The 72,089-nt window shown below is 47.6% G+C and overlaps 2 protein-coding genes and 1 non-coding gene across 3 annotated transcripts; 1 reads left to right on the top strand and 2 right to left on the bottom strand.

Annotated features, from left to right (window-relative positions):
• The first annotated feature begins 5,286 nt into the window (after window positions 1–5,286).
• Window positions 5,287–5,951, top strand: LOC141042973 (uncharacterized). Its single transcript, XM_073511887.1, has 2 exons — window positions 5,287–5,430; window positions 5,472–5,951. Exons 1-2 carry the CDS (start codon window positions 5,287–5,289, stop codon window positions 5,949–5,951), a joined length of 624 nt encoding a protein of 207 aa, XP_073367988.1.
• A 26,101-nt stretch (window positions 5,952–32,052) lies between these two features.
• LOC109775224 (uncharacterized) lies at window positions 32,053–35,396 on the bottom strand. Its single transcript, XR_012205150.1, has 3 exons — window positions 35,162–35,396; window positions 32,957–33,312; window positions 32,053–32,801 (listed from the first exon to the last, which is right to left on the bottom strand). It is a non-coding gene; the product is annotated as an uncharacterized protein (transcript).
• Window positions 35,397–37,576: 2,180 nt separating this feature from the next.
• On the bottom strand, window positions 37,577–46,288 carry LOC109775223 (lysM domain receptor-like kinase 3). Its single transcript, XM_020333972.4, has 11 exons — window positions 45,513–46,288; window positions 40,942–41,016; window positions 40,347–40,646; window positions 39,662–39,807; window positions 39,486–39,575; window positions 39,280–39,385; window positions 38,805–38,956; window positions 38,625–38,722; window positions 38,380–38,530; window positions 38,127–38,234; window positions 37,577–38,005 (listed from the first exon to the last, which is right to left on the bottom strand). Exons 1-11 carry the CDS (start codon window positions 46,138–46,140, stop codon window positions 37,841–37,843), a joined length of 2,019 nt encoding a protein of 672 aa, XP_020189561.1. The 5' UTR covers window positions 46,141–46,288; the 3' UTR covers window positions 37,577–37,840.
• Window positions 46,289–72,089: the final 25,801 nt, after the last annotated feature.

Raw genomic sequence — 72,089 nt, 5'->3', positions numbered from 1 at the left:
AATGTGAACTTCCACGTTTTCTTCTCCAGGCCGTGGAAAGTTTAAAACACACACAATAACACAAAATGAGCGTGGGGATAATTAACACAACAACACATAGGACACTTATATCAAAGACTGCTGACAACATACACAGAACAACTGCAGTCCACATATGCAAAACAACTACAACCCACGTGTGTCAAAACAACTACAACTTCAACCCACATATACATAAAAAAGAACTGCAATTCACTTTGTCAAACGATGCAGTTCAGTTATGTTAAATACTGAAGCTTACGTATGTAAAACATTATGGACCACGCATGCGAAATGGAATGCAGTTCACTTATGTCAAAGACTGAAGCTCACACATGTAAAACTATTGCAGCTAACATATGTAAATGAAAATGCATATGGTGAACATAACAGCGTACATCAAGTTTACAACAACAACAAAAAATTAGATTACAACACACTAACAGAACAAGTAATACAACTATACCTTATCAGCTACAACATCCAGAGGGGACGATGCATCAGCCAAGACCTCATCCTTCCCAAAGCCATCATAGGTCTGTTTGTGCAAATCACAAGCACCAACACTAGTCTACAGGCATAGAACAAACCAAAAACGAAAATAAGATGGTAACGACCAAAAAAGAAAAAACTTCAACTATGCACACTTTACAACCGTGAAGTACACAAAAAAATACAATAAAAATGGAAAGCAACAAATGCAAGTTTAAGAAGAGGGACGCATGGCAGAACAGACATGGCAGAAGTACTTGTACCTGACCAATTCCATCGTCCCTAGTTCCATGGACACCAGAAGATTCCACTCCAGCCTATCACAAAAAACAAAAATAGTGTCAAGCAGTCCACATAATACACAAAATAGGTTCAAAGCCACAAAAAACCTAGAACATACATTATCAGCGCCAACGCCAGCGTCCTAACGGTTCATTTCATCCAAAATATGCCCAGCATCCTTCTCATACCGACCGCATTTTTCCTCTTGTGAATGTCTCAATTGAGCATACGAAGACCGAACATTTGTCACTACAATCTTCAAGCTTTCAATCATGCCACAATCAAAATTGTGAGCAGCAACAATATCTTCATCTCGTGGGCCATGGCCAACAGGGAAACACCAGCAACTATCCTCAACCTGTCACCAAAGGTTGGCAAATCTTCAGTCAACTTCAAAACCTTCAGAAGAAGCTCACCAATCTCCTCGTCTTTTTTGCCGCCAACAAATGACTGTTTAGAAGAGCTTCTATTATCAAACATCTGTCAAGCCATGAAACCACGAGTACGCGGCACCTCATCATCACAGGCAGGAAGCTGGCTACCTATAGGCTCATAAAACCTAGCATGAGTGCTAGGTCCCGCATCAGAGCTGCCGCATACAACTGCAATAGGACGGTTGTACACAGTATCACCTGACTCCTTCCACTGCAAAAAAAAGACAAGAGGCAAAGAGAAGTACACATGTGAGTACTAGAAAAGTTCAGATTTATAAAGGCTGCACCTTTTTTTAAAAACCGATATTAAAAACTCAGATGCACTAACCGGCAGCTTCCCAAAGTTGTAAGTTTCCAAGTAAATCTTTCCCTTCACAAGCACATCCTCATTGTATAACTTCATCAGGTCCTTGGTCGTCAGGTATGACGCACGTGGCGTCAACGTGTGCATGACTGAAAATTTGCGAAGCTTCAAGCAGTCAAGATACATAATCAGGGGGACAATGGCACAACCCTCTACACAATTCTGCTTGCTGCCTTCTGTTTGCCACCTCACCACAGCTGCCTGCAACTCACCAACAACAAGCTGGCAAAATTCCATTTGAGCCATAGCCGTATAATCCATGTTCTCTACCATTGCAGCAACTCTACCCAAACGAACCGCAGGCCCGGGGCACAGCAAATTCTGGTAGAGTATCAGGAAGAACACCTTCACAGCAAGGTCAACAGTTACATGATCATCTTCCTCCACCAGCACCTTCAACTTCTCAAGCAAGTCCTTGACACCTATACTTTTTGAACGGTCAAAGCCAAGCTCATCCTTGAGGGCACTCAACGAGTCATCATGGCCGCTGGCAGCAGGCATGGGTGCAGTGTGACGTCCCATGGGTAAATCAAAAATGTGATGAACTGCATCATGATTGATTCGAAGAACCCTGCCATTCCCAAAGTCCATTATCATGGTGGCAGGATCAATCACTCCCATCAAATAGCACATAAGAATGCGCGACACATTTTTCTTTACTGTCAGTTCAAAGACAACACCAAATCCAGCATCCCGAACATGACTATAGTGTGCCTCTTTCAACATGGCAGTAGCCTTGCAAACAGTGGGAAGCGACAAACGTACGGTCTTGTTAAATCGAGAATCATCTCCCTCAGCATCATCTTCAGCTGCATTGCTCTTACTAGACTTCTTCCTCTATGTAAAGGGAAATGCAATCCACATTAGAAGACTAGCCATAAAAAAAGAGACATAGAAAACACAGATAGATTAACAATGAAGGAAACAAATGCAGTCCACTTCAACAAACCTTTGGAACAACATCCACCTCCTCGCTAGAGTCACCACAAACATCTTCATCGCCATCATCACGGGAACACCTGGGTAGACTCTTAGATGAACCACGGTCTTTGCGTCTACCACTATGAACATCCCTCACAAAATCAGCAAGCACAAAGTCGTCGTCATCAGAGTTGGGACCTTCGGTGACATGTAGTCGCTTGCACTGAGGATCATCCTTTCCACCAGCTTCAGCAGTTCTCTTGCCAAGAGTCTTGTTCATGCTAGCAACACGTGGACTCCGCCGAGATGTACCACCTTCCTCAGCAACAGTACTCAGCCTCTTCTTCTGCAAAGAAGGCTTCTTCACCTTGGCAAATTTGGCACCCTTGGCACCATCTGCAGCTCTCCTCTACTTCTCCTTCTGCGCAAACTCTTTTGAGTCACTTTCAAACCTCAACTTCTTCTTGCTTTGCTTCAACTCATATTCACGAAGCTGTTCCGAGACCATCCAATCCTGTGTAACTTCCTCCGTACCATCAACAGACTGCGATTGTGTCTCAGACAAAACGGGACGTCTCTGGTCAAAGCTCACACCAACATTACCCTCTGCAAAATAATGGTCAATCAATTGAGTAACCTCCTCAAACCCAGGCGCCCCAGCATGGAAAATAGACATTGAAGTTTGACTATGGTCGTTAAAAAGTGCACAAAAAGAACAAATGCAGTACACTTAGACATATAAAATGCAGTGCTCCAACCATAAGCTAAAAATAAAAATAATGCATTGCACAAAAAACTTGAATAAAACAACAATGCAGTTCACACATACATATAGTGGAGTTCACATATACAAAATAAATACAGTGCTGCATACACTAACTTCATGTTTGTTCCCAACAAAATGCCGGACTAGATACAGCAAGGCAAACACCAAATGGTACAACATCAAAAGTAAACCAGCATACACAAAAATAAACAAATCAATCACATACCAGAAGGAGGGGCCACACTTATGGGAGAAGTTTCAATCGGCGAATTCAATTGATGTCCTCCCTCGACACCATGATCCTTACCGCCAGGACAACGAGAGCCAATTGGTGTATCATTATGAGAACCGCATTCACCTACTTGATTCAAAAAGAACCAGAAACAGAAATTACAAAACATCACGTGACAAAATAATGCAAATGAACACTGACAACTAACAGAGCATAAACCAATATGCAGGATGATTTAGGAAACTAGATAAACATCAAACAAAATAAACAAAAGCCTAAAATAAGCACTCCACATACCCTGAACTCCTCCTCCCATTCTGCTCGGCGAAGACATGGCGTTTGTCTGCAACACAACGACGAGTGACAGATATAAGCAACAAAATCAGCGAAAATCTCACGAAACCCTAGATCCACCTTGCTACACACGAGTATCGACTCCAAATCGAGATAAAATCGACTGCCTACGGAAAAATTACACAAGCAAAAACAGCAACAGCAACTACGAGAATAACAAAACAAGACGAGGGGACGATTAACACTGAGAACAAGCGGAACGTACCACAAAAAAGGTGCGGCGGCGGCGGCGGCGACGGCGGGGAGGGGGGAGGGTGCGGTGACAGGAACAGATAGGAAAGGGCTGCGGGAGCGCAGCGGCAAGGGCTCGCGGAGCGGACAACGACGCGGAATGCAGGAATAAGAACCTCTTGAGGGCGGCGGTTCCTCGGGCGACGGCGGTTTTGCTCGAGGGAGGAACTGCAAGAGAGGAGAGGCGATTGTTCTCGGTCTCTCTCCCTGTCAGCGGAGCGGTGGGATCGCTTGGAACGGACACGTAGGAGGCCCCCTTGTGGCAAAGGGCAACATAAAACGGGCCGGCCCAAAAACGGCCCGGCTAAAATAAAAAAGACCACATCAAAACGCACATGATGCAGTTCTCTGTGAAGAACAATGAAGTTCGATCGATAAAACAAAATAAAATAAACCCAGTTCGTAAAAAAAGTTAAAATCAAAAATAGCACGCATGTTAAGAAAACGCATCCGAAAAGAAAAGGTCTACCTTAAAATAAGTGCCACACAAAAAAATGGGCCCCCCAACCCCCCCCCCCCCTACCCCTCCCGTACCAGGGACTGCAGTAAGTACAGGCAAAAAAACAGATGCAGTACGCAGCACTAGAAAAATGCAGTGCATTTGGTTACACGAAGCAGTACGGTTTAGCAATCCAGTTCCGGATTACCTACATGAATAAATACACGGTATAGAACACAGCGAAAAACTCGTAAAATTGCGGAATACATTGTACTTTATTCAGGGGCTGCAGCAAGGACACGCAAAATACTGTGAAGTATGCACCTGTCCACAGAATGCAGTTCTCTACTGTAGACGATGCAGTGCGGAACTCTAACCAATGCAGTTTCATTATCACGCAGGATACATATAAACGTGACAAATGCCCGTTCGCACAGAAAGTGGTGGTTAAAAAAAATACTGATCAAAAATAAAAAAAAACCACGTTCGCATACAACCACCCAATCGGAGCGGTTCCATCGCCACAAGCCCACGATCACAGACGCAACACCAACCCATGATCTGCACAAATCGCATCGCAAGCGAGATCGTGCAGTTCATCCGATGCGGCCATCCCACCCCGCGCCCTCCCCTTAAATTCAGACCCCTGCCATAGACCTTCTCATCCACAACAACACAAGTATCCATTGTGCTGCCACCAAATCGCTCCATCACATCCATCTCCACGCAAAACACCAAGCCCTACTACCGGCCATGGCGTTCGCCGACGAGTACCAGGGCGTGGAGGCCCACGGCAACACCAAGTTGCACGTCATCCACACCAACGACATGAAGCAGATGGCGATCACCCTCGCGCAGTACGAGCACCACCTCAGCCTCCAGCGCCACAAGATGTCGGCATTGATCTCGGGTACAACAACGAGCCTGAAGCGACGCAGAAACCCGCCATCTGCCAACTCTCCATCGGCAAGAAACACCCGGTGTTGCTCTTCCAACTGAGCGCCGCTGAAAGGTGCATCGTCTTCGACAACTTCCTCGCCGACCCCAAGTACACCTTTGCAGGCTTCTCCATCGACGGCGACAAAAAAAGGCTAGAGCGCGTCAGTCTGGAGGTCGCCAACTTCGTCGACATCCAGAAGGAGTTGGACTCCCTTGGAGACGTCTCCGGCATGCTCATCGACGACTACTACAACAACATGAAGAAGAAGATCACAGACGACAAGCACAAGCACTGGGCCACCCTGCCTCTGTCCATGAGGCACATCGAGTACGCGGCAAAGGACGCCTACGCAGCATACGAGATATGGAACCGCATCACCCTCACCCAGGACGGGCTTCGCCGTGCAAAGATGGAGAAGGAGGAGCCCCCCAAGAAGCGCGCCGGGAGCAGCTGGGGATGGGGAGACGCTAACTGGTGAAGAAGAAGATGGTGCCGGCCAAAGAGCCAACAATGCTAGTGTCGTTTTAGAATTATCATCAAATTTGCTTTATGTTGTTTGCTTACGTATCGTTAGTTTGCTTGTGATCATTTGCTTTTGCTGAACTTAGTTTGCTTGCCATGCCGAATCGCTTGTAATGATGAACTTTGATTATGTTAGATTGCTTTCTGTTGAAATTAGTTTGCTGATGATGAACTTGTCGTACAGAATGCCTGTGATAATTTGTTTTCTGTTTTTTGCTTATGTATCATTAGATTCGAGCAGTGCACAAAACGAAATAAGATGCAGTGTGCAAAATAGGACGCATGCAGTGCAAGTTGTGTACCAATGCAGTACATACTTTGTCGAATGAAGTTTACACATATCCAACAAAGCAGTGCACGCCCCTAAATTTGAAAAAACAAATACATAAGAGAAAAAACACAAAAATAAAAATGCAATCTGTATATGTAGTGCGGAAATATATGAACGTGCAGTACAGAAACGTAATCAATGCAGTACACATATGATTTACTAAGCAGTGCACTCCCCCACATTGGAAAAGAGATTACATAAGAGCAAAAACACGAAAACAAAAATGAGAACTGTGCATGTATTACGGACTGCGTGCACATGTAGTACAGAACCCTGATCAATGCAGTGCATGGATGATTTACTAAGCAGTGCACGCCCCTAAATTGAAAAAATACATGACAGAAAATACAAAGAAAAAAATTGACCACCCAGGTGCAGCCGGCCCCAGCCAGTATCGTAGTAGATCTATGCCCACAGCAGGCGAGTCATTCTGAGCCACGATGCATGGGGTCGGGCACACATGGGCCCATAGGTCATAGAGCATAGAGCAGCGAGCGCCGTGTATAAGCGCCCAAATAAGTAACCAAAGGAGTTCAACACGGTTGCCTCGCCAACGCTTATAAATAGGTCGGGCGCGCCTTCCATGGGCGAGGTGGGACTAAACATTAGAACGCACACACAGCGCACCGGGAACCAGCCGTGTTCACAGGCCGACTTGGGCCCAATGCGTCTTCACTCCCCGAACACAACCCAACACACAAAAGAGAGGCCACTAAAAATAAAAAAAATCCCACATACCATACACAAACGCAGGCCCAACCACGCGTTCCGCAGCGTCTTGATATGACAATGCAGTTCGCTATGTTCAACTAAGCAGTCCTTTTGCTACTCAAATGCATTCGCGGACACTGAAATCAGAACCAATCCACCACCTAACACCAACCACAAGCATTTATTACTTCTGTTGCTCAATTGGTTGCATAAAAACATATCCATTCGTGCTCCAGACTAACACAACTCCTCCCCCGTTCCTCTTTTTCTTCAAATCGTAGATCTAGGGTTCATCCCATCCCCAGCTCTTCTCTGGAATTCCACTGAACCCGCCATGGACTGTAAGTGCGGGTGTTTGGCAAGGATGGCGCCGGTAGCGGATACATGCGTTTGCGCAGAGGGGCTAGAGCTCACCAACACAGAGTGGCGCAGCATGCTTGGCTGCCTGATGATACCCAGCAGGGGGTTTCGGGCACCATTTCTTCATCGCCTCACACCCGCAGATCTACAGGAAAGTTGGGTATGTTGTTCCCCTCACAATTTTTGACATAATCTAGGCCGCAAATTCACATCTGAATGTATAGTTCCATCAATTTGTTCAGTAGTGTCAACAAATACAAACAGAATTTGTATTGTTGTTCAGATTTCTTACCTATTAAGAATAGATGGTTCCACCTATTTTTCTTCACTACCACAACACACGAACAAAAAAGAGGGTCAGTAGATCAGTATTGTAGTTCTCTTAACATGCTAGCGAAGTACACTGTAAATGACCTTGCACAAACATGTTACAGTATAATATATATCCTATTAAAACTAGAGGTCAATTCCGTATATAAGTTTCTTCATACATTGCAACTACTTTATAAAAATAGTAGTCATATATATGTACATATTTAACTCAACATAAAACAGATCATCCTAAGTATAAAGAATGGGTATATATATGTTCATACATTGTTATTTACTTATAAACATTCTTTTCCATCCTTTCCAAAATGCAGAAACTACCATCCACAGTAAAATTTCCTGCTCCGAGTTCAGGGAAGGTTACTTTGGAGACAGAACACAAGAATGGGTATGGAGACATGCAAGCTGACTACCACATCGACTCTGAAGAATGCATCAACATAACTACTGGTTGGAAAGAATTTATCTCCCAGAATGGCTTTGAGGTCAGAGAAGTGGCCATGCTATTTTTCTACAAAGAAGAAGACTCCCTGAAGTTTACAATATTTGCACTATAGGCAGTCTAAATATGAAGCAAGCCATCGGTGGCATATTTCTAATGCTTTGCTAATGTTGTATGCTTTTAAAATAATGTCCACCAGACACTTTGAACGGTGCCTATTTAAAGTATGCAACATCATCTGCATCCATTTTTAGACAAGTTGCTGCTGGCAGTAATGCAGTTCTCTCAAACACATAGTTGGTCCTAAATATAAAAAAAAAAGCAATCATTTGAACAGTAACAATTCAATACGAATGGTCAAAACTTTGCAGTTAACATATGATGTTCAAAAGAATTTTCATAGTATGCAGTTCAAAAAAATTGTCATAATAACTATTCAGCTAACAAAAGCATATAATGGACCATCTATTCTAATAGCACAATAGAAGATTAACCATACTGCTAATGCAGTATGAGAGTGCATATTATGCAGTCCTCTAAAACAAAGAATGCAGTTTAAGAAAAGAGAAATCTCATAAGCTGCCATGACCACCGTAATGCGGCTAAAACGAAGTACACTGCTAACGAAAATGCAGTGCACTACAGCGTATGCCAGAACAACAACAATAAAATTAAAGCAGTAGAAATACAGACATGTCGTAGACTAACAGAGGTGCCAATTCAATCGCACTTACATAACTCACCTAAAAATTGTCCAACAACTAAACTATCGAAAAATACCCCGCAAAAAACTACATCGAACACACGGCAACTGGACGAACAGCATCAGCTTTTATTTAAAAATTGCAAATCAAAGAATGAGAATTATACCCGCAATACAATGAATTAAAACCAATAGCGACAGTAATTAGAAGATTCAAAAAACACATCGAGGCGCAAAATCCACAAAATCAATAAGAACACAGGAGCGGACGAAGCTCACCCGCCCACACAACCAAATTCGCGGGAACTGAAAACTAACACCTAAAAATTATGCAATTTCTAGAGTAAAAGGTGCGATTAAATGAACGATATCAAACAATTCCGACTAACAAACAACATTCGAGCGCCAAAAAGTCGCATCCGACACGAACACGAACGAACAGAGCAAAACTCGCCCGCCAAATCCCTCGATTTACCAAGATTTTAGTCGCTTTTCCTGTAAATTACAAAGAATAAAGGTCAAATGACATCCATAAACAAATTAAATCATCTCGCAACACCCGATTCCACACAGAATACGCGGGCGGACCACCAGAAAATGAAGCAGTTCTCCCGTGTAGCATTGCAGTGCGCAGCGTAAAGAACATGCAGTTCGCTTCTGTTGAGCGTGCAATGCGGAAGGGTTATCAGAATAGTTATTCTGCTAATATTAGCAGAATAGACCGGCTGTATATATATATATATATATATATATATATATATATCCACTAAGGGTTTTAGTCCTTTAACTTTTAAAGGGTCGGCTAGAGATGGCCTTATGCCTTGTTTATTTCAGTTCTTCACAATGTGATGCTCTATATGTGCAACTATTTGCCGTGAAGTTCAATTTCATCAATAATAGTTTCAACAATACCACTATGAATTACGATATTTGGTTGATGTTAAGGATATGGTAGTTAACATGCCCTTTTTGTTTTTTTAACAATAACTAGTGTACTTTAGACCTGCACAATACCAGTTTGAATGACTATTTGCTTGTTTTTAAATATTATGCCTGATGCAGTTAACACACCTTTCCACTTCTTGTTTTGCTTGTAGATTATGTTGTCTACCATGGATATATTTGGTTGATGTTTAGCCTGTTGTGCTTAACATGCCTTTATATGTACTCATACAGGACAATATTGAGAACAGTGTTGTTTTCCATCGAGGTTAGTTTCATCGCATTGCTTATATGTACTCACTGTTCAGGATCTCGGTAGCTGGTACCATATAGCCTGGGGGCTGATAAGGGATTAATCGTCGAATCCGACATTTCACTGAATATATCTGTAACCCATTTATCAGTAGGTTAACTAGGGTCATATTTAATATATTTGAGTCTACATAGCAACATGCATTGTACTGAATGACTATGCAATCCCAGGCTACATAGCAACAAGGAAGAGTGTTACCTTAATGTTTTGATGATGTCTAGATATACATGTAATAAAATCTTATATAATGGGATGGAAGGAGTGTTGTACTACATCATTTTGCAATTGTTGTTTAGCTTATAATATTAACTTGGTGCTTTTAGGTACATATGTCATTGCTAAAGATCCACACATCGACCCTTTCTGCGTATGGGGCAATGAGATATTCATGAACCAGCATCAAGTGAGGAAACTGATAAAGATTGTTATTAAAATGGGTCAAAAGATGTCAATCAAACTATTTGTTTACACTTTATGCAAGACAACAGTGAACTTCAGGATGGTAAGTAAGAACCCTGTAGCCTTCTTACTGCCCGTAATGAGTTGTGTTATATGACAATGTCTGTATCTTTTTCCCTTTGCAGTGGATCCTGAAGCAGTTTACTCAAGATTACCTCTCAAACTACATGATTGGCGGCCGGCCATCACAGGGGGTTGGACTAGAGTCGTGTGTGCCTTCTGCATCCAGGAGAGCACAATAGGGTCATTCCGCTTCACCTTGTTCAGCAACCAGAATGTCTGTCGCCTCTTTCTTTACCATCTGTAATAGTACAAGTATAGAGCCCTGGTTCATCATTCTTTATTTGGTTCTTATGTAATTATTTAACATACGTACCTATGAATCGAATAATGCATTAGTTGTTTGAACCTGATGGATATGAATAAAGCTATAACATACTTTCAAGTTTAAATTAGGTACAATTTCAAATAGCAGCAATTAAATTAGGGCGAAATTACGGTGTGCAGGTCGTGATAGTGCAGACGGTTAATAAAGCACAGCCTGTGCGATATACATCATAATCCGACACGGTTCACAGAGAGGAAACGTATGTAACAATGCACACAGTTGCCATTTGCAAAGCGTGTGTGATGTTAGACACTATCACATACGGTGCGGGAAAACTAAATGTGTGTGATTGTCTACCTATCGTACACGGTTTATAATCATGAACTGTTTGTGATGTGCCAGGCATCGTAAACATAGAGCCAGTTTGGTACGTGCCTGGAAAGCTCCCGTGCCTGGAATTTGCCTGGTTTTAGGTAAAACCACAAAACTCCGACTGCGATGGCAATGCCAGCACAAATGAGTAGCAAGGATGAAGTGTTTGGTATATTCGAGATATCAAAAACGGTTATATAGGGACAACTGTATGCACCAAGGCTCCCTATCCCCGACGGTTTCTGGGTCGTGTGGGAAGGCCCCCCCTATCGCCCACACTCACTTGGCGACGGTTCCAAATGCCGCCACGAAAAGGGGTTAAAAACCGTTTGTATAGCACCAGCGCGCACCAGTGGATCATCATCATTCATTATTAGAGCATGTCCCAGTGAGGATTGGATGATGGAGACTATGATTCCCCCACAAGTCAGAACGATGCTCCGGACAAATATAAAAAAAGGAAAAAAAGAGAAAAGTGAGGCCAAAAAGAGCCCAAGAAAAAGAAAAAAGAAAAAGGAAAAAGGAAAAATGAGAGAAAAGAGAGAAGGGGCATGCAAATACCACACTTGTGCTTCAAAATAGCACCATGTTTTTCATATAGAGAGTCTCCTATATTGTCATTTTCATATACTAGTGAGGATTTTTCATTATAGAGTTAGATGCACACCCACTTAGTTTTCATATTGAGCTTTCATACACTTATAGCTCTTAGTGCATTCGTTGCACGGCAATCCCTACTCCTCGCCTTGATATCAATTGATCGGCATCTCCATAGCCCGTTGGTCAACCGCGTCGATGTGAGATTTTCTTAATTTTTTGTGCTCTTTATATTTACCCCTATCATCATACTCTATTCCACCCATAGTGCTATATCCATGGGTTCCGCTCATGTATTGCGTGAGGGTTGAAAAAGCTGAAGCGCGTTAAAAAGTATGAACCAATTACTCGGCTTGTCATCGGGGTTGTGCATGATAAATACTTTGTGTTAAGAAGACAAAGCATGACAAGACTATATGATTTTGTAGGGATAGCTTTCTTTAGCGTTGATATTTTGAAAGACATGATTGTTTGTTGGGATGCCTAAGTATTAATGTCATTATGTCAAATTATATTGCTTTGAATCACCCGTGTCTTAATATTCATGTCATGATTAGATATATGATCAAGTTTATGCTAGGTAGCATTCCACATCAAAAATTATCTTTTTTTATCATTTACCTACTCAAGGACGAGCCGGAATTAAGGTTGGGGATGCTGATACGTCTCCGTCGTATCTATAATTTTTAATTGTTCCATGCCAATATTATACAACTTTAACATACTTTTGGCAACAATTTATATGATCTATTGGACTAACCTATTGATCCAGTACCCAGTGCAAATTCCTGTTTGTTGCATCTTTTTTGTTTCGCAGAATATTCATATCAAACGAAGTCCAAACACGACGAAAATTTATGGAGAATTATTTTGGAATATTTGTGATTTTTGGGAGGTGGAATCATCGCAAACGGGGGCCCATAGCCACCACAAGACACCTGGGCGCGCCAGGCAGCCCAGGCGCGTGGTGGTGGGTTGTGCCCTCCTCGTAAGTCGGTTGGATCTCTACTTCGAGCGCAAGGAAGCTTATATCTAGAAAAAAACGTGTTAAAATCTCAGCGCAATCGGAGTTATGGATCTCCGGGAATATAAGAAACGGTTTTCATCCAGATCTGGGGAACGCAGAACAGAAGAGAATAGAGGGATAGATCCAATCTAGGAGGGGCTCCTGCCCCTCCACCGCCATGGCAACCATGGACCAGAGGGGGAAGTCTCCTCCCATTTAGGGGGGAGGCCAAGGAAGAAGAAGAAGGAGGGGGCTCTCTCTCCCGGTGGTGCCGGAACACCGCCGGGGCAATCATCGTGTGACGGCGATCTACTCCAACAACTCTGTCATCTTCACCAACATCTTCATCACCTTCCCCCATCTATATTCAGAAGTCCACTCTCCCGCAACCCGCTGTACCCTCTACTTGAACATGGTGCTTTATGCTTCATGCTATTATCCAATGATATGTTGCCATCCTATAATGTCTGAGTAGATTTTTGTTGTCCTACCGGTAATTGGTGAATTGCTATGGTTGGTTTAATTTGCTTGTGGTTATGTTGCTGTCCTTTGGTGTCCATCATATGAGCGTCGTGTGGATCACACCATATGGTTAGTTGTATGTTGATAGGACTATGCATTGGAGGGCAAGGGTGACAAAAGCTTCTTCCTAAACATAGAAATTGATACATACGGGATTGAAGGGGGACCAATATATATCTTAATGCTATGGTTGGGTTTTACCTTAATGAACGTTAGTAGTTGTGGATGCTTGGTAATAGTTCCAATCATAAGTGCATAGAATTCCAAGTAAGGGACGACATGCTAGCAGTGGCCTCTCCCACATAAAAACTTGTTATCGATCTAGTAACGTAGTCAATTGCCAAGGGACAATTCTGCAAATCCTACCACCACTAATCCACACCCGTTTTACTGAACTTAATTGTTTCTTTATTTAAACATCACCTAACTTTTATTTTCATGTTTTTTATTATCTTGCAAACCCATCCACACCTACAAAGTACTTCTAGTTTTATTCTTGTTCTAGGTAAAGCAAAAGTTAAGCGTGGATAGAGTTGTATTGGTGGTCGATAGAACTTGAGGGAATATTTGTTCTACCTTTAGCTCGTCGTTGGGTTCAACACTCTTATTTATCAAAAAAGGCTACAAATGATCCCCTATACTTGTGGGTTATCAGCAGTAATGGCGGCCATCTCCTTCTTCTGGTCCAGCGTCAACCCGTCCTAGAGAGCTTTGGCGGTGGAAGAATTCATGGTGGGAGTGGTGCCAAGAGGGATCAGAGATGGATGAGGTTGTGGCTATGGTCGGGGCAGCGGTTTATATAGCAATGGTGGGCGGCAAAGGGGTCGGGTGACGCCGGAGGAGACGCCTCAGCAACCGCATGCCATTAATGTGGGCGGCAGACGGATGGATGAGGGCCGTCATGTCCTTTGAATGCGCAGCATTCGCCTGCACCAAGAAGTGGCGCGGGCAACACTCTCCCGGCTGGCGCGCCGCTTCAATGCCGGCGTCAGTGAGCGGTCTTGTTCACTCTGGCCGGGCATGAATTCGAACACTGACGCTCTGGAGCGGCGCTGACCGTTTTAGGTGGGAAGCGCGCCCGGGACGGAGGAGTAGTTTTGGTGAGCCAGGACGGTCAGAAGTGGGTGTGGGAGCGGTCCGGACTCAGACAAAGCCCCCCTCATTCTTCTACGGTTTGGGGGAGAAAGTACGTCCGAACCGCACCACAGACCGATACAGGACCGCATTAAATGGTTTCCACGGTCCGATAGCGCGGTCTGAACGGATGCGGGAGGTTTAAGGGTCAACATTGGAGATACCCTAAATAAGGAAGATTACTTCGAGCGTCATAGGTGGAAAGTCTTTCAAGAGAATTGCATAAACTATTAATTAGAATCGATCACTGATCCCTCATTTGTTTGGGGTGGCTACACATAATGGAATATGACATGACTACAATTAAGTCTTAACACTTCCCCTCAATCCAAACTTGTGAAGTTGACATTGCGTCTAAAATCTTCTAGTAACTTGGCAGGTAATGTTTGGTCAAACCATGGTCACTTGATCTTTAGAAGGAATGAACTGTTTCTAAGCATCTTCTGAGCGGCCCTTTTTCTAGTAAAATGAAAATCTATCTGAACGATTTTGATTCTCACGTGAAAATACCAGATTTGTTGATAAATATGTTGGTCCCACATTATCACATCATAGGCAAGGTACACATTGCCGAAAACCCCCTAATTCCCTGGGTAGTGATTGTACCCAAATAATTTCGACGATAACATTAGCTAGAGATTTATATTTAGCACATGTGTTAGATCTAATACAATTGACTGTTTCCTCTCACTCTATGAGATTAAGTTTGATCCTAGAAAGACTGGAGACCCCTTGTTAGATCGAGGAGCTCCCAATCGACGATGTCCGACTCTGACTCCTCCCATGACATGGCTATGGTGGATCAAACCATGGCTTGGGACGTATCGAGCAATGCTTGGGGGAAAAGCAAAGAGTATAGAGTGGAGAGAGAGTGAGAACCACACGTGGGGTTTGTGATGTTTGGGATGAGCCTAGAGTGTCGGGCCGACGTGACGAATATGTCTAGACGTGTCTCATGAACCCCCTTTCTCTCCCACGTATGGGCTAGGTTTGGAGGTGTCCAGACATTTTGGCTCGGGTTTGAACAAGTTCGGATAGTCCGAACATTTGGATCAGGTTTGGAGGAGCCCGTTGGGCGCAGGACTGGTTGGGCGGGCGTTTTTTGTGTTTGGACATGTTCAGACTATCCACCTGAAAATGGGCCTCGCCCTTGGAGATACTCTTAGTGAAAATGGTGAGAGAGCCACATGGCCAATAGATAGAATAAGGGTTAAAGAGAAATGACGAACCATTGTTCTCTTGTGAGATGGAGGTAGAAAAGAAGAGGTGCATCATGAAAGAAGAAAATCATAAAGGTGTATGGTGGTCATGAGGAGAGAAAAAACATGTAAGCTATAAGAGGCATGTGAGAAAGAGCAGTGCTATATTTGCGGACGAGTTGTTACAAAAAGCTTTTATCGATTGATGTGTATGACCACGATTGAATTCACGGCCCGGCTTTTCAGGAGAAGTTCCTTTTAGGATCGCCAAAAATAGGGCGCGTACATTCGTATGTCCGCTGCGTAAGTGTAACACCCCAAGTGTCATGCTACAGTAACCCTCTGTGATTAAGCTAATCATTTTACTAAACAGTGCTTGATCACCTTTGATTCAGTTATCCTTTGAAAATTCCACTTACAAATCAAATTCAATTTACAAGTGGAATTTGGAGTTGCACAAAAGTTGCTGCAAAATAGTTCATCTTTTACCCAAAATTTCATAAAATTTAATTTTTAAGGAAAACAACATCACCTCCAAGCCAAGATGGACTATAGCAATTTAAAACAGTGCCAAGTCAGCAAATTAATTGCTTTTCCATTTATGCAAAATTCTAATAGGTTCAATTAGATTCCAAACTTTTTGTGGCAGTGCACAATATTTCTTTGACTTTGTTTTGGCCAGTGGCATATTTTTGCAAAGTGATTTGTGGCTAAAAGAAAATGCAAAAACTACTGGAAAAGAAAAAACAGAAAATAAAAGACAAAAGGCCAGAAGCTATTGTGCACTTTAGCCCAGCTAGCTACAGAAGCCGGCCCAACCCATCTAGGCCCCCTTTCGCCTTCTTCTTGTTTACGGGGGGTCGTGGCAGAGATCCCCCGGCCATGGCCGCCGCACCATGCCGCCGTGGCGGCCATCCGCCGCCTCCCCACGCGTATAAGGTTCCCCTCTCGTCCCCTGGCAAACCCTAGAACACTCCCCCTCTCTCCCTTCCTCCCTCGCCCGCCTCTCTCTCGATCTGGATCGGAGCCGAGCGCCGCGGTCGCCGTGGCTCTGAAATTGTCGCGACCACCCTCCTCCCTAGCTGTGCCAAGGCATCTAGGAGGACCGGCGCCCTCGTCCTCGTCTGTCTCGAGCACCAGGACGAGCCGGACCGCCCCGTAGCTCGCCGTCACCGTTGTCCTTCTCCGCGCACGGCCGCGGCACCAAGCCGCTGATTGCATCGCCGTCGAGCCATCACCGGCCTCCTCGAGCGCGTCACCAAGCTCCATGGTGGGCTGCGCTTCCTCCCTCCCAGTTTCCCTTTGGTTCGGTCATCGTTTTCCGTCTCCCGTAGCTCGCCATGGCCGTCGGAGCCCGAGCTCCTACGCGCCCGCTGTCTTGGTCGTGCATGCCCGCCTCGCCTGCGCGCACCCTCCCCAGCTGCGCCCTGTACCACCCGCGACCTGCTCCCTTCGCTGCGCGCGGCCTCCCTTCCACCTTCCGCCGCTCGCAGCAGCTGCTGCTGCTTCTGCCAAGCTGTTGCTCTGCTTGTGTCGCTGCTCGTCGCTGCTTCCTTGCTGCGTAGCGCTGCGGTCCTGCTCACCCGCCCGGCCGCGCCGGGGCTGCACCCCGCCTGGCCGCGCCGACCGCGATCGCGCCCTGCTGCCGCCAGTGGCCGCGCACTGCTCCCCGCCCCGCCGCTCGCTGTTGGCCGCATCCGTTCGCGCGCCCTCGCCGGCAGCCATGCCCCGAGCCCGCCCTTGCCTCGCACCCCCTCCGCCCCGCGACGTGCTTCCCCGGCCAGCACCAGGGCCGCCGGCGCCGTACTCTGCGGGTACGTGCGTCCGGGCATAAGCCTAGACAGAGGCCGATATGGGCCACTTCCACATGGGTCCCCCTCCTGTTAATTAGGGAGGCCCTAATTAGTTTAGCCCAACCCCCCCCCCCCTTTAAGCTTTTTAAATTTAATTAAGAATCTGTTAAATAATATGGGTCTGTAACAATCGGGACCCACATACACTATTTACTTTTGACTAGTCAAATTATTGACTGGGTCAACCCAGTCAATGGCCCCACCTGTCATCCTCTATAGCCACTGATGGGTACACTTCTATGTGTGCACTTAGCAGTTTCAGTTTATTTTTCGAATTAAAAATATTCCTAGAAATTTCAGAATATTGTTTAAACTTCGGAAATTCATAAAAAATAATCCGTAACTCGGATGAAAATGTTTTCTACATAAAAGTTGCTCAGAAAAATGAGACGAATCTGAATCCGGTGTCCGTTTACCTGTCAGATGCCTCTAACTATCTGAACATGGAGCATTCCCCCTCCAGTCATCTGTTTGACACAGGTCCGGAATCGGGAATACATTCCCGGTTGAATTCCCCCTTCACCTATTTCGTGCAGCACTACGTTAGGTCGACCCTAGTTCTGCATATCGTCTTGTCATGCTTAGTGTTGCATCTGTTTGCTTATATTTACTGTTTCTTCCCCCTCTTCTCTCGGTAGACCCCGAGACCGATGTTGCCCCTGTGGTCGACTACTTCTCCGACGACCCTTCTTCCTTTGCAGCAAAGCTTCCAAGCAAGCACCCCCCCTTTTGAGCATACTGATATCGCCTACATTATCTCTCTTATGCTTGCATTAGAATCTGCTGCTACTACTATTATCCTATTTCTGCTTCATAGCCTTTTTATTGTAACCTGCTGTTGTTAGCTACCTGCTTATCCTAAACTGTTTAGTGTAGGCTGGGTAGACACCCATCAGAGACCCCCACTTTGTCCTGACTTCCCCATTGGATTATCAGAAGACCCGATCAACGGGATCGAAGACCAGGCCCCGGCACCGCACATCACTTCCCCCTTAGTTGCTCGACACTACTGGGTTACTATCGAGTGCCGAGGGTGATACCTCATTAACCACTTCCCATACGACTCTGATGTTAACCTTGTAGGTTAGTTCATCGGTTATGGTCATCGAGGGTGATTCCTCCTTAACCACTTCCCATACGACTCTGTCGTGCAACCCCTCAAGTGTGAACCTCGAGGGTGGTTCCTTCTACGTTCACCATGATGATTACATCGAGTGGAATCCACGGAGGGTGATTCCTCGGGGTTTCCCCCTGGTGTTTGGACACACGGATACTTGGACTTTACAACTGTTACTTGGAAAGGCAGGTCAGACCCGAGGGGTACCCGCGAGTGATGTGGAGACGGGTTGACCTGGAGGGTACCCGAGAGTTGAATACGAGGCATGGTCGGGCATTCTTAGCCCTTGCCGCAAGTCCTCGAGACAGGGCGACGGGGTCACATCTTTCGTGAGTCACTGCTCGTGATCGCGCTACCAGCACACTAACGGTTTGGATATTTGATCCAAGAAGGCCTTTGGCCTGATAGCACTAACCATCACGTGGGCATAGTATGGGCGTTCTGCATCGTATGCATCAGCCGAAGCTTAATAGACATCATGCGACTGAGCGGTGCGTGTCGGGTTGGAATGCGTAAGCACCTGCCTTTTTAAGGAGGTAGCTAGGTCTGCTCACCGGCCACCCACACAACATGCAGGAGTTCCCGGGGTGATGTCCCAAGACCCCCGGGGGCATAGGTTTAGTCCGGCGTGCTGACCTCTCTATTAAGCCTAGGTCGGGTTGTGGCGTATCATTTGGCCGAGGCCGAGCATGACCCAGTAAAGTGTGTTCGGCCGGAGTTATGCGAGCGTGGTGGGTAAGTTGGTGCATCCCTGCAGGGAAGAGCGATAGCCTGTCCTACGGTAACGGACACTTAGAGTTGTATCCCGATCGATACAACTAGAACTGGATACTTGAGATGAGAAATGGATAGTATGGCTCTGGGATTGCTTCCTCGCAGGGAGTCGAGGAAGGATCTCTGGGCGAGGTTGATGACACTACTACTACTTTACTTTATGCTAGCCTGCACTCTTCTAATGCTGCAAGACCGCTGAAGATGTTGAAGATGCTAGTCTTCGATAGTACTAGGCTCTCCCCTCTATTCTGGCATTTCTGCAGCCCAGTCCACATATACAGCCTTCCTTTGATAATGTTGCATATGTAGTGTAGATCCTTGCTTGCTGAGTACTTTGGATGAGTACTCACGTTTGCTTTGCTTTCTTTTTCCCCCATATCCGTTTGATGCAACTAGATGACGGATCCCCTGAGACCGCTGCCCCCGCTGACGACTACTACTACTACCCCGAGGGTGCCTACTGCTATGTGACGGACGCCGGCGACCAGGAGTAGTTAGGAGGCTCCCAGGCAGGAGGCCTTGCCTTTTCGATCGTAGATGCTTTTGTGCTGGCCTTCTTAAGGAAAACTTGTTTAACTTATGTCTGTACTCAGATATTGCTGCTTCCGCTGACTCGTTTGTATTCGAGCTTATGTATTCAAGCCCTCGAGGCCGCTGGCTTGTAGTATAAAGCTTGTATTATTTTAATTTGCGTCTAGAGTTGTGTTGTGATATGTTCCCGTGAGTCCCTGGTCTTGATCGTACACATTTGCGTGTATGATTAGTGTACGATTGAATCGGGGGCGTCACAGTAAGGAATCCCCCTGTAAGTGTAGGATTATTGTCTAAGAAATAATGTTAGAGGAGCCCCCCTAAGTCGATCACCACCGGAGCACAAACAATTAAAATAGTTGAATGTGGTATATGTATTCCTATTACTTGAACCTACATTTCCTAGTAAAAGAAAGATAAATTATAATTGTGAGGACAAACCTTACACTTATCTATGTAATTATATTGCATGTAAATTTAATCATGGATAACTAGTAACAAAATCAGTTCCATCCCACCAGTTAGTTTATGGTTCATGGCAAACAAGCCGATCCATGTCTTTTGTGGAAAACTGGTGTCATGTTACCAAAAAGAAGATATCATTGAAATTTTGTGGTTGAACCACCCTCTAAAGAACTCCAATCACACATACATTTTTTCCTTTCATTTTCTTCACTTTCTGCAGTTCTTTAGCTGTTCTGTACAAGAGCATAGTCCATCATCATTTTAGCATCAAACCAAAATATGTTTGCTATTTGTTCCTCACAATTCATTTGCAATGCTTATTGGGATGATGATTTTTCCGCAATTTTGTCTTGAAAATACTTGAGCAGGCTACCTGCTTGGCCGTATGTCATCTCTTGTTGTCTCTTCGTCCGCAAAAAGTTCTTGCGATCATGAAGGGTGCACTAATATTCAAAGGTCCGTCAACTTGGCAACTAGCCAACTCATGTAACTTTTTGTTCAATTCCCGCATCAGTCATTTTTTCAATTTCAAAAACTTGTAGCTCTGAAATTTTCCTTTGTGACACCATTAAGTGTAAGGTCTCCACTGGTGTAGTGTGTGATTGTGTTCCAAAACCAACCCACACACTTTCAGGATTTCCTTCTTTTTGTTCATTTTTAGATTTATGTAGGCATGACATTCAGTTCTAGTTTTAGCGTGAGGGCACTTTGTTAAGTGATCCATTTTGTCTTGCGATCAATATCCCCCATTTGCACAAACAAATCTACATGTTGTAATCTTGCGATCTGATGACCTTTTGTTTGTGTACTTTTTCCTGGCCTCAAAGCCTTTTTGTCCACCATAGCTAAGCCAAAATGCCCAAGCCTCATCCAAATTACTAAATTCCATGCCGACATGAGGTACAAACCAGACGGTACAGTTCTACAATAGGAAAAATAACATGAGTAGTGGACATGAACAATGTAGAGAAAATATTGGAACCAATAATACAAAAAAAGATGACACACAGAAAGTAAAAATAATACTGAAAATTTTAGAACCAATAATATTGGAAGTACTAATAAAATATATCAAGTAACAAAGTGATGTTGTAATACTTATGTATTAGAATCAAGGCACATTGTGTTAGCGTTTTCTCTATTATCCTCTTCTTCGATCTCTGTTATATAAAACAGAATTTCAACCGGCACTTTCTTTCCTCGCAGAAGGGACAATCTGATCAAGTTCAAAGCAATTTGATGATGGAAAATCGATTAACTTCAATGACTCTTTCATGATAAATACAACTCCCTCCGTCCCAAAATAAGTGACTCGAGTTTGTACTACTTTAGTACAAACTCGAGTCACTTATTTTGGGACGGAGGGAGTACAAAAGGATAAAATATTGAGAAGTACGAACAACAGGCACCTTGTCACCTCCAAGATCTATTCCCTCATGAAGGCAGCCTTTTCTGTTGGTCTTGCGGTGTTTCTACATAAAATTTCAACCATCAGTTTCTTTCATGACAAAGGGGAAAGCTTGATCAAGTTATTTAAAATGTGATGATGAAAGATTGCTCTTATTGAGTGAGCCCTTCATGAGGAAGACAACAAGAGGAAGATAGAAGATAGAGACATACGCTCACAATCAAAGAAAAGTCCAATGATTTTGAAAAAAGTTCATCAATTTTAAAAATAGCTATGATAGTTTTTTTAAAGAAATCATGTATGAGCTGCTATAATAGTTTTGAAAGTGTTAGCGTTGCATTCTGTCACTTGCAACGACACATCCTAGTGGTTAGCCGAACACTTGCAGGTAGTATAGAGCGTGAGTTTGAGCCCTTGCAGGAGTGTATTTTTTGGATTCTTTTTGCGCTATTTATTACCATTTTGTATAGTGCCCCTTCGTGGGCCGGCCCACTTAGTGCTGTAGCGAGCGCCACTTCTGCTAATCGGTGCTGAACGCGCCCTTCTTCCGTTCTCCTGTCTTTTCCCTCTCCCTGGATTGGGCTGCATCGTCGTTTGTGGGTTGATTGGATTATTTTTGCGCTATTTATTACCATTTTGTACAGTGCCCCTTCATGGGCCGGCCCACTTAGCGCTGTTGTCGGTGTCAAAACCGGCGGATCTCGGGTAGGGGGTCCCGAACTGTGCGTCTAAGGTCGATGGTTGCAGGAGACGGGGGACACGCTGTTTACCCAGGTTCGGGCCCCCCTACCCGAGATCCGCCGGTTTTGACACCGACATTGGTGCTTTCATTGAGAGTTCCACTGTGTCGTTGACGAAAGGTTCGATGGCCCCTTCGATCGTCCATAGTGACGTTGTCCAGGGAGAGACCTTCCTCCCCGGACAGATCTTCGTGTTCGGCGGCTTCGTACTGCGGGCCAACTCGCTTGGCCATCTGGAGCAGATCGATAGTTACGCCCCTGGCCACCAGGTCACATTCGGAAGCTTCAACTATGTCGCGGACGTCCGCGGAGACCTGATCTTCGACGGATTTGAGACCGCGACGATCGCTCCCCCTCGCTCCGATGAACATGACTTAAATCTGTCATCGGATCACATCCAGGAGATGGCTCCTGTTGCTGCAACGGCCTTAGAACCGGAGCAGATCGTGCCATACGAGGCCATAGAGTCCGCAGCATTGGAGCCGCACACAGACTCGACACCCTGCAATACTTGCGTCAACGGAACTCCGGACTCGTCTCCGGCTATAAGTTCCGGACCATGTACGCCTGCGGACACCGAGCTGGATTGGTTATCGATTTTCGAATTCAGCGCCGCAGACGTCTTCCAGCACTCACCTTTGGGCGATGTGCTAAACTCCTTAAAGAATTTGTCCTTGGAGAAGGACCCACAGCCGAACTATGTTCGGTTCGAGCTAGAGGCTGATGATGGGGAATTTTGCTTCCCACCCGCCACCCACTTCATAGCCACTGTCGATGACTTAACCGACGTGCTTGATTATGGCTCCGAAGACATCGACGGTATGGACGACGATGCCGACAAGGAGCAAGGCCAAGACCCGCCATTCACTGGGCGTTGGACGGCCACCTCTTCGTATGATGTGTACATGGTTGACACACCTAAAAAGCTAGCGACGATGACAAAGAAGACCCAGTCGCGAATAAACCTTCTGAGACACAGTCCAAGTGCCGGCGCCCTAAACGCCGTTCTAAGCCTCGTCGCTCAAAAGATGGCAACACTGGCACCGGAGAAAATAGTACTCCGGGCGACGCCGAAAACAATAAAGACCCTATTGGAGCTGCATCCGAACAGGAGGAACAAGACAACGGGCAAGATAACCCTGATAAACAGGCCATGCCTAATGACCCGAATGACGATAGTTATCGTCCAGTCTCCGAGGATGAGGAGAGCCTCGGCAGCGAGGATTTCATCGTGCCGGAGGCACCCCTTGAGCAGGAGCGCTTCAAGCGCCAGCTAATAGCTACTGCAAGAAGCCTGAAGAAAAAGCAGCGGCTCAAAGACGATCAAGACCTACTCATTGACAGATGGACCGATGTCCTGGCAGCCGAAGAACACGGCCCCAAGCGCCCAGCCAGGAGTTACCCAAAGCGCAGACTGCTATCTCAGTTCGACGAGGAGGCACCAGATCCCATACCTTCCTCGTGTAATGCGGAACGACCACCACGTGGTCGGGATAGTGCGGCGGACCGACCACCTCGCGGTCGGGATAAAACGGCAACTCAGGCCGAACAACAGCCCGCCCCACCGCCTCGCAAAACAGGGACAGAACAGCTCGGGATCATACATACGACCTTCGGCATGACCTGGACAGTAGAGCAGGACACACCAGATCAATCTACGGATCGCGAGGATGCTTCCCGACTCGGGATGACGGCTACCTATTCGGACGTGACAAACCTAGTCACGCCCGGGCCGATAACCGCAGACGGACTTCATCGGAGGTGCGCCGTGATGCGGCCCGATATAGAGGTGCCGCACACCCCCTCTGCTTCACGGATGAAGTACTGGATCACGAATTCCCCGAGGGGTTCAAGCCCGTCAATATTGAATCATACGACGGAACAACCGATCCCGCAGTGTGGATCGAAGATTTTATTCTCCACATCCATATGGCCTGAGGAGACGACCTCCACGCCATCAAATACCTCCCACTAAAATTAAAAGGGCTAGCTAGACACTGGCTAAATAGCCTGCCTGAAAATTCTATCGGCAGCTGGGAGGACTTGGAAGAAGCTTTTCTTGACAAATTCCAAGGCACTTATGTCCGGCCACCAGACGCCGATGACTTAAGTCATATAGTTCGACAACCTGGAGAATCAGCCAGAAAATTCTGGACTAGGTTCCTAACCAAAAAGAACCAGATCGACTGTCTGGATGCTGAAGCCCTAGCGGCCTTCAAACACAGCATCCACGACGAATGGCTCGCCCGCCACCTCGGCCAAGAAAAGCCGAAATCCATGGCAGCCCTCACGGCACTCATGACCCGCTTTTGCGCGGATGAGGATAGTTGGCTGGCTCGTAGTACAAACACAGCCAACAAGGCAGGCCCCTCTGAGGCCAAAAACAGCACCGGCAAGCTCCGGCGCAATAAACACAAACACCGAAGTAATGGCGGTAACACCAATGACACGGCAGTTCACGCCGGATTCAGTGGCTCCAAGTCCGGCCAGCGGAAGAGGCCCTACAAAAGGAACAATGAGGGACCATCCAGCTTGGACCACATACTCGACCGTCCGTGCCAAATACATGGCACCCCAGACAATACCAACAGAGATTGTTGGGTTTTTAAACAGGCTGGCAAGTTAAATGCCAAGAACAAGGAAAAGGGATCACAAAGCAAGGACGAAGACGAAGAGCCCCGGCAGCCGAACACTGGGGGGGGCAGAAGAAATTTCTCCCTCAAGTCAAAACGGTGAACATGATATACGCTACGCACATCCCCAAAAGGGAGCGCAAGCGAGCACTCAGGGACGTCTACGCGGTAGAGCCAGTCGCCCCGAAATTCAATCCGTGGTCGTCATTCCCGATCACCTTCGATCGTCGAGATCATCCAACTAGCATCCGCCATTGCGGTTCGGCCGCACTGGTCCTTGACCCAATCATCGACGGATTTCACCTAACATGAGTCCTAATGGACGGTGGTAGCAGCCTCAACCTTCTCTATCAGGATACAGTGCGCAAAATGGGCATTAATCCCTCATGAATCAAGCCCACAAAGACTACCTTTAAAGGAGTCATACCAGGCATAGAGGCCCGTTGCACGGGCTCAATCACGCTGGAAGTGGTCTTCGGTTCCCCGGACAACTTACGAAGCGAAGAGTTAATCTTCGATATCGTCCCCTTCCGCAGCGGCTACCACGCACTGCTTGGACAAACTGCGTTTGCTAGATTCAACGCAATGCCGCACTATGCTTATCTCAAGCTCAAGATGCCTGGTCCACGCGGCGTCATAACAGTCAACGGAAACACTGAACGCTCCCTCCGAACAGAGGAGCACACAGCCGCCCTAGTAGCAGAGGTACAGAGCGGCCTTCTCAAGCAGAACCGGAATCCGGCTGCCGAGCCCCTGGACATCACTAAGAGAGTCCGGACCACACTACAACAGGACGGTTCGACTCGTCAAGAGCTCGACTAGCAATTCGGCCTCCGTCCCGGTCCTGATGAGGTAGCCACATCCGCACCTCGCGTACATAATTACGCACTCAAAATCCCATGGGCATGACGGAGGCACAACTAGCTTGCGATCCACAGTTCTGCTACACCGATCCCGGACTCACTAGTATCTTTGCTATTTCTTTTCTTTCTTTCTTTTTCCCTCTTTTCAGGTATCTTTTATACAGGCCTCCTCCGATGGCCTGATTACCGGTCCTGTCAAAGGACGAGCACACCAGATTTGCGCAAAGCAAGGGCATACAGGGGAAGCCCTAGAGGACAATCCAACGACTACTCTACCTATTTTTCAGTACCCAAATGCAGCTCTCCTCTGGTTTTGGCATGTTAAATAGCGGGTTGCTTATCGCATTATTTGTATAAATGCGCTTTGACACATTAACCCAACTATAATGGAAACAGTTTACGGCCCACGTCAAGGGGCCCCAGATACTACCTCTGCTCTTTTTCTGTTTCCCGTTGCTATTAATTACTTATATCCTCGCACCCGTACACTTTGGTACGTCTCATATTCGCCAGGGGCTCCCTATCGCCCCATAATACGGCAACAAAGTCTGAACACTTCTTATAGATAAGTTCGGCACCCCGAATTTAGCATTATATGCATTGGCTCTGAATCATGTCTTTGGTCAATAGTTGGGTTGCCCGGCTCCTGTGCTTGCTACCCTACGTTCCGCTATATCGGCTAGGGTAGTAAAGGGAGAACTACTACGATTGTGCCCTGGTCTAAACCGGATGAGCACCTCAGTAGAGAAAGCCGAAAACTGACTGTCATGATGCGGCGAGAGCCGGTCAGCTGTTCGGAGGTCACAAATCGTTGGAGATTTTTCCCGCATTTCGCGAAGGATCGGTACTTCCCGATCAAACGCTGACAGCACCCTGATTTGTATACCAGGGGCCGCGCCTATGTTTTATTATAAACTCATATGGCTAAGTGAGGGCGTTTAAGCCTCATAGTCTGATTGCCTGGTTCGTTGCGCTAAACAACTCCTTCAAGGACCATATAATTGGATCAAGATTGTTTAGATCCCATCTTGAACACCTCCGTACTACCTACGTGAGGGCAGAAGCCGACGACTGGCCAACCCTCTGATTCAATATAACACGGCCGCACAGGAGGAAACAATCAAAACATAACAAACGTTATATTACAAACCGGATTTGTTTTCATCATACAAAGACAAGAAACAAATGTCTTCATTCGAAAATAATGTCCTGCCCGCACTGCGCTGCTGCAAGTCGAGACCCCTCCAGGACATCCGCAAAATACCGCTCGGGTGTGCAGTGCTCCTTGCCCTCCGGCGGCCCCGTGGCCACCTCGACGGCGTCCATCTTCGCCCACCACATCTTGCAACGAGCAAAGGCCATGCGGGCACCCTCGATACAGACTGATCGCTTGACGACGTCTAGCCGCGGACAAGCCTCCACCACCCACTTCATGAGGCCAAAATAACTGTTGGGTATCGCCTCGGCTGGCCACAGCCGGATTATTAAGTCCTTCATGGCCAGTTCGGCCACCCTGTGCAGCTCGACCAGCTGTTTCAGCTGATCGGTAAAGGGCACCGGATGTTCTGGCACAGCGTACTGCGTCCAGAACAGCTTCTCCGTGGAGCTCCCTTCTTTGGCTCGGAAAAACTCTGCCGCATCGGACACGCTGCATGGTAGATCCGCAAAAGCCCCTGGGCAACTCCGAATCCGGGTTAGTAAAAGGTACTTCCTCTCCGCATACTTGCTTTGCATGTTAAATGCCTTACCCGCGGTGATCTTCTTGGCCTCCTGGATCTCCTGGAGAGCGCCCGGGCCTCATTCTGTGTGGCCTCTGTGCTCTGGCGAGCTTTGGTAAGTTCGGTCTCTCGAGCCGACGCTTCGCGCTCCAAAGCCTCACACTTTTTCACTGCGTCCTGGAGCTCCTGCTGGATCTCGTTGACCCGGGCCTTGAGCTTCTTACGGGCGGCTTGCTGCTGGACAGCCTTCCCCTCGGCTTCAGTCAGGGCATTTTTCAGGGCCTTGACCTCGGTCGCCACCCCTACACACATTATGACACTCCGGTCAATACTCACCACTTATTCTTTCCGAATACACAGCAAGTCGTTACTCGCCTTGCTTCTTGTGGAGTTGAATCTTCACCTCGCCGAGCTCGTTCTCGGTCCGCTCCAACCTCTGCTTCAGTTCAGAGACTTCGGCAGCATGCGAGGTCGCGGCCAACAGCGACGCCTGTTTAATCACATAATTAGTCTCCTACAAAGGGTTGATCCCCTGTCCGGCCTTTCTTTCCAACACCGGACAGTGTCTCAGGGGCTACTATCAACACGGGGTGTTCTCTTTTTATGTGACTTACCTCGAAACCTGTCAACAAGTTGTGGCAGGCCTCGTTTAGTCCGCTCTTGGCGGACTGAACTTTCTCGATCACCGTACCCATAAGGATACGGTGCTCGTCCATAATGGAGGCGCCTTGTAGTACCTCCATCAGGTTATCCGGTGCCCCTGGTCGGACAGGGGCCACCAGTGGAATCGGTGCACTCCCCTCCTTTGAAGGAGGCTGCTCGCCCAATTCTGGAGACATATGGGTCTCCAGAATTGTATCCGGCTGTGGGCCGAACTGAATATGGCCCACTCCACCAGTTTCCAAGGGGATCCGCTCCCCCATGTGTCCGGCAGCGGAGGTTTCGCCTTGTGGCGCCTCCCGGACAGCGTCCCGGGCTCCTCCCCGGCTCGGAACGGTCCTCCGGGACAACACTTCAGTGTCATCCTGGGCCCCGGGGGAGTGAGCGGTCAGCGGTGACGCACTGGCCATTTCTGCCGGATCCAACGAACTTCCAGATGAGGTTCGCTGGACGCTGTCGCGGGCCGGACTACAATAGCACAATTAACCACGTCAAAACAATAAAAAGGAGAGGCCGGGTATACTTATGTACGGGAGTAATAATACTTACGATGCGGCCCGGGGCTTAGTGCGGAGCCGTCGCTCCGGACTGCTGTCCACATCCCACGCGGTGTCGACCACAGGGGCGCCCTTCCCCTTCTTGGGCGTTCCCGCCTCCAGATTCGTGGAGGCCCCCCTCTTCTTCTCCTTAGGGGGAGGTTTCTTCTCCTCCTCCTCCTCCTCCTCTTCCTCGTTGTCGTCCTCAGGGACGGAGGAATGGGCTTCCTCGTCTTCGGACGTCACGTCCGAAGTGCCCTTACGACGGGGGCCACTTTTGGCCCCCTTGGCCTTCTTCTCTGGCGCCTTATATGGCGCGGCACCAGCATCTTCACCAGACGCGGGATGACTGGTTCTTCAGGCAGTGGAGCCGGACACTGGATCCGCTTCGCCCTCTCCATCCAATCCTGAAAAAGCAATGATAAAACTCAGACATCATCCTCGAAACAATTAAGTTGGGGATATGGCAAAAATAACATACCTCGCTGGCAAGGTGTTTACAATCGTGACCATGGTCTGAATCCGTGGCCGGGGGTTTCTCGTTGCCCTTAAAGAGCAACTTCCAGGCACCTTCGTGAGTAGCTTCGAAGAGCCTCTCCAGGGTTTGGTGCTTCTTCGGATTAAACTCCCACAGAGGGCGACTTCTGCGCTGGCACGGGAGGATCCGGCGAACTAGCATCACCTGGATTACATCGACAAGCTTGACGTTCTGGGCTATCATACTCTGAACGCGCGTCTGCAGCGCTATCAGCTCATTGGGTGAACACCAGTTCGGACTCTTCTCGACCCAGGAGGTGAGTCGCATGGGAGCACCGGAGCGGAATTCGGCAGATGCGGCCCATGTGGTGCCGCGGGGTTATGTGATGTAGAACCACTGTTTCTGCCACTCCACGAAAGTGCCTTTCGGCCAGGAAACGTTTGACAGCTTGCTCACCATGGCTCCCCCGCACTCCGTGTGCTGGCCATCCACCACCTTCGGCTTCACATTGAATACTTTGAGCCATAGCCCGAAGTGGGGTTGGATGCAGAGGAAGGCCTCACACACGACGATAAATGCTGAGATGTTGAGGAAGGAGTTCGGGGACAGATCGTGGAAATCTATCCCGTAATAGTACATCAGCCCGCGAACAAAAGGGTGGAGCGGGAACCCTAGTCCGCGGAAGAAATGAGGGAGGAATACCACCCTCTCGTTGGGCTCCGGCGTGGGGACGACTTGTCCCTCGGCCGGCAGGCGGTGGACGATTTGCTTCGCCAAGTATCCGGCCGCCCGAAGCTCAGTAATGTCCTCTTCCTTGACGGAGGAGACCATCCACTTGCCCTGACCTCCGGATCCGGACATGGTTGAGTACTAGATCGAGTGGAAAGGAGATGAGAACTTGGGCGCTGGAGCTCGAGATTGGAAGGGCGGAGATAGAGAGAAGGCGTGGGAGAAGAAGGGCGAGTCCTTGTCCCCTTATAAAGGCAGTAAATGTTGAGCGCCTCCCCACTCGCCTTAGAATTCGCCTATTCCCAAGGGTTGTATAAACGGCACGGTTGGGTTAGCCATACCCGCATTCATGAGAATCCCGCAATAAAGGGACACGATCTCTGCTTTGACAAGACGTGCCAGTGGCAATCGCATCTCAAAACGTGGAACGGTGAACACAAAACGGTCTGAAGTTATGACCGGGATGACATAATGTCATGTTGTAAAAAGCTGTCAGCGGATGGGACTCGTGCAAGTATTATATTCTCTCTGCGGTTGTGTGTGGTACGTGTTACAGGTCCGGATACTATCGTCGCATCCGAAGACTGTCTTGGAGTTCGGAAAAAGGGGAACCCGCCTTGCAATGCCGAAGACAATCTGCGCGCCGGACTCCTCGTCATTGAAGCCAGGTTCAGGGGCTACTGAGGGAGTCCTGGACTAAGGGGTCCTCGGGCGTCTAGCCTGTTATCCATGGGCCGGACTGATGGGCTGTGAAGACATGAGGGCCGAAGACTGTACCCGTGTCCGGATAGGACTCTTCTTGGCGTGGAAGGCAAGCTTGGCGATCAACTATGAAGATTCCTTCCTATGTAACCGACTCTATGTAACCCTAGATCCCTCCTGTGTCTATATAAACCGGAGGGCGTAGTCTGGATAGGATATACTCATTACCATAGTCATACAGGCTAGGCCTCTAGGGTTTAGCCATTACGATCTCGTGGTAGATCAACTCTTGTAACACTCATATTCATCAAGATCAATCAAGCAGGAAGTAGGGTATTACCTCCATAGAGAGGGCCCGAACCTGGGTAAACATCGTGTCCCCCGTCTCCTGCAACCATCGACCTTAGACGCACAGTTCGGGACCCCCTACCCGAGATCCGCCGGTTTTGACACCGACAGCTGTAGCGAGCGCCGCTTCTACTAATCGGTGCTGAACGCGCCCTTTTTCCGTTCTCCTGTCTTTTCCCTCTCCCTGGATTGGGCTGCATCGTCGTTTGTGGGTTGATTGGACTCTCTCGGTTCCACCAAAATATAGCTCTGGTTGTAGTTCGCAGTGAGCGTCGTCGGATGTTGGATGTGGACTGCGCTAGGCGGTCTACGTTCCTCAGCAGTCTTTCTGTAAAAAAACGTCCCTTAGCAGTAGTTCTTTTTACGTCAAATGATCTGGTTCCGTGATGCACCGTCTTGACGGAGACTAAGGGTGTGTTTGGTAGCTGTGCCCACCCTAGCATAGTTGTTCCCATATGAGACATGCTTAGTCTAGACATGCTCAGTACCTGCAACTGCAGTTGTTTGGTAGCAATGTATGTACTCATGCATGCTGAGCTGAGACTGTGTTTGGTAGGCTGCATCAGACAAGACATGTTGCACTGAGACTGTGTTTGGTAGCTTGTATCTGAGGTATGCTGCATGAACGATTTTTTTGCCGCCAAGACAAATATTGAAACAACATTTCGACAATTCATGAAACAATTCGAGCAATAAAATGTTACCATGCCAACATAATCTGAACAATGATAATATAAATAAAATAATCAACAATTAACATAACACATGATAACCTTAATTTGAAGCAGTGCATCACTAGATTCATATTACATAAGACATAATAACCATAATTGGTAGCAGTGCATCACTAGATTCATATTACATAGTCTCATTTGAAGTACACTTTATAATAGGCATTACAAAAGGGATAGTCTCATCAAGCACCAACTAACAACAACTCAAAGAAGATCGGGATTGGCTTTCAAGATTCGCTTGAATGATGCTTTTCGGACTTCATCATTCATCTTCACAAAGTTAAGGCCTTTTGCCTTATGTTCTGTGAGATAATCTAAAACAGCCAAGCGCTCATCTTGCTCAAACACAAGAAGGTCCATGACAGCGTTGTACAAGTCAGGGTGTGTCTCAGCATGGCAAGTGTTGTTGATAGCACTTGCAATCTCACGCATAGCATCAGTCATGTTGCTACACTGGATTGAGTCCTCCTCAGTCAAGCCAGATGCCCTCTTTCTCTTCTTATTTGAAGTAGGAGAAGGGTCCTGAGTGGCACTAGTAGTAGGAAGTACAAAGTTAGACCCAGGCTGATGTTGCAATACCTCATCTGTTGTTCCTTCCCCCTCCATGACATTCGGTTTATCCTTGTCTTCCACAACAATAGGCGTTCCTAGGGGCACACCGGGGCCCATTGCATACTTCCCAGTGGCATGCTTATTAGCAAAGCAAAGTTCCATATAGTCGTAGTTCTCCAGTGGAGAATTGAGCAATTCAGCATCTGTTGGATGATCCTACAACACCAATTGAACAAAAATAATTAACTGAGACATCATTTCAGCTATGAAACATCATCATTTTCGGCAAAACTATATCATTTTAACACCGTTTGAGCACTAAGATAACTCATTTCAGCATTCAAAAAGGACTGGTACATGTACATGCATACCTGTGTGTGGCCCAAATAGTGTTGTTCTTCTAGCACTACCATCTTCTTGTCATCATCCCAAAGTGCCCCACTTAAACCCTTCAAATAGACAAGCCTTGTCCACCTATTCCTCCACTTGCGAATATGATTGTGCACTTGGGTAATAGACGCGTCATAACCAACGAAAGAAGATATATGATTTGCGCTTTCAATTTTTCAACCTCTTTGAATCCTTTATCAGTCTTGGCACCTCTTACCGCCACCTCTGAAAGGCCTTTCAACATCAACACTGACATAGGCGGAGTCCAATTCATGACCTTGGGGGCCATCTTGGGAAGAGCACCAACACTTGCAACCTCCTGCACCTCATCATCCATCTACAACATAAACAATCCAGAAGTTAATAACATATTTTAGCACATAAATAAGCATAATTCAGCAGCTCAAAATCATGTTTCAGCTCATAAACATGAATTCCAACACACAAAAACACATTTCAGCACATAAAAAGCATATTTCAGCAGCTCAAAATCATGTTTCAGCACCAAGGAACACATCAATTGTTTTACAACACCAAGACACATGATACATCAAATGTTTGCTAGCCCTCTATTCGCCCACATCTGATTTGCAAATTTATCTCTCTTATGAGCCCAAGAAATATTGTCATGGACAATATCATTGTGATCTTCATCATTGGGTTCCGGATCCCATGTTTCCTCAGGTGGGAAATACTCATCCTCGCCATATTGAAGTACCCAATTGTGAAGAATTGCACAAGCTAGCACTACTTTTACTTGGGTCTTGTAACCATGGAATGGCTTATTGTAGACAAACTTCCAATGGTTTTTGTATGCGGCAAAAGCCCTTTCAACCATTGTCCTCAAAGAAGAGTGTCTTAAGTTGAACAACTCTTTAGCATTTTGAGGATGGTTCCCTCGTCCATTCTCTTTCAAGTGGTACCTCATGCCATGGTATGGTGGAAGAAAACCCGGCCTCACAGCATACCCCGCATCAACAAGGAAGAATTTTCCTATGAAATAGCAACTATTAGCTATGGGTAGAAATATTAATATATTTAGGTAGTAGGCCCTAATTTATTACCTGTAGGAACTTTCAACCCATCTTCCCTCTCCAATGAATTTGCAAGTATAAGGGCATCATGAGCTGATCCCTCCCAATCCGCAAGTACATAGGTAAACTTTAGATCAAAGTCTACCGTAGCCATGACATTTTGGGTAGTCCCCACCTTTCTACCCCTAAAGGCAGCTGAGATACTTTTTGGGACTCTAGCAAGCACATGAGTCCCATCAATTGCTCCAACACAATCCTAATTAAAAAAGGCAAATGATTGTTATTCAAAGTCCCATTGATTGTTTGTATTTGTTTGCAAAAATAATTACCTTGAAATATGGATTGAAGCGAGGGCTTTCTTGTATTTTATGATGACAATGGTTGGAAGGAGGCCGAATCATCTCATCTCTCAACTCCCCAATAGCATAAAGCATTGCCTTCAAATACCTACTAATGACTTCGGTAGATCTTCTAAAGATCGGTTGAAGTGTCCTATACCTTTGGTTGTGGCCAACTACTAGAAGAAACATGGCTACTTGTTCCTCGATAGAAGTATGGATGCTATCCAACAACAAGTTTCTCTCTCTAAATATAGCACACAAACGAAAAAAGGAGCTTTTCTCATTCTTAATTGATTTGAACAATTTATGCCACTAGAGTGATAAATATATCTCAAATTTGACTCTCTAGATATGGCACGATCGGCCATGCTGCCCACGGTTATCCTCGCTGTTTGTTGCCAAGCTCTTCTAAACATGAGCATCTTGTATGCATACAATCTAGCCACTAGACCGACTCCTCTCACAATTAATTGCCTTCGTCTTCTTGCCAATTCATCCATCTATGACAATACAAACAAATCGAAACTTAGCACAACAGATTTTATTCAGCATGACAAGCAATGAACAAACTTCAATATGACCATAATAGGTACAACAATGAAAAGTTATACATCTACTGTAATCAGTTTAACCCATCATCATAAGGGAACAAAGAAGCAATTTTTTGTCTAAACCATATACGGCTATATGAACAAGAGCTCTTTGTACAGAAAAAAAAAGCCTAATCTCTGGTCATGCAGCAGCGGCTCACAGGCCGAGGCAGGAAGGAAGGGGTGAGGAGGGCAGAGGGAGAAGGAGGCAGAGTAGCTACCTCTCCTGGCAGCCGCGAGATTCACGTGGGCCGGCCGCGATTTGAAGACCAGGGCGGCGGCGAGGTTGACCAGGGCGGCGGCGAGGTTGACCGGGGCGGCGGTGACGGCGGCGAGGTACAAGATCCAAGGGGGCCGGCGGGGATGCAGATCAGGTGGCAGACGCCATGGAGTTCGCGGGAGAGAGAGGGGGGACGAGGCGTGGCGGCTAGGTCAGGGAGGGGTGGTCCGAGCGAGAGGAAAAACAGTTCGGGAGAGAGGTCGTTCGATCCTAGTGGGTCGGGAGGAGATTTTTGCGGGGGTCGAACCGAGCCTCGCTGACCCCAGCTCGCATGTATGTGGGTGCTCCAGTGAGCATAGCTCGGGGCCTTTTTAGCATCAGATGGGCTATGCCCAGAAGCGCCCATACACCCTGCCAAACACCTGAAAGTGGGTTAGGTAGGGAACTTTTAGCCTCATGCACCCTACATGCAGGCTACCAAACACACCCTAATAGTTTCGTGTACGTACTATGATATCATCCCTCGACTGTTGTGACCCACAAACCAACACTAGTTTTTGTTGCACATTTTCCCTCACTCATGTGTACCCAGGATCAACTTCTAGTCGGTCACCCGTCCTATTGCTTCAAGCTAAGCACGCTTAATTTTGATGTTACTTTTGGATGGACCCCTGAAAAAGAAGGTGCACCTTCTTGATATGAGTAGTGTATCACTCCTATTTAGCTAGGATGTCACACCCGGCCAGCCAGCGCTTTGCAGCATTTGCGGCCGCACTCGGAATGTGGGAGAGAAAAAAAACATCGCCCAACAAGACGGAGATGCACCCCAAGTGCTACAACCAAACTTAGTGGCATGCTCCCAACTCCCTCAAGGCCCCCCAAGCGAACATGCAGGAGAGAAATTACCCATGGCCGATGGCCGCGCTTGCAACATCGGTGGCAGGTGCAATGCGGTCAACACCGCGCTATAATGGTCGTCCAGCGATGATACAAGCCTCCATCGTGCTGTGACGCAATCTGTGATGCTACAAGAAGTGGGGTGGCGATGCTGCGGCTAATCATCCGCTATTGTGAAGGTTGCCCGAGCGTGTCAGTGCTGTAGGCCGGCATCACCCCGGCGAGATCAGGGAGGCAGCGACGGAGGGATCAGAACGGATGACTCATGGTGTGTGGTTGCACGGTTCGATTGTGGTTTGAGGAGATAAGGACGAGAAAAGGGAAGCGGTGGGTGGACCCGTGGGGGCACGTGTCGTATGAGCGACCAGACTGAAGGGACGCGTCAAATCAGTCAGTTCATATCAAGGTTTTTTCTATACAAATACTATAAGGACGTGTCCTGGCCATGGGCAGCCCGGCCCGGACGGCCCAACCCAACCCAGCCCGAAAAAGCCCGACCCGACCTAGCCCACGGGCCGGGCCTGGGCCTAGTTTTTGAGCCCAACGGCCGGGCCCGGGCCTGGCCCGGCGTATTCGCCATTTAAGGAAGAGGCCCGGCAGGCTTTTAGCACGATGGGCCGGGCTCGTGCCCAATTTTTAGGCCTGACGGCCGGGCCGGGCTGGGCTCAGGCCTGGGTTTTCTGCATCGGCCCGGCCCGGCCCGAGAGATGGCCAGGTATAGCCCTAAACATAGGCAGCCTAGGCCCTCCCTCGTCACCCTCCGCCGGTAGACTGCCGGTCTCCTCTCTGTCGATGGAGGTGTGCATGAAGGCCCCGATCTATCAATCGGAAGTTGTAATTTTCTCATCTCAGGGCACTAGGTAGGTCTCCGATTGTCCGCCACTTCGATCTTCCAGTGGTGGCGGCGGCGGTGTAGTACCAAACGTACGCAGCCCCCAGCCCCAAAGGCAGTCTTGGCTTTATTGCAACTCTGTCGACGGAATACTCGATAGAACGTGATTCCTTTCCTTCAAAAGTTATTACACTGTGGGACCTTTTTGGTGCCTAACTTTTCCAACTCAGAACAAGAATCAGCATTACAACCGCTCTCAACCAACTTGTTAAAGCAGGGGGCTGATTTTACGAATGTCATACACATTAGATACTACACATCACTGAAAAGAATGGGGCAGGAAACCGGAAAGTGATCGGCTGCCATCAGTACAAACAAAAGAAACAACTTGTGCAAAATTGCTTGCACAACCGTTGCATAGCTTGTCGAGTGGTGAAAGTTGGAATTGTTAGATTCTGCATTCCCAACGGCAATGCACCAGTGGCAGTGACTAATCTGACTGAAGAAAGAGCGAAGACCTACTCTATATAAGAGCTTTGACACCAAGTTGATGGCACGAAGATGTATCTCGATATTCACTTCCTTGGATGGAACTAGTCACTGTTGGGCAACACCCGGTACGGCCGAGGCTCACATTCTATTTGAAACAATAGACAGACATTTTCCCAAAAGAGAGAAGACAAGCAGTAAGCAGGAGCGATTCAGCACAGCAAGCGAAGTAACACTGGAAGAAGCGCTCAGGTATACATGCATAGTTACATTCTGTACGACCAACCACGAAATATATATCTCATCGTGCTCGATACTCTCAACTTGCTCGACTGGACAAGGGGCCAGTGAAATTTAGGACAACAGTATGCATGGGAGAATACTCTCAGGCAGATCAGAGGAAGGAGAACACAAAGAGCACAGAGCAGCAAGCAAGCAAAGCCAGTTTTACAGGGTGGATCATCACCTTCCGGCCACAAGACCACTGAACACCTGGCTGTTCCCACCCAGCGTCGCCTCCCACTCGATGGACGAAAGCAGTATCTGCGATAGGGTGATCACTGCCTGCTTCATGTCCGGCCGTAGAACAGGATCTTCATCGGCGCATTGTTTCGCGAGCATAGCCATCTTTACAAGGGAAAGATAATTTAGAGCGCTGAGAGCGACAGATTTAGCTTTGAAGCAAAGGTGATGTGAAATGTGCAGGCAAAAGGCTATCTAGTGTTGTTTAGTGGCCAACTGGCCATACCTGATATATGCAGTCATGAGGATACAGATCCATCAGATTAGGGTCAATACAATCTTTCAAGCTCCCCACACATGTTGGATCATGGCAATTCCTTAGTGCGGTCAACATCTGCCCAGTCAAACCACAGCTGCTCAGATCTTTTCGACTCAAAAGTGTAAAAAGAAGTAAATGCCATGTAAACCTTGGATAGCATAATTCCAAACCCACAAGCTGTAGATTCGATGACTGCTTGTGTACAAGTTAGAGAACTTACAACCGATGCCAAGGAGCGCCTTTCAGAGTTTGAACTAGCACCAACTGTGTCGGCCTTTGTAATCGCTTCCTTTCCAGATATTAACTCAAAAAGTACGACCCCGAAAGCATAAACATCGCATTTCGCAGTTGCCAGGCCGTCCCGCAGGTATCTACAAGAACAATGAAAATATGGCTAGATATCAAAGCTACAGTCAAAGGTTTGTTTCTTGAACCAGAACCAGGCGACCAGCAAGGCGTACTCACTCTGGGGCTAAATAACCAAAAGTACCCACAACTTTGGTAACAGAAGCCTCTGCATCATTGGACCTTACTCCCAGTTTTGCAAGACCAAAATCTGAAATCTACAGACATAGAAATGTAATTCTGTGTCAGTCTATAAACTGGTATAACTGATGCACGAAAAATGCGAGATCAACAAATAACCTTCGCTCTGAAAGAACCATCGAGCAAGATGTTACTTGATTTGATGTCTCTATGAACATAATGATCTTTTGTGTGCTCATGAATGTACTCCAGTCCTCTAGCAGCATCAAGAGCAATTTGGACCCTATAAATCCAAGAAAGTGGTGTGTAACCTGGAAGATTAAAATAATATCAATCAATAATGATAACCGTGTGGGAAAAGGTATAAATAAGGCTACAAAAACAAATTAGCTTAAGAAATTAGCAGTAAAAACCAAGCTAAACAGTCCTCAAGCAGAAGCAGTAAGCTTGCAGAAGTTATTTGAAGGTAAAATACAATGTCAAAGGTGCTGGAACCAGTACATGTGAAAGTTTGCACAGTTAAACATCAAAGGTAGGGGTTACACATTAGTAAATTTATAAATACCTTATGAAGAAGTCACAATATCTAAGGTTAAGTAACCATACATAAAACAAGTACCAGATAACAGTATACCTTTGCTTTGAGGATCATGAAGATGGTTTTTGAGTGAACCTTTTTGAGAGTACTCATAAACCAGGAACAGCTCGTCCTTACTTGCTGCATAGCCAATCAACTCTACCTTTGACAAAACATGGGTCACAAATTAAAGTTTAAATATAACAAGGTATTTAATATATAATCTAGATTGAGCATTTTGTGAGAACTGTAAAATGACATACCAGACTAGCATGATGAACCTTACAAAGAACTTTCATCTCCACTATGAATTCTTTAGTATTAGTTGATGTCATTCTCTTTATCGCGACCTCCTGTAAATATCACTTGTTATTGGCAAGGTATGTCACAGGACCAGTATTCCATAAAAATGGTCAGCTTGGAGCCTCGTATCTCAGACCTGATCTCGAAGAACCCCATAGTAGACAGAGCCATATGTACCATGTCCCAGCAGATTTGCATCAGAAAAAAGATCGGTCGATGCAAGTATTTCTTCATATGTAAACACAATAGGCTTTTCCCTGTCAAACACGTCTACTACCATACCTGCAATAGAGATAAACTCCTAAGTAAGAATAGCTTAATGTATGGTAGGAGCAAAAGGAAAATAGAAGTAATCTAAATTAGCCCGTGCTAGCAATAGCATGTCATGCCAAGTTATTAAAATGGTATAATTGTGAACTTCTATCCCAACATTCTAGCTTTTTTGGGTCTTATTTGGACAGAGTACTTGGGCACAGATGCTCATTTGTATTTGGTTACTTGAAGCCATGCGTGACTGAACAGGTAATGAAAGTTGTGTGCTTGCTTAACCACTGTAGGACAGGTCGCAGATGATGCAAATAAAAACCCTGACACAGATGTTCTATGAAGTCCCTCAGGTTAACACGACTCCATCAGGGACTTAAGTTGCAGGTCACTACATTACCAATAGTATTCTGTCGCTCATAAAATACCACTTCTATAAACTATCTTCCATTTAGTGTCACCAAATATATCCACACGATATGAACTTTGTGAAACCCATGTTCCGGAAGTGTTATAATGATGAGAGTCCAAGTATGGTTAACAGAAGGTGTGCTGACCTTTTGGAACATTGATATGATGATCCCCACCACCCTTTCTTGATTGCTTCTCATTGCCAAATTGGCAGCAGAAATATCTTCCAGAACCATAACAAAAACTACCACTCTTAAGTAGTTGAAAATTATGAGGCATAGGTTGGTTTGGACTCTTTCTCTGGTTATTTGAACCTTGGTGATTGTAGTGGAAGGATTTGCACATCAGAAGTGCAAGGAGAGCAATAGCAATCAAAGCAAGTGCAACTCCCATGCCCCCAATAACCCATCCATAAGGGAATTTCGCTGAATGATGATCTGATGTTTCTGCAGTTGTACGTCATAGAATACTTGGTTAGTATATTACAATAAGAAAAATGTTGATCGGACACACTCCTAGTTACCAAATTTTACATTTTTAACTTGCATAAAAGAATTACATTTTTGCTTGAAGAGAACTATAGCAGCCTTATAATGACATGAATAATGTGCTAAAAAACTGAAACAGAAAGATCAAATATATGAGGGCACAAGTATTGCAAATGAACATCAATACTAATATTGATCCAGAAATATTGAAATAAGCTACTCAAAACATTAAGGAATGAACTATATTAAGTACCTGGCAAAGTATTTTGAGTGGGTGTTGGTGCAGGAACAGGGGCAGAAGACATTGCAGCATAAGGCTGGCCAGGAACTGCAAGTTATATACACTAATTAGGTAAAAACAGATTGAAGCAGATATTTTGCAAGATAAATTAATTAAAATTTTCCTTTCAAAAATTGCATTACACTGGAGAGGAGAGGAAGTTAAATTCTTTATATCTTTTTTTTTCGAGAAAACGCAGAAGATTTGCGTTTCATTGCATTGAAAAGGAAGGGGTTTCAGTTACATCCTCCTAGGAGGCAATTATACAGAGTGAGGGTGCTGCAATTAATGTACATCCCAGGTCTGGGGAATGAGGGCACGCAGGCCCAACGCGCCGGCTCTGGCCCAAAGGGTCGCCTCCTCCTTGATTTTATCCAGTAGCGTAGCTATAGAAGGACTGGCTCTGTCGAAGACGCAGTCGTTCCGATGCTTCCACAGCATCCAAGGAATGAGTAGTGTCGCCGAGGCGAGGCCCTTGCGCATAGGCTTGGGCGTGTGCTGCCGCACGGAGAGCCACCAGGTGTTGGTTGATGGCTCGCCATCAGGTGGGTTGCAGGGAACCCTTAGCCAGCTCAGGATTTCATACCATACCTGCCGGGAGAACGGGCAGGCGAGGAGGAGATGCCGGAGGGTCTCCGGCGCCTGGTCACAAAGTGGGCAGCACGCGGGGTGCTGCAAGCCGCGACGGGCGAGGCGGTCAGCGGTCCAACACCGGTCTAAGTGGGCGAGCCAATGGAAGAAGCGTACCCGGGGCGGCGCCCAGCATTTCCAAGTGAGCTTCCAAGCATCACATGCGGTGGATCCGTGGAACGTGGCAAGGTAAGCGGACTGCGCGGTGTAGGTGCCTTTGGAGCTCCACTTCCAGAGTAGATGATCTGGCTCGGCGGAGAGCGTTGTGTGCTCAATCATGTGCCAGAGTTGCAGGTACTCGCCGATCTCTTGAATCCCAATGGTACCCTGTATGTCGCGCGCCCAACTGTTGGCCTGAAGGCCATCCGCCACCGTCCGCAGCTTGCGGCGTCTCTTGTGGATGCAAGAGTATAACGCCGGCGCGATCTCGCTGACGGAGCGTCCGTCAATCCAGCGGTCCTCCCAGAACAAGGCGAGCTGGCCGTTGCCTATCTGCATGGTGGTCGAGGCAAAGAAAAAGGCGCGCTCGTCGGCGGAGAACTGCAGGTCAAGACCACTCCAAGCCCTGGCGCCAGGTCAAGACCACTCCAAGCCCTGGCGCTGCCGGTGCGGCTTAGCCACAGCCAACGTATGCGGAGGGCGAGGCCTGTGCGCTCGAGGTCGTGGACACCAACTCCTCCAAGCGAGATCGGCCGTGCGACGCGCCGCCAGTTGACATGGCAGTGGCCGCCGTTGGCTTCGGCGCGTCCGGCCCAAAGGAATCCCCTCTGTATCTTCTCCAGCGCCTTGATGATCCGCTTCGGTGGTGCTAGCGCCAGCAGCTGGTGGATGGGGATGGCGTTGAGCACGGCCTTGACAAAAGCAAGGCGGCCAGCCTTGTTCATGAGGCGCGCCTTCCAGGTAGGCAGCATGCCAGCAGTTTTGTCAACCACGGGTTGGAGCAGGGCAGCGGATGGGCGCTTGATCGTGAGCGGGATGCCAAGATATGTGATAGGCAGGTCCATGATGGGGCAGCCAAGTGCGTCGATGATGGGCGCCACGTCGTCGGCGTCGCAGCAGATGAGTGTGGCAGAGCTCTTCAGGAAGTTCACCTGGAGGCCCGACGCGCGTCCGAAGAGCTGCTCAAAGAAGTGTACCTCAGCGGGAGACGCTACACTTGGTCGAATGAGCAGTCGCCTCCGACCCTTGTCCACCTCGACCGGGTGCTTTGCACCACAGACTGGGAGGAGCTTCATAGCGCGTGCCTCCTACGCTACCTCGCCTCCGTCGTCTCCGACCATAGCCCCCTGCTCCTGGACTGCTCTCCGATAGCGCCTCCACACCGGCGCTTCCACTTCGAGGATTTCTGGATTCGCCTCGACGGATTCCACGACGTCGTCGCGGCTGCATGGCACTCCGTCCACGTGGCGGACCCATTCCGGCGATTCATGTTGCGCATGCAGGCCACCGCGCGCCAGCTCACTAGCTGGAGCTCGCGGACCATGGGCAATGTGCGCCTCAGGCTGGCGATCTCCCGCGAGCTTCTCCTCAGGCTTGACTGCTTTGGAGAGTAGAGCTTTGTCCCCGCACGAAGACTGGCTGTGTCGCCAGATCAAGGCCTCCTACCTAGGCCTTGCTTCCTGGGAGCGATCCATCGCTCGCCAACGTGCCCGCCTTGCGAACCTCAAAGACGGCGATGCCAACACACCCTTCTACCACCGGCAATGCTCATATAGGCGGCAGAAGAACACGGTGCACAGCCTGATGGTTGACGAGGAAATCATCACGGACCAGGGAGACATGGCCGCGGCAGCTTACGCGCACTTTGACGCTCTGCTTGGCACCGCCGCGCCCCGGGAGTGCACTCTGGACCTCCCCGCCCTCATCACGCCTGCCAACCTCGACGACCTTGATGCACCTTTTGACGCCGAGGAGATTTGGCAGGCCATCAAGCGCTTGCCTGCGCGCAAAGCACCCGGCCCCGACGGCTTCACCGCTGACTTCCTGCGCGCATGTTGGCCCATCGTCAAGCAGGACCTCATCGACGTGTTCCAGCAGCCCTACGCGCTCCGGGGCCGTGGTTTCAGCTGCCTTAACCAGGCGCTCCTCACGCTGCTGCCCAAGCGCGCGGACGCTCGCTGTCTCGGAGACTACAGGCCGATAAGCCTCATCCACCTCGTCGCCAAGATCTTCGCGAAGGTCCTCTCGCTGCGTCTCGCGCCCAAGCTCAATGCCCTCGTCAGCGCGAACCAGAACGCGTTCATCCCTGGACGCTCGTTGCATGACAACTTCGTCCTCGTCCGGCAGTCCGCGCGCCTCCTCCATCAGCTCAAGGCCCCCCGCTTGCTGTTGAAGCTCGACTTGGCACGGGCCTTCGACTCGATCAGCTGGCCGTTCCTCTTCGAGGTATTGCGCCAATACGGATTCGGCAACCGCTTCCTGGACTGGCTGGCCATTCTGCTTTCGTCGGCCAGCACCAAGGTGCTCCTGAACGGCAAGCCCGGCCCGACCATTTGGCATCGCTGCGGGTTTCGACAGGGCGATCCCCTCTCGCCCCAGCTATTTGTCCTCGCGGTCGACACGCTTAGCCGTCTCCTTCGCCGAGCCACCGAGACGGGCATCTTGCAGCAGCTTCACCCGCGGCGCCCGATCCCGGCTGTCTCGCTATATGCGGACGATGTGATCCTATTTTGCCACCCCACCCAGGGCGACACCATGGAAATTCTTCATATCTGTAATCTGATACTTGCCTTTTGTAAGAGTTGTTACCACTGAACAAAAAAAATCGATCACACGATTTTTGTTAAATGGAAATAACTCAAATATAAAATTGCCATTGTACATCTTTTATGTAGAAGATAATTTTTGTGATAATGTGACTTTTATGACTCCACGGAGGTCCGATCCTACATCCCTAGTTTTTTTATAGTGAAATAAAAAAGAACAGTGAGAAAGTTGATGCCACCAAATACGACTGTAATTATTTCAAGAGGAAAATAATACTGCTAAATGTAAATGTATATACAGTAAATAAACTTAAGTCCACAAAATTAGAAAAATAAGTGGCAGGCATATGAGCTGAAAACGCTTATATTGCCTCATATTAAGAAGCTCATCATTTAAGATCTGGAGAAATGGAGTACACTCTGGTCCATGCCCCCTCGATGCTATTATTGAATAACTGAACCTATATAACTATTTGGTAACACAATTAAGTAAGTTGTAATTAAGACACGTTGGCACGACACCTTTCGCCTGAATAAAATTTGTATGCGAGTATTGCATGATGCAGAGGCCGGGAGAATGATCCTTCCATCGTCTAAAAAGAAAACCAAATTAGGCATATGATGGTGTTAACTGAAATCACTCAATGCTATAATGTGTGTCTCCTTGTGCACCACTGTAAATAGCGGTGATGCGCATCTAGAGGTGTTACCAAATCTTGAAGGGATCATTTAGTCCATTTAGTATGTTATATCTGAAGGCAATTGACTTGACCGTGAGATTATTTCGACATGAAATGTACAATTTGAGGTAAACATCGCATTCCTAGACCTTCTTAAGTTCCCATTAGAATGGATCTAATCATCTAAAGAAGGAAATCAACTGTGCACACCCAGTTCTAGCTGTTCTGTTTGACCTCGCTAAAGAACACACAAGTGTATAAAATATTCACTGTCAGAAATATCTGTTTTGACACAAAACAATCTAACTTCTTCATGAAACAGTTGACAATTCAGCGCAGCTACAAGAAATATGCAGCCTATGTTCGCACGCACAGACTCATAATCCAAAGAATCAGAAAATCGTAGCGATCAATTAATTAGAGAAACATGCTTGCAACTACTACACGACAAGCCGACAGAAGTTACAGGAACTGTAAATATGCCAAATAGTATAAGCTTTTGATCAAAGATCACTGAACATTGGCTCACCCGAGTTGAGTGGGATGTAGTACACCTTCCCCGTGGTGATGGGGTCGGGGCCGGGCACGCCGTTGGCGGCCTCAATGGCGTCCATGCTTGCCCCAAACCTACTCGACAGCGATTCCACAGTGTCGCCGTCGGCGCCAACGTAGCTGAGAAGGTAGTTCCAGGGGCCGGACGAGCAGCCGCAGATTAGGTGGAGCGCCACCACGGCGCCGGGGCGCGGCGGCCGCTGAAGCGCCCCGCCCGGCGGCGGAACGGCGAGGCCAGCGTACGCCGCGGTCGCCACTTGGGCCGCGGTGGCGTTGAGGGGCACTGCGGAGGGGACGGTGTAGGTGGTGTTGGCGAGGTAAGTGCGGGAGGCGAGGCACGAGCAGTTCTTGCGCACGAAGGCGTAGCCCGGGCTGGCGGCGGGGTCGGAGGTGAGGTCGGCGGGCGAGGCGTCGAACATGGACTGGAGCACGCTGGCGTTGCCGGCCACCGGGAAGGCGAGGAATGCCGTGCAGACGCGGGACAGCTCGGAGCAGGCGAGCGGCGACGAGGTGGCGTTCCCGGGGGCGGTGTCGGCGGCGGCGGCCCCGCCGGAGAAGGCGAGGGCCAGGAGGAGGGGGAGGAGGAGGCGGCGACGGGGAGGCATTGGGCCGGTTGGCTAGGGTTGGGGACTCGAGGTGGCGAGATGGTGGTGGTGGGGGTGGGGCATGGAGGTGGCAGTGGCGAGCAGAGCTCTGGATGCTTCGCGTGGTCGGGTCACCAACGCGCACTTTGCGGGGCGGCGCTGTAGCAAGAGGACACGGGAAGAGGAAGAGAAACGGCCCGTAATACCCCGCTTCACTCTCGCTGCCGTTGAGGTAGATTTGCTAAGAGCATCTCCAGCCGCCCCTCCAACACGGCCACTTTTTCAGCGCCGGCGTCAAAAAACGCCCCAGTCGCGCCTCCAGGACGCCGAAAAGCGTCGGTTTGGCTTTTTTTTCGCCCAGCGGCTACAGGCCGAACCCGGCGCACCGGGGGCCATTGGGGGCTCCGGCGCAAGGAAAAAGCGCGGTTGGCCCACACCGTCAGGTGAAAAGTCAAGATTTTCTTCCCCGACTCGCCTCCCGCCCCCCGCGCCCTCGGCCGCCACTAGCTATATCCCGGCGCCGCCCGCCGCCCTTCACCGCTAGATAGCCATTCCCCGCCGGGAAAATAGCAGAGGTTCGCCGCGGCAGTCCCTTCAACAGCAGCTAGGCGTTTTCGGCCGCGGAAGGGCAGTTTAGCGGCGGGTACACGCCCACCGGGCGCAAGGTGTTCGGCGATTTGCCTGCCTTGGCGATGGACTTGAATGACGAGGAAGCGCTCGCCGCGCTGCTGGAGGAGGAAGCCGAGGCCGACGTCCAGGAAGAAGAACATCTCATGGTGCTCGCCGCCCTCGCCCAGCTGCTGGCGAGCAATGAAAAGCCGCGGCGAGGTGGCTCGGCGCCGGGGCGGGTGAAAGCAAAGAACCGACATCGTCTCGAAGACTACTGCATGCTCTACTCTGACTACTTCGCCGATGCTCCACTTCACGGCGAGAAAACATTTCGGCGCCGTTATCGGATGAGCCGAAAGCTCTTCCTCAGGATTGTGAATTCCATCCGGGAGTTCGACAACTACTTCAAGTGCAAGATGGATTGCACCGGCAAACTTGGATTCACCTCGATCCAGAAGTGCACGACAGCGATGAGGATGCTTGCATACGGAGCTCCTGGTGATTCACTCGACGACTATGGGCGCATGGCTGAGTCCACTAGCATAGAGTATTTCTACAAGTTCTGACGGGCAGTGGTGGCAGTGTTTGGACTGCAGTACTTGAGAACAACCAATGCGGAAGACACTGCTCGGATCCTAGCACAGAATGCAGCAAGAGGATTTCCTGGGATGCTTGGAAGCATCGACTGTATGCATTGGAAATGGAAGAATTGCCCATTTGCTTGGCAGGGGATGTACAAAGGCGCCAAAGGGGGTTGCAGTATGGTACTTGAGGGGGTGGCCACACAGGACCTCTGGATTTGGCACTCCTTCTTTGGTATGCCAGGAACTCACAATGACATCAACGTGCTGCAGTGCTCTCCTGTCTTTGCCAAGCTTGTTGAAGGTCATTCTCCTCCGGTGAACTTCGAGATCAATGGGTGGCATTACAACAAGGGTACTATCTAGCTGATGGCATCTATCCGAGATGGTCGACATTTGTGAAGACCATCTCAAACCCTGTGGCAGGAGGCAAGAAAGCCTGGTTTGCGAAGATTCAGGAGGCTTGCAGGAAGGATGTCGACCGGACATTTGGTGTGCTCCAATCTCGATTTGCTGTTGTCCGGTACCCCGCTCAGACCTTGTCGAAAAATCAAATGTGGGAGATCATGACTTGCTGTGTCATCTTGCACAACTGATCATCGAAAGCGAGCAAGAAGACCCCGTGTTTGACACTGAACCATACTACAGGCAAGGCCCTCTAGCCGAAGTTGATCACCAGCTACCGGCAACTTGGACTGCCTACCTCAGTATGCGTCAGGAGATCCGAGACCCACAGGTGCATCATCAGCTGCAGCATGATCTGGTGGAGCATCTATGGAGGCTCAAGGGCGACGCCTAGCTCGACGTGTGATGAAATATGAGTTTTTATTTGTTGAACTATAGAATTTGTATTGAACTATTTGTTGTTGTACTATTTTGTATTTTGTTGAAGTATTTGATTTTTCTGTGATGAAATATGTGATAAAAATATTTAAATGTTCATAATTCAAAGCCGAGCCATGGCGAACCACGCCGAATATGGGCCTATTCTTGCCCATATGGGCCCTTTATTCGCCGAAAGTGGGCCGAAATGTGGGCCAATTTTGGCGCCTGGGGGCGACGGCTGGGCGCAAAACCGCCCCAGCGCGGATTTAGCGCCGGCTCGCCCCCAGGGGGCGATTTTTATGCGTCCTGCGGGGGGGGGGGGGGGGCAACGGCTCGAGATGCTCTAAACTCAGAGCATCTCCAACGCAGACGTTAAAATTCGGATCAAGGTCCGTACGTTTGTCTCAAATTCCATGAACAGTATGCAAATCCGGAGGAGATTTGCGGGCGTCCGGACACACTCCCCTCCCATTCAAAAACATCTCCCGTGCACGGGACTTCTCTCTCGCGACCGCACCTTCGCTTTTACGCCGCACTCATGCCGGCCCATAGCAAACACATCCGGTCACTAGAGACGGCATTGAAATGGAGTGTCTGTTGGAAATATACCCTAGAGGCAATAATAAAATGGTTATTATTGTATTTCCTTGTTCATGATAATTGTCTATTGTTCATGCTATAATTGTATTAACTGGAAACCGTAATACATGTGTGAATACATAGACCACAACATGTCCCTAGTAAGCCTCTAGTTGACTAGCTCGTTGATCAATAGATGGTTATGGTTTCCTGACCATGGACATTGGATGTCATTGATAACGGGATCACATCATTAGGAGAATGATGTGATGGACAAGACCCAATCCTAAGCATAGCACAAGATCGTGTAGTTCGTTTACTAAGAGCTTTTCTAATGTCAAGTATCGTTTCCTTAGACCATGAGATTGTGCAACTCCCGGATACTGTAGGAATGCTTTGGGTGTACCAAACGTCACAACGTAACTGGGTGGCTATAAAGGTGCACTACAGGTATCTCCGAAAGTGTCTATTAGGTTGGCACGAATCGAGACTGGGATTTGTCACTCCGTATGACGGAGAGGTATCTCTGGGCCCACTCGGTAATGCATCATCATAATGAGCTCAATGTGAATAAGGAGTTAGCCACGGGATCATGCGTTACGGAACGAGTAAAGAGACTTGCCGGTAACGAGATTGAACGAGGTATTGGGATACCGACGATCGAATCTCGGGCAAGTAACATACCAATAGACAAAGGGAATTGTATACGAGATTGATTGAATCCCCGACATCGTGGTTCATCCGATGAGATCATCGTGGAACATGTGGGAGCCAATACGGGTATCCAGATCCCGCTATTGGTTATTGGCCGGAGAGGTGTCTCGGTCATGTCTGCATGGTTCCCGAACCCGTAGGGTCTACACACTTAAGGTTCGGTGACGCTAGAGTTGTTATGGGAAATAGTATGTGGTTACCGAAGGTTGTTCGGAGTCCCGGATGAGATCCCGGACATGACGAGGAGCTCCGGAATGGTCCGGAGGTGAAGATCGGTATATTGGACGAAGGGTATTGGAGTCCGGAATTGTTCCGGGGGTACCAGGCTATGGCCAGCATGTCCGAAAGGGGTTTCGGAGGCCCCGGCAAGCGTTGGGGGGCCTTATGGGCCAAGGGGAAGGGGCAAACCAGCCCACTAAGGGGCTGTGCGCCCCTCCCAACCCCTCTCACGTAACCAGGAGAGGTGGGGGCGCCACCCCTAGGGCAGCCGCCCCTCTCGGCTTGGGGGGCAAGTTTCCTAGGGGGTGGGGGCGCCGAAACCCATCTAGGGTTTCCCCTGGCCGCCGCCTCCTCCTCTAGATCCATCTAGAGGGGCCGGCCCCCTCTCCCCTTCCCCTATATATAGTGAGGGGGTGGGAGGGCAGCCACACCCTTCCCTTGGCGCAGCCCCTTCCTCCTCATACATCTCCTCCTCCTCCGTAGTGCTTGGCGAAGCCCTGCCGGAGAACCACGAGCTCCATTGCCACCACGCCGTCGTGCTGCTGGAGTTCTCCCTCAACTTCTCCTCTCCCCTTGCTGGATCAAGAAGGAGGAGATGTCCCTGGGCTGTACGTGTGTTGAACGCGGAGGCGCCGTCCGTTCGGCGCTAGAACGGATCTTCCGCGATTTGAATCGCCGCGAGTACGACTCCATCAACCGCGTTCTTGTAACGCTTCCGCTTAGCGATCTTCAAGGGTATGAAGATGCACTCCCTCTCTCTCGTTGCTAGCATCTCCTAGATTGATCTTGGTGACACGTAGGAAAATTTTGAATTGTTACTACATTACCCAACAGTGACATCATGAGCTAGGTCTATGCGTAGATTCTATGCACGAGTAGAACACAAAGTAGTTGTGGGCAATGATTTGTTCAATTTGCTTACCGTTACTAGTCTTATCTTGATTCGGCGGCATTGTGGGATGAAGCGGCCCGGACCGACCTTACACATACTCTTACGTGAGACAGGTTCCACCGACTGACATGCACTTGATGCATAAGGTGGCTAGCGGGTGTCTGTCTCTCCCACTTTAGTCGGATCGGATTCGATGAAGAGGGTCCTTATGAAGGGTAAATAGCAATTGGCATATCACCGTTGTGGCTTTTGCGTAGGTAAGAAGCGTTCTTGCTAGAAACCCATAGCAGCCACGTAAAACATGGAACAACAATTAGAGGACGTCTAACTTGTTTTTGCAGGGTATGCTATGTGATGTGATATGGCCAAAAGGATGTGACGAATTATATATATGTGATGTATGAGATTGATCATGTTCTTGTAATAGGAATCATGACTTGCATGTCGATGAGTATGACAACCGGCAGGAGCCATAGGAGTTGTCTTAATTTATTGTATGACCTGCGTGCCAATGAAAAACGCCATGTAATTACTTTAGTTTATTGCTAACCGTTAGCCATAGTAGTAGAAGTAATAGTTGGCGAGACAACTTCATGAAGACACGATGATGGAGATCATGGTGTCATGCCGGTGACGAAGGTGATCATGCCGCGCCTCGAAGATGGAGATCAAAGGCGCAAGATGATATTGGCCATATCATGTCACTTTATGATTTGCATGTGATGTTTGTCATGTTTACATCTTATTTGCTTAGAACGACGGTAGCATAAATAAGATGATCCCTCACTAAAATTTCAAGAGATGTGTTCCCCCTAACTGTGCACCGTTGCGAAGGTTCATTGTTTCGAAGCACCACGTGATGATCGGGTGTGATAGATTCTAACGTTCGCATACAACGGGTGTAATCCAGATTTACACATGCGAAACACTTAGGTTGACTTGACGAGCCTAGCATGTACAAACATGGCCTCGGAACACAAGAGACCGAAAGGTCGAACATGAGTCGTATAGTAGATACGATTAACATGGAGATGTTCACCGTTGATGACTAGTCCGTCTCACGTGATGATCGGACACAGTCTAGTCGATTCGGATCATGTATCACTTAGATGACTAGAGGGATGTCTATCTAAGTGGGAGTTCATTAAATAATCAGATGAACTTAATTATCATGAACATAGTCAAAAGATCTTTGCAAATTATGTCATAGCTTACACTTTGGTTCTACTGTTTAAGATATGTTCCTAGAGAAAATTTAGTTGAAAGTTGATAGTAGAAATTATGCGGACTGGGTCCGTAAACTGAGGATTATCCTCATTGCTGCGCAGAAGGCTTATGTCCTTAATGCATCGCTCGGTGTGTGAACCTCGAGCGTCGTCTGTGGATGTTCCGAACATCTGACATACACGTTTTGATGACTACGTGATAGTTCAGTGCGTAATGCTAACGGTTTAGAATCGAGGCGCCAAAGACGTTTTTGAAACGTTGCAGAACATATGAGATGTTCCAAAGACTGAAATTGGGATTTCTGACTGGTGCCCACGTCAAGAGGTATGAGACCTCTGACAAGTTTCTTAAGCCTGCAAACTAAGGGAGAAAAGCTCAATCGTTGAGCATGTGCTCAGATTGTCTGAGTACTACAATCGCTTGAATCGAGTGGGAGTTAATCTTCCAGATGAGATAGTGATGGTTCTCCATAGTCACTGCCACCAAGCTATTAGAGCTTCGTGATGAACTATAACATATCAGGGATAGACATGATGATCCTTGAGCAACTCGCGATGTTTGACACCGCAAAAGTAGAAATCAAGTAGGAGCATCAATTGTTGATGGTTAGTAAAACCACTGGTTTCAAGAAGGGCAAGGGAAAGAAGGGATACTTCATGAAACGGCAAATCAGTTGCTTCTCTAGTGAAGAAACCCAAGGTTGAACCCAAACCCGAGACTAAGTGCTTCTGTAATGAGGGGAACGGTCACTGAAGCAGAACTACCCTAGATACTTGGTAGATGAGAAGGCAAGCAAGGTCGACAGAAGTATACTGGATATACATTGTATGAATGTGTACTTTACTAGTACTCCTAGTAGCACCAGGGTATTAGATACCGGTTCGGTTGCTAAGTGTTGGTAACTCGAAATAAAAGGCTACGGAATAAACAGAGACTAGCTAAAGGTGAGATGACGATATGTGTTGGAAGTGTTTCCAAGGTTGATGTGATCAAGCATCGCATGCTCCCTCTACCATCGAGATTGGTGTTAAACCTAAATAATTGTTATTTGGTGTTTGCGTTGAGCATAGACATGATTGGATTATGTTTATCGCAATACGGTTATTCATTTAAGGAGAATAATGGTTACTCTGTTTATTTGAATAATACCTTCAATGGTCTTGCACCTAAAATGAATGGTTTATTGAATCTCGATCGTAGTGATACACATGTTCATGCCAAAAGATATAAGATAGTAATGATAGTACCACATACTTGTGGCACTGCCATTTGAGTCATGTTGGTGTAAAACGCATGAAGAAGCTCCATGTTGATGGATCTTTGGACTCACTCGTTTTTGAAAAGATTGAGACATGCGAACCATGTCTATTGGTATATATGCATGAAGAAATTCCATACAGATGGATTGTTTGGACTAACTTGATTTTGAATCACTTGAGACATTCAAATCATACCACATGGGCAAGATGACTGAAAGGCCTCGTTTTCAGTAAGATGGAACAAGAAAGCAACTTGTTGGACATTATGATGTGTGCAGTCCAATGAGTGCTGAGGCACGCAGTGGATATCGTTATGTTCTTACTTCACAGATGATTTGAGTAGATGCTGAGAATATTTACTTGATGAAACACAAGTCTGAATTATTGAAAGGTTCAAGTAATTTCAGAGTGAAGTTGAAGATCGTCGTGACAAGAGGATAAAATATCTATGATGTGATCATAGAGATGAATATCTGAGTTACGAGTTCGGCACACAATTAAGACATTGTGGAAATTGTTTCACAACTAATACCGCCTGGAACACCATAGTGTGATGGTGTGTCCGAACATCATAACTGCACCCTATTGGATATGGTGCATACCATGATGTCTCTTATCGAATTACCACTATCGTTTATGGGTTAGGCATTAAAGACAACCGCATTCACTTTAAATAGGGCACCACACAATTCCGTTGAGACGACACCGTATGAACTATGGTTTAGAGAAACCTAAGATGTCGTTTCTTAAAAGTTTGGGGCTGCGACGCTTATGTGAAAAAGTTTCAGGCTGATAAGCTCGAACCCAAAGCGGATACATGCATCTTCACAGAATACCCAAAACAGTTGGGTATACCTCCTATTTCAGATCTGGAAGCAAAAGTGATTGTTTCTAGAAACGGGTCCTTTCTCGAGGAAAAGTTTCTCTCGAAAGAATTGAGTGGGAGGATGGTGGAGACTTGATGAGGTTATTGAACCGTCACTGCAACTAGTGTGTAGCAGGGCACAAGAAGTTGTTCCTGTGGCACCTACACCAATTGAAGTGGAAGCTTATGATGGTGATCATGAAACTTCGGATCAAGTCACTACCAAACCTTGTAGGTCGACAAGGATGCGTTCTACTTCAGAGTGGTATGTAATCCTGTCTTGGAAGTCATGTTGCTAGACAACAATGAACCTATGAGCTATGGAGAAACGATGGTGGGCCCAGATTCCGACGAATGGCTCGAGGCCATAAAATCCGAGAGAGGATCCATGTATAAAAACAAAGTATAGACTTTGGAAGAACTACTTGATGGTCGTAAGGCTGTTGGGTGCAGATGGATTTTAAAAGGAAGACGGACAATGATGGTAAGTGTCACCATTAAGAAAGCTCGACTTGTCGTTAAGATGTTTTCCGACAAGTTCAAGGAGTTGACTACGATGAGATTTTCTCACTTGTAGCGATGCTAAGAGTCTGTTGGAATTATATTAGCAGTTACTGCATTATTTATGAAATCTTGCAGATAGGATATCAAAAAAAATTGTTTCCTCGACGATTTTCTTGAGGAAAGGTTGTATGTGATACAACCAGAAGGTTTTGTCAATCCTGAAAGATGCTAACAAGTATGCAAAGCTCCAGCAATCCTTCTAACGACTGGAGTAAGCATCTCGGAGTTGGAATGTACGCTTTGATGAGATTTTGGGTTTATACATTTCCAAAGAAGTGAGTGGGAGCACTATAGAATTTTTGATGAGTATATGTTGTTAACATATTGTTGATCAGAAATGATGTAGAATTTCTGGAAAGCATACAGGGTTATTTGAAAATTGTTTTTCAATGGAAAACCTAGATTAAGCTACTTGAACATTGAGCATCAAGATCTATAAGGATAGATAAAAAACGCTTAATAGTACTTTCAAATGAATACATACCGTGACAAGATTTTGAAGGAGTTCAAAATAGATCAGCAAAGAAGGAGTTCTTGGCTGTGTTACAAGGTGTGAGTATTGATTAAGACTCAAGACCTGACCACGGCAGAAGAGAGAGAAAGGACGAAGGTCGTCCCTATGCTTTAGACGTAGGCTCTACAGTATGCTATGCTGTGTACCGCACCTGAAGTGTGCCTTGCCATGAGTTAGTCAAGGGGTACAATAGTGATCCAGGAATTGATCACATGACAGCGGTCGAACTTATCCTTAGTAACTAGTGGACTAAGGAATTTTCTCGATTATGGAGGTGGTAAAAGAGTTCGTCGTAAAGGGTTACGTCGATACAAACTTTGACACTAATCCGCATGACTCTGAGTAGTAAACCGGATTCGTATAGTAGAGCAGTTATTTGGAATAGCTCCAAGTAGCACGTGGTAGCTGCATCTACAAGATGACATAGAGATTTGTAAAGCACACACGGATCTGAAAGGTTCAGACCCGTTGACTAATAACCTCTCTCACAAGCGAGATATGAACAAACCCCATGGGTGTTGGATTCATTACAATCACATAGTGATGTGAACTAGATTATTGACTCTAGTGCAAGTGGGAGACTGTTGGAAATATGCCCTAGAGGCAATAATAAAATGGTTATTATTGTATTTCCTTGTTCATGATAATTGTCTATTGTTCATGCTATAATTGTATTAACTGGAAACCGTAATACATGTGTGAATACATAGACCACAACATGTCCCTAGTAAGCCTCTAGTTGACTAGCTCGTTGATCAATAGATGGTTATGGTTTCCTGACCATGGACATTGGATGTCATTGATAATGGGATCACATCATTAGGAGAATGATGTGATGGACAAGACCCAATCCTAACAATAGCATAAGATCGTGTAGTTCGTTTGCTAAGAGCTTTTCTAATGTCAAGTATCGTTTCCTTAGACCATGAGATTGTGCAACTCCCGGATACTGTAGGAATGCTTTGGGTGTACCAAACGTCACAACGTAACTGGGTGGCTATAAAGGTGCACTACAGGTATCTCCGAAAGTGTCTATTAGGTTGGCACGAATCGAGACTGGGATTTGTCACTCCGTATGACGGAGAGGTATCTCTGGGCCCACTCGGTAATGCATCATCATAATGAGCTCAATGTGACTAAGGAGTTAGCCACGGGATCATGCGTTACGGAACGAGTAAAGAGACTTGCCGGTAACGAGATTGAACGAGGTATTGGGATACCGACGATCGAATCTCGGGCAAGTAACATACCAATAGACAAAGGGAATTGTATACGGGATTGATTGAATCCCCGACATCGTGGTTCATCCGATGAGATCATCGTGGAACATGTGGGAGCCAATACGGGTATCCAGATCCCGTTATTGGTTATTGGCCGGAGAGGTGTCTCGGTCATGTCTGCATGGTTCCCGGACCCGTAGGGTCTACACACTTAAGGTTCGGTGACGCTAGAGTTGTTATGGGAAATAGTATGTGGTTACCGAAGGTTGTTCGGAGTCCCGGATGAGATCCCGGACATGACGAGGAGCTTCGGAATGGCCCGGAGGTGAAGATCGGTATATTGGGCGAAGGGTATTGGAGTCCGAAATTGTTCCGGGGGTACCAGGCTATGGCCAGCATGTCTGAAAGGGGTTACGGAGGCCCCGAGAAGCGTTAGGGGGCCTTACGGGCCAAGGGGAAGGGGCAAACCAGCCCACTAAGGGGCTGTGCGCCCCTCCCAACCCCTCTCACGTAACCAGGAGAGGTGGCGGCGCCACCCCTAGGGCAGCCGCCCCTCCCGGCTTGGGGGGCAAGTTTCCTAGGGGGTGGGGGCGCCCAAACCCATCTAGGGTTTCCCCTGGCCGCCGCCTCCTCCTCTAGATCCATCTAGAGGGGCCGGCCCCCTCTCCCCTTCCCCCTATATATAGTGAGGGGGTGGGAGGGCAGCCGCACCCTTCCCTTGGCGCAACCCCTTCCTCCTCATACATCTCCTCCTCCTCCGTAGTGCTTGGCGAAGCCCTGCCGGAGAACCACGAGCTCCATTGCCACCACGTCGTCGTGCTGCTGGAGTTCTCCCTCAACTTCTCCTCTCCCCTTGCTGGATCAAGAAGGAGGAGACGTCCCCGGGCTGTACGTGTGTTGAATGCGGAGGCGCCGTCCGTTCGGCGCTAGATCGGATCTTCCGCGATTTGAATCGCCGCGAGTACGATTCCATCAACCGCGTTCTTGTAACGCTTCCGCTTAGCGATCTTCAAGGGTATGAAGATGCACTCCCTCTCTCTCGTTGCTAGCTCCTAGATTGATCTTGGTGACACGTAAGAAAATTTTGAATTATTACTACATTACCCAACAGTGTCCCCTGAGAGCACTGCTCGTGCCTCGTCCCCGTCTTCGTGAATGTTCAATGTCGAAGAGACATGACCGGACGGAATAGGACGGGACGAGACGGCTATCTACCGCATTCAAACTGGTTGCCCGTCCGTTGGAGATGCTTGCACTAATGAATCAAGTCCGAAGAACTTGACCTATGACAATTTGGTCCTATTTCACATTCTGTGCAACTCCATTACCCCAACTAACAAGGACAAGATCGAAGGAATTGTCTGAAATGCTCGATAGGAATTCGTTTTGACCTGCCGGACTTATTCATTCGGAACTTGGCATATGCTGCTAAAGCCCCTCAAGCCCTGAAACCTTATGCTCCATGGGTTCAGTATGCTATTGAGCAGATTACTGGGAAGCGATACTTTTGCCCCTATATCCCGAAGTCTTACATCCCTCCTGATTGCGATGCTCTTCGAATTATCAAGGACAATGACAAAGGCAAAGCTCCTGCTGTTCCTGAAGAGAATGCTCCAGCTAATGCACCAAAGGTTAAACAGACTGTTGTTGAAGTCCCGGAGGATGAAAATCCTTCGTTGCATGAGATCTACCTTCGAACTCAGCAAACTTTGGAGAAGCATATCAAGCTAGATCAAAAGGAGAAGGTTCATATGATCATCGAAATAATCAATAAGCAGAAGGCCAACGGAGGGCGTGCTGGTGGCAGACGAGGCGGCGGGCGTGCTTGTCGTGGAGGTCGGGCCCCGCCATCCTCACCGATCGTACATACGTCGCCATGGGAGGAGCATTACAAGGCTCTGTACTATGCCACCAAGCAGCTGGGTAGGCAGTCCCTGGCATCCGCGGCCAGGCAAGTGCCCTTCATCATCGATGTCAACGCGACGTCGCTGCTTCTCTTGGAGCCTTCATTGCCGCAGCTTGTTCAGTCACAGGCGCCGGGCGGGGAGCAGCCGGGTGCCCGCACCCTGTTCGCTGGTATGCCTAAAGCGGGCAAGCCGATGTACGACATCGTGGATAGGGAGATGCTTGACATCATGCACGAGGGAGGTGGAGGAGGAGCTTGCTACGAGGACGGGCAGATGGCTGACTTGGAGCCTACCCAGGCTGGCTCGTACTCCCAGCCAGGATCGCGGTGCACCCAATCCAACACGTTCACCCACTCGGGCACGCAGTCGGGCTACACCCAGTCTGGCATATTCACCCAGCCGGCCACGGACACACAGTAGCAGGATGGGCCGTCAGATAGCAGGAGGAGGAGGAGGACGGCGAGGACGATGATCCGGATGGATATGTCGCTGATCCAAATAAGAGGGGTAGAGGAGAAAGCTTCAACATGCGGGAGGACGAGCTTGCAATGCATTGTTAGCCACTTGCCTCGATCCGATCCATGGCATGGAGCAAAAGGGCACAACTTTTGGGCCAACATTCACACTTGGTTCCATGAACACAAGCATATCGAGCCCTACTCCGACGCGGTCATCTGGAACTGTGAATCAAAGTCCCTCAACCATCGACGGTACACCATCCAAGAGGCCGTGTCCAAGTATTGCGGGCACTTCAGGCAACTCATCACACAATGACCAAGTGGTGTGCAAATCACCGACCAAGTAAGTTATTAATATGTGTACATCATTTGTAGCTGGATATGCATTGTTTTGTAGCCGGGTATGCATTTTTTTGTAGCCAGGTATGCATTGTTTTGTTGATGATCTGTAGCGGGATATGCATTGCTTTGTTGATGATTTGTAGTCGGACGCGATATGCATTGTTTTGTTCATGATTTGTAGCCGGATACGCATTGCTTTTGTTGATGATTTGTAGCCGGACGGATATGCATTCTTTTGTAGCCAGATATGCATTGTTTTGTTGATGATTTGTAGCCGGACGGATATGCATTGTTTTGTTCATATTTTGTAGCCGGATATGCATTGTTGACAAAGTTTTATTTGGAGCCTTCTGATGCGTGTAATGTGTTCTTGAAGTTGGAGAAGAAAAACTTCACCGTCATGCATTGTTGGTTGAAGTTACATAGACAATCCAAGTGGGACCTATACATTGCCAAGACCGTCGCCCATGGCACCGAGGAAGAAACCGGTGATCCAACAAACCCAACAAAAGTACTGGCAAAGAAGGATAGAAGAGAGTTTTGGGGAAAGAAGTGGGAGGAGGAGAGGGCGAAACGAGAAGGTGCGGCGGCCACGACGCTGCAGAAGTTCGAAAACATCTTGACGAATAAGGAGGAGGCATACGCCAAGCGCTGGGACATGAAGGAGGCATGCAAGGCCGAGAAGTTTAACATGTTGATGGCGACGACCGACAAGAAGCTCAAGCTTGGAGAGAAGAAGGTCATGCTCAAAGAGAAGAAGACCCTGCTCGAGAAGAAGAAGGTGAAGATCCCAGCCGCTTCGGAGGACGCGAAGAGGCTCACCTTGAAGATGGAGGATTTAGATGAAGACACTCGGATGATCGTGCAAGCCGTCTATTTCAAGATGTTGCAGCGGCAAATGGATGAGTTGGAGAGGGCGGGCGCAATGGAGAAGGAGGAGGCGTTGGCCCAGACGACGGCGACGACAGATTGAGCGTAGAGGCTCGGATTACCGTTCCGGCAAGACAGAGAATCCAATTTCTAGCACGGACCGCCGGACTGGTTTTTTTTTTTGTGACCGAGCATGTAAGAACTAACTATACTTCTCCTTTTTGGTTTGATCGGGCGATGATGTGATCAGGCGCTGCTGTGAGATCCGGCACACACTTTCGAACGGACATATTTGAATTTCAAATTTACTTTACCGATGAACAACTTTGCATGGCCGGCTCCGTGTCCATGTTCACGGACGGGTTCCCCTATCTTCGGACGGATGTGTCCGGTTTACAGATCAATACTGAAGATGCCCTTACAATAAATAGAACTAACCACGGTGATCGAACCGCCGCATATTGCTCCCGCGTACATCTCCACCGTCCAACACGATAGCAGTAAAATTGATAACTGCGGTCAAGTTTAGAACTTAAACCCTGATAAACTGCGGATATCACTCCGTTTCTAACCATGCGCGCACCGCAGGTTGGTTCGCACGCAACGCCACAATCACATCGTCGTTACTCGTTATGTTTGTCGCCATCTCTGAGCCAGCGGGTAGAAGCGTACAGTATTTACCCTGAGTATCATGGTCGGCCCGAATAATTAATCCATCGTCACATCATGAAAATACTATTTCACGGTCAGTCGTCCAGTTGTGGCGAACGAACGTCGAGCAGCAGGTAGCTGAGGGTCATTAATCAAGGCTGGCGAGCAGCAGCGCAGGAATGCGGCCAAAAGGCCCCGCACGTGGGGGTGGCCGACAGCTGATTCCACGGCAGCGGGGAGCCCCGACTCGACTCGAGATGGAGATGGAGCGGCGCATTGCCACGCCTCTGCCAGCACTGCGTCCATCAGTCTCTCCCGCTCTTTCTTGCTCATATATTTTTGCTTTCCGAACGCACAGATGCACTCAGATCTACCGGAGGCATTACATTGCACTTTAGGTTGAACGTCTCTGTGCTAAAGCTGGCACGTGCACCAGCTTTGCCTGACGTTTCTGTACGGCGATTGGCGTGTGCCCGTTGTCCGAATATGATGTCTAGGATATGGTAACAGCAGGTGCGTTGCATGTGAGGCCTTCGTGGATAACAACCAAGGGAACCAAGATAGTGCTAGTACAATAATACAGAGATGTGGCGACAAGCTGCATGCGTTGGCAAGCCACGTTAGGACTTAGGAGGATAGATCTCCACATCAAACTGCCACTGGCACCGTAGTGATCACTTGCTTCTCTCGTTAATCAGCAAGCAGTGATGACCGTGCATGCAATGCGAGCTCGTTTCCCGTTGGCCCGGCCTTGGTTGGTCTCCTGCACTGCACGCCGATGCGTGCACCTCTCAGTTTAACCATCACATGTGCCTTTTGCGGCACGCACGACTGCACGACATGGCTATGGGCTATGGCCACCTCAACCCGGGGCCCGGCCTCTATGCTCTACGGCTCTACGCTCTCCCGTGACGGCCGGACGCCCCCCATCGCTCTGCCTTTGCCGGACGTTCGTGTACAGCACGGCACGGCCTCGGTCCCCGTCGTCCTCTCCGTTGCGGCGATCGACCGAGAGCACGGCACGAACCAGGCGCGTTCTGCGAGCGCACGATCAATGGCGGTACGCGGCTTTACCACACTTGGCCTTCATAGGATGCTCCCGGTACCGTACCGGCCGGCGGCAGGGCAGGCAAGCATTGAACACCAGAAATACGCGCGGCGGATCCCACTCCCACTCCGCCCCATTAAACCGCTTGGCACATGTAGCAGCAGCTAGTATATCTGGAGAACATGGCTTGCTCGTCGAACGCAATAATGGCGATGGCATGGCCGCCGGAGGGACGGACAGGGGCCAGAGCCCAGAGGACTCCACCACCACGTCCCAGACTCCCAGTAAAGCGGAGTAGGCAGCCCCCAACCGCACCGGCGTCCTGCGGCGCGGCGCGGCGTGGTGTGGTGGGGCGCGGCCGACACATGGACCATCGGAGCTTTGCAGTCCGCGTCGTTGGAGCTGGTCCAGAGTGGAGCTCCATCTTCTTGGACTTTGCTGCCTGTACTTCTCTCTTTCTTTGCGCTAACGCGCACGCAGCTTTGCGTGCGGTTAAAAGATGATGATCATCTCTCTCCCGTTAAAAGATGACCTGCTCAGAACCGCGATTTGCTTCCGACACAGGCGCCGGTTGAGTTGGACTTGCAGCCATTTCCATGGTGGCGGGCGTGACCATGACACTACTGCTAGCATCAGCATGAGATGTGTTCTTGCTTGATGTACATTATAGAAAGGCTACCGCACCTAATGCCACGTTCCGGGGACACCAAAAGCACAGTGCGACAAAAGCAAGGGGCATTGATGAGTGGTGGGGGTATAGGGAGGCAGGTGGTGTTGCACCGCCGGCTGCCCCATGTCCAGCTCGCCATAATTGGCTCCAGCCATGTGTTAGGTAGTCAACGAGGCATTTCGTGTAGGCACTCTGATGCGGAGCATCTCAATGTGATCTATGCGGACCTACCTTCGTCTTCCCAAGTGCCAAGTGAACCGATAACACATGCACGTGCAAGAGCTCTCGAGACCGAGGTGACATATCTCCTCTCACAATTCCCCTTTGGAACACATGACACTATCTCAAGCGGAGACGCTTTGCATGCTCAGGTACCAAGGAACCAGCCATGGACAAGCTAAGGAGCAAGGCCGACCGAGAGGAGAAGAGGAACGTGAAGATGGAGAAGAAAAATGCCAAGTCAAGGCCTGTCCGGACGATCTGGACCGCCGTCCGGATGATTCGGACCCAGCCCGGACGATCCGGACCCGACGCAGACGATCCGGCTAATGTGCCCGAAGACACCCGAAGCCCTCTCGCTAAGTCGGATCATCCGGGCCCCGACCCGGATCATCCGGACGGACCCGGACGTCCGGACCTGGACCCGGACAACCGGACCTCCCGCAGCCTCCACGACACGTGCAGACCATCCGGACGCCGACCCGGATCATCCGGACAGTGTTTGCGTGCATGATTTGGGCCGAAGCCCATGTACCCCTTCGCCCCCCTAGACTACATATACTCCTTCTCCACAATTTTAGGGTTAGCATTGTGATAGCTCATTTTGGAGATAGAGCTTTGCTCATCCACTTGTACCTACTCCATTGGAGACCAAGGCATCCTAGGAGAAGATCCCCCAAGTGGTTTCAAGACCCCCTTATGGAAAGATCCTTCATGGATTCAATACCTCCTTCCTTCTAGGATTGAGATGAACTAGTTACCCTTTTGTATCCCCCTTTGTTGGATTTGATCATTTGTATCCTCTATGTGTATGTGGATCTAGCACATGTGTGATTGGATCAAGTCTATTTGAGAGTTCTTCTTGTATTTCTCTTTGATTTGCCCTCTTTCCCCCTCCAAGTGTGAAAAGATCAACCTCATAGGGTTTCACCCTACATCATCTTGGATTAGAGCCACGTTGATTCACACCTTGGAGTTCTCCCCCTTCATTTTCTAGCCCAATTTCGAAAATCCCCACAAAAATAGCCTCACCATTTTTTTTGTGATTTGTTGGTTTGATGATGTTTTGTTGAATTTGATCCGTGGATTCGTTGTGTTGCAAGTGGATCTACCTACTCCCCACCATCTCCACCGCGAAATCCACCCGAAACCCCCCAAATTTTCTTTTCCCCACGATTTTCGAGTTCATCCCGAACCCTAGCCCGAGTTGTTGACCTGCCCGAACGATCCAGACCGACACCCGGATCATCCGGACCAGCCCGGATCATCCGGCTTCCACTGACAGAACTGCATTTTGCCTGAAATTTTCAGCCACTGCCATCTTTTCGTATAGCCAACTACGACCACCACTATTCCTCTTCCGCAACCACTTTGACATCATTCGTCATACCACCGCTTTCCGCTACCACCTTCTGACATTTTGTTTTGAGAATTTGAGTTGTGGTTTCCGTTTCCTAACTCGTTTCGGCTACTTAGGACAGTTCAACAACGACACCACCGCCACTCATCTTTGCCACGGATTCGTCATCGACAACGACCACTTTAACATTTTGACACCATCATCCGCCCTTGCTTATACACGACAAACCACCGACGGTAACCTCGACAACATCTTCGGATACTCTCTCTTGCCATTGCATTGCTAACCCCGAGCCCATTTTGCGTCACTTTCCTATCGAGACTAGCCATGTGAGTATTGTCAAGCAATGTTACTTGTGCACTTTAGTGATAATCAATCCGCACATTCCTTTGCGTGCATTTATCATCGTATCATCTATAGTGTCATACATTGTTCCCGCATATACACAATTGCTATCTTGGTTCGAGCATTTTGCAAAAGTGGCCAAAGAAAGATGTCAAAAGAGCAAGAGAGAAAAGCTTTTAAGCAAAAAAGAGCGCAAAGAAGCTTGTAAGCAAGAGCCATAGCATCATACCATATTTCATACAAATTACCATACTCGATCATCTTGGATAGTCGTGACAAGACTCACCGAAACATCATACATATATAGCATACTTGGGATAGAAGTCGTCGCATTTTTGCTTTGTAGGTTGTGCACAAGTATTGTATCTCGCCTATTGAGCAATCGTGCTAGCGTCTCTCTAGCTAGTGTTGCGCAACAAGAGCATTTTTTGTGGATTCCACATTTTGAGCTCGTTCCTTGGTTGCACGACCCCATTTATCTATCCGTGCGTGTGTTTCCGTGTGCCACATATTGCTTTGGTCTACTTGTTACATTTGCAAATTTGTGAATCTCTTTCAACATTATTGAATCTTGCTAACAATTGCATAAAGTTTGAGCCCCCATCCTCACCAAGCTACTCCAAAGGCTTTACTTGTGTAGGTGTGAGAATAGACAAGATCCAGTACCAATTGTGCTATTTCCATAATACATTATCGAGTGATCATTGATCCATCTTCAACATTGGATAAAGTACATTTGGTCTAGTTCTTCCTTTCTTCCACTCACATATTTGCTTGAGATGATGGATAGGCCAAGTACTTCTACCAACCCACTCTTCATAGAGCAAGAAGAGGACCCGAACAACTACGTCACCAAGCAACACCTATTCAGCACGCAAAGAGCTTTGCATCAAGCGAATGAAGCATTGAGCGACCGCATCGACCTACTCGCCACCGACTTGCGACAATCCGAGCTACGTATAAGAGACTACTTCGACAACAAGCTTTCCAGCCACATGGAAGAGCTCGACGCTAGGATGTTTACTCAAATGAAGGAGTTTCATGCTTTGATGGTTAACCATCGACATCGTCATCATCAAGACGACACCACTCAAGCCGACATTCTTCGGAATCTTCTTCGGATGCAATTCTTCCATGAGCTCGTCCGCATCGTCACCAAGACCATGAAGATCATCAAGCTCCTCAAAACCCATTTCATGGCAATGGTTTACAAGACCGCCTTCAAGAATGTGAACGCCCTCAACGCCAAGCAAATGATCCCATGGAACAAGAGCAAGCTCCAATCCGCCAAGATCACCAAGTAAACCAAGACGGCGACGCCCTACAACAAGAACGGCAACGCCGTGAGGAACAAGCCCAAGAAGCTCAACGTGCCCTACGTGAAGCCAGACGAGCCGTTAATGAACGCAACCATCGTGTGCGCGAACAAGAAGAGGCCCTCCGACGAGAGCAACAAGAAGAAGCCGCATGCCTTGAAGAGCGCCAAGAGTTGAGGAACCATTCAAGAATTCCATGCCCTCAAGGTCAAGATAATCAAGAGGAGCACGAGGAGCAAGCGCTTGAAGATCCTCCTCCATGATAAGAGTGTCATCGCCATCGCCACCAACACAATGAAGAGCAGCGCTATGGCAAGCTCAAGTTCAACATGCCAAAGTTCTCTGGAAGCAATGATCCCAAAGACTACCTTTCATGGGCATTGAAGATCGATAAGATCTTTCGCTTACACAACTATGAAGAAGAGAAGAAAATTGCCATGGCATCCCTTGAGTTAAGACTATGTCCTCATTTGGTGGGAGCAAGTCATTGAGCGACGAGAAGCAAAAGGTGACCCACCCATCACAACATGGAACCAAACGTAGGATGTCATGCGAGCACGATTTGTGCCAAATTATTATAGTCGAGATCTCTTCAAGAAGTTGCAACTCCTCAAGCAAGGCACCAAGTCCGTTGAAGAGTATTACAAGGAAATGGAAATCGCCATGATCCGGGCCAATGTCATGGAAGATGAGGAGCAAACTATGGCACGATTATTCAATGGACTCAACCATCCTATCAAGAAGATTGCGGATTTCCAACCGTATTCTAACCTCCTCGAGCTAGTGCATGAAGCTACCAAGGCGGATCGACAAGTGCAAGATGACTACAAATATGCCAAGTACTCTTCCAAGACCTACGGTTCATAAAATCAAGCTTCAAGGACTATGACGTCTTCTACCTCAATGAAAGCTACACCAAGCAAGGGCACCAAGTCAAGTTACAAGAAAACTTCGACACCTTCAAGTCGTCCTCCTACTACAAGCAACTTCAATCCGAGAGCTTCATCATCAACTACTCCAACGGATGAGACCGTCAAGACGAGTTCCATCAAATGCTTCACATGTCAAGGCCGTGGCCACAAGACATTTGAGTGCCCCACTCGGCGCACCACGATCGCCAACGATGACGGCACCTATGACTCCATAAGTGAGGAAGAAATGGAAGCACTTGAGCACGTGGCTATGCACCGGCGAGTGAATTAAGACGAAGATGACCAAGTATTTTGTGACAATGATTCGAGCCCCGCTCTTGTTGTCTCCAAGGTCTTGACGCTTCAACACCAATAAGACGAAGACCAATGTTGCCACATCTTCCACACCAAAGTAGACATCAATGGACGTTCCGTGAAGGTCATCATCGACGCAGGAAGTTGCCACAATCTGGCAAGTGAAGAGCTATGCTCCAAGCTACAATTGGTCAAGATGAAGCATCCTCGTCCCTACAAAGTCCAATGGCTTAGCGACTCCGGCACCATTCAAGTGGAGCACACTGTTCAAGTCTCATTCAAGATTGGAGCATACGAAGACACATTGGAGTGTGATGTGGTTCACATGTCCGTTTTCCACCTCCTACTTGGACGACCTTGGCAATTTGATCGTAGCATCATCCAAAACGGGTGAACCAATCACTATAGCTTCAAGATGAAGGGAAAGGAGTACGTGCTATGACCAATGTCGCCAAGTAAAGTGATCACCAACAAGCAAGCATCCACCCATCATGGAGAGAATAGCGAGAGAGTGAGCCACCAAAAAGAGAGTGAGCACTACAAGCCCAAAATGAGTGCCTCCACGATGACCAACAAGAAAAAACTTCGTGCTTTTAGCTACCAAAAGAGACATGAGAGAAGTGTGTGAGAACCCGTCGAGTGTTATACACTATGTCCTACTGTGCAAAGATGAAGCGGCAAGAACTAACGCCTCTCACCATCTCACTCTAATCTATTGTAGGAGTTCGCGAACATTTTCCCCGATGAGCTACCTCCAGGACTACCTCCACTACGAGGCATCGAACACCGCATGGACCTCGTCCCCGACGCACCTTTACCGAACAAGGCACTGTATCACGTCAACCCCGACGAAACCAAGGAAATACGAAGGCAAGTACAACACCTCATTGACAATGGGCATGTACGTGAAAGCTTAAGCCCTTGTGCCATTCCGGTTATTCTTGTGCCTAAGAGGGATGGTAGTTTTCGCATGTGTTCCGATTGCCGTCCCATAAATGCTATTATCGTACGCTATAGGCATCCCATTCCACGCCTTGACGATATGCTAGATGAGCTTAGCAGAGCCACAATTTTCCCTAAAATTTATCTTAAAATTGGTTGTTACCAAATTCACATTCAAGAGGGTTGTTGGTGCAATGTTAGGCCCCTTATGTTTTGGAGTTTGTTGACATAAACAGTATGGGACTTATGTGTTTGCTAGTGCACACTGAATAATAGGTCCTTGAAGTATCGAGGAGTTTGATGCAAACGACGAAGATAATCTCCCTGCGTGGCAGCGAAGGTTATCACCGAAGGTAAAGCTAACAAGAGTGACCCCTAAAAATTGCTGAAGTTTAAGCAATTGGTTCGGTGCATGTTCGAAGCAAATGACTGCGCTTGAGGAAGAATGAAGACGAGATGAAGATGTAGCATTTGTCTCGTTCTTCTTCTTTCATTGAGTCATAGGACCACCGTACTATTAAGAGGGGTGTAGCGTTCGAAGCTTTGATTCTCTGATGCTAAACCCAAATCCTATGAAAGCTGAAAAATCTCTTTGTGCTCCGAGCAAATACTTGCCAGCAAGAGACTGTGATCTTCTTCGCTACAAGAGATTTGACTCACGCCGAGGAGTTAGCATTACTTGTTCCTCAAGTAATGTTATCGTTGCTCCAAAATCCGACCGTTGTGAATGTGGCGGTTGGCCATTGGCTGGACCTCGTGTCCAAAATGGTCATTTCCCATCCGAGAAAGCTGCGGCTATAAATAGCCACCCCGCGCCGGCTTTGTCTGTTGCTGCTCCATTTGATTCTAAGAAGATTGTTGAGCAACCCACTCTATGAGCAATTTGAGTTTAAAATACACCGAGGGAAAAACCCTAGAGCCGAAGAATTAGGTAGTGGTTCAGCATCACTGGAATCTAAGTTTAGTACGCTCCACCTATTACTCTTGAGGGCTGCAAACTCTCTAGACGGTTAGGTGTCAATTTCTTCAGAGACCAAGAGTGATTGTGGTTCTCGAAGAAGAAGTCTGTAAAGGTTCGGAGATCTCCTTCAAGTATCTACCATGAGTGATCAACATCGGTTGACGACTCGATTGTCAAGGAGAATAGGGTGAAGAGAGTTTATCTTCCGTGTTAAGTCACAACCCCTCCAACCAGACGCAATCCTTGTGCAGAAGGACAAACTGGTTGAACAAATACCTTGTCGCCATCGAGCATCTTCGGTTATCTCTGTCACTCATGTTTACCTTCGATGGGTCTTCATTCTTATGATTTACTTTGATGCATGTCTTAGTTTTTGTTCGGTACTCTATTTTAGTTCACTATAGTTTGTTTTTCATTCATTCCGCTGCTGGGTTCTGAGAGATTTAAGTTTCCGAAGAAAATATAAAACTCCCATTCACCCCCTCTGGTAGACATACTTCGTTCCTACAATTGGTATTAGAGCCAGGTTCTCCTTGACTCTGCTCATTTTAGTCTAACGACTTTGGAGTTTAAGTATGTCTTCAGTAAACAACAAGTCGCATCTCAAGATTCCCATATTCGATGGGACGGACTATCCCTTCTGGAAGGAGAAGATGAAGATCCGTCTCTGAGAAATAGATGATGTTGTGTGGAATGTGGTGCAATTCGGGCTCAACGTTGCTGTACCTCAAGCCCCTTCCGACGAAGAAAAGAGGCTCATTCAACTGGATGCTCATGCCAAAGATGAAATTGGTGGTCATCTCAATCGGGCACAATTTCTTTGCTACCGCTAATGTGAAACTGCGAAGGAATTGTGGGATGTCCTCGAAAAGATCAATGAAGGAGTTTCAACTCAGAAAGAAGCTAGAATTGATAAACTTCGAGCCAAGTTCAACCGCTTCAAGCGCATTGGAAATGAAAGCTGCCAACAAACCTTCGACCGCCTAAGTGATATCGCGAATGAACTTCAAGGTCTCGGCGCCAAAGACATCACTGACCATGAAGTCGTGAAGAAACTGCTTCGGTCTCTTAACAGTTCTTTGGATACACTAGTTCTGATGATACGTGAGCGACCTGACTTCAAGCACCTTGACTCTACTAATATCATGGAGAGATTGAACACTCACGAGGAACATGAAGAAGAGAAAAGAGATCTGTACAGCTCAAGCTTACGCAAAAATCATGCTCTCAAGGAAGTGGTTGATTCCTCTTCAGATGGAAATGCCGAAGAACATTCAGATGATCCAGAAAAACTTAGCAAAGGTCTCGCACTGATCATGAAAAAATTCCAACGCTTTCACAAGAAGAGCCAGTTCCATAAGAGAAGTTCAAGCAACTCTAGGGGTTCAAAATCTTCATCAAAACCTGCTGGAGAATACACCCGCTTCAAGTGCAAAAAGCCTGGACACTTCATTTTGGACTACCCTTTCTGGGAAGTTGAAATCCGTGCTAGTGGGAGATATGATTCAGGCAACCATCAAGGCAAAAGCAAGAGCAAGAACTATGACTCCGATGATGAGAAGATAATGAAGAAATTCTTCAAGAAGAAGGACAACTCCATGTCAAAATCTTTGTCAAGAAATCCTTCCAAGTCCTCCTCCAACCGCAAGAATACCTCTCGCAAGGCCAAGGCATACATCGGCAAGGAAATGGATTCGAATGAAGAGGAATCGTTAGGATCCAAAGAAGAAGAAGAATCCGGTGAGGATTCCTACTCCGGCATGGCGGGCATAGCATGTGCCTCCTCTGCTACGATAAACTTCTTCGGGAATCCATCAAGCGACGATGAATCTAATGTCTGCTGCTTCATGGACAAGGCTTCGAAAGAAAAGGTATCCTCCAAACATCATCAGGTTCACTCCAGTGATCAATTTTCTTCTGATGAGGATGACCACGCTAAGTTGATCAAATTGCCAATATTCAACAAAATTCTCTTGAGAAAACTGAGAAAACCCTCTGGAAATCTAAAGGGTTGTTGGTTGAGGAGATGGAGAAAAACCAATCGCTGACCAAAGAGTATTCCACTCTCAAGTCATGAATGGATGAACTCTCAACTCGTCAAGATTTTCTCTCAATAGACCACGAAAGATTGACCTATGACTACCTGAAAAAGAAACAGGAACTCGAGGCGCTGAGAGAGGCTCATGAGGATTTGATGAGAGAAAATTCTCTTCTCACCCAACAACTTAAAGAGAAACTTGAAGTGGTTGAGCCACCATGTTTAAAATGCCTTGAACGAACCAATGCTGAATCAAATGTTGAATCATCTGTGAATGCTAACCCCTCGATCGAGGAAAATGGTTCTGTTTCTAATGGGAATGCTAGGTTAAAGGATCTTCTTCAGACATGAATGTTCAAATCTCTCAAAGGGCATCAAACCCTCTGTGATGTTTTTAAGAAACCTATCCTTCACAAAAATCCCAGAAAGGAAGGTATCGGGTTCGAAAGGAAACTGAATGAAGATGGTTCTCACTGGGAACCACATCAGTTTCCTCAAACTGTGTGGGTTCCCGCAAAGAGCAAAACGCTCGATCCAGCATTACTTTCGGTATACAACTCTCCTATTCCTGAATATACTGATGATGATTCCCTGGACAACTGTAAGTTGTTCAAGAATCAACATGGTGAGACAGTTGCTCGCTATTTTGGACCAAACAGCAGAAACCCCCCCCAAAGAAAGCCATTTGGGTGCCAAAGAAACTGTTGATGCCTTGCCTGTTTCTGCTCGACCGACCATGCAGAAACAAAGAATTTGACAGAATGAGTATAAGCATACTGGATACAAACACTATGCCCATGCGCCTGGAAAGAATTACAATGCTTACTCTTTCAATTATGCTCGCTCCTCATCGAGTAACAACTATGCTTACCGAAAGAAATCATATCCTACTCATTCATTTGTTTCGAAGCCACCTGCAAAGATGTGGGTGGTGCCTAATTCTTCTGTAGGACTATGTCTCCAGGTGCACTGAATGGATTATGGACAATGGATGCACTAGTCATATGACCGGAGACAAGTCATTGTTTGTCGACCCCAACTTAACTGCTTCTCCTTTGAAGTATATCACTTTTGGCGACAACAACAAGGGAAAGGTATTTGGGCTAGGTAAAATTGCCATATCCAAGGACAAATCTATTGATAATGTGCTACTTGTTCAATCCCTTGGATTCAATCTTATGTCTGTTGGCAAGCTTTGTGATTTAGGCATGCTAGTTTTATTCTCGATATCCAAATGCATCATCTTCATGGATTCTGACAATTCCTTCGTCTTTGAGGGAATTAGAAAGGGTGATCTTTATATTGTGGATTTCTCTAAGGGTCCCTCAGTCCAAACTTGTTTGCTTGCAAAACCAACCGAAGGTTGGCTATGGCACCGTAGACTTGGTCATGCAGGTATGAGAAATTTGCAGACCCTATCGAAGAAAAAGCATCTCCGTGGCATTCCTGATGTGAAATTCAACAAAAATCGTCTCTGTGCTACTTGTGAGGCTAGTAAATTGGCTAAGAAGCATCATTCTTCCAACACAGTTATGACCATAACAAGACC

Source organism: Aegilops tauschii, chromosome 3 (genome assembly GCF_002575655.3).
Source record: "Aegilops tauschii subsp. strangulata cultivar AL8/78 chromosome 3, Aet v6.0, whole genome shotgun sequence".
In the NCBI taxonomy this organism is placed as follows: Eukaryota; Viridiplantae; Streptophyta; class Magnoliopsida; order Poales; family Poaceae; genus Aegilops; species Aegilops tauschii.
This window is presented reverse-complemented; position numbering and strand designations above follow the sequence as displayed.

What these genes read in the sequence shown, in the direction of transcription:
- LOC141042973 (XM_073511887.1), top strand. Translation starts at nt 5,287, where the DNA reads ATGGCGTTCGCCGACGAGTACCAGGGCGTGGAGGCCCACGGCAACACC. An exon ending in TCCAGCGCCACAAGATGTCG is followed by an intron (nt 5,431 to 5,471) that starts GCATTGATCTCG and finishes GAAGCGACGCAG; the next exon opens with AAACCCGCCATCTGCCAACT.
- LOC109775223 (XM_020333972.4), bottom strand. Translation starts at nt 46,140, where the DNA reads ATGCCTCCCCGTCGCCGCCTCCTCCTCCCCCTCCTCCTGGCCCTCGCC. An exon ending in CTACATCCCACTCAACTCGG is followed by an intron (nt 41,017 to 45,512) that starts GTGAGCCAATGT and finishes TATAACTTGCAG; the next exon opens with TTCCTGGCCAGCCTTATGCT. An exon ending in TCATGATCCTCAAAGCAAAG is followed by an intron (nt 38,957 to 39,279) that starts GTATACTGTTAT and finishes TTAATCTTCCAG; the next exon opens with GTTACACACCACTTTCTTGG.